This window comes from Papaver somniferum, chromosome 4 (assembly GCF_003573695.1).
Source record: "Papaver somniferum cultivar HN1 chromosome 4, ASM357369v1, whole genome shotgun sequence".
NCBI lineage: Eukaryota > Viridiplantae > Streptophyta > Magnoliopsida > Ranunculales > Papaveraceae > Papaver > Papaver somniferum.
The window spans coordinates 66,798,794-66,870,882 of NC_039361.1; the positions used below are offsets into that span (position 1 = coordinate 66,798,794).

At 36.5% G+C, this 72,089-nt stretch overlaps 5 protein-coding genes and 1 pseudogene across 5 annotated transcripts; 1 reads left to right on the forward strand and 5 right to left on the reverse strand.

Moving 5' to 3' along the window:
- The first annotated feature begins 28,758 nt into the window (after positions 1–28,758).
- Positions 28,759–31,070, forward strand: LOC113275774 (COBRA-like protein 4). The gene is made up of 6 exons (XM_026525337.1): positions 28,759–28,974; positions 29,068–29,147; positions 29,237–29,693; positions 29,864–30,011; positions 30,092–30,369; positions 30,480–31,070. Exons 1-6 carry the CDS (start codon positions 28,824–28,826, stop codon positions 30,761–30,763), a joined length of 1,398 nt encoding a protein of 465 aa, XP_026381122.1. The 5' UTR covers positions 28,759–28,823; the 3' UTR covers positions 30,764–31,070.
- A 158-nt stretch (positions 31,071–31,228) lies between these two features.
- On the reverse strand, positions 31,229–34,146 carry LOC113275775 (protein COBRA-like). Its single transcript, XM_026525338.1, has 6 exons — positions 33,820–34,146; positions 33,233–33,312; positions 32,689–33,145; positions 32,374–32,533; positions 31,971–32,251; positions 31,229–31,862 (listed from the first exon to the last, which is right to left on the reverse strand). Exons 1-6 carry the CDS (start codon positions 33,914–33,916, stop codon positions 31,567–31,569), a joined length of 1,371 nt encoding a protein of 456 aa, XP_026381123.1. The 5' UTR covers positions 33,917–34,146; the 3' UTR covers positions 31,229–31,566.
- A 1,880-nt stretch (positions 34,147–36,026) lies between these two features.
- LOC113275776 (ESCRT-related protein CHMP1B-like) lies at positions 36,027–37,015 on the reverse strand. Its single transcript, XM_026525339.1, has one exon. It carries the CDS (start codon positions 36,849–36,851, stop codon positions 36,201–36,203), a length of 651 nt encoding a protein of 216 aa, XP_026381124.1. The 5' UTR covers positions 36,852–37,015; the 3' UTR covers positions 36,027–36,200.
- A 233-nt stretch (positions 37,016–37,248) lies between these two features.
- On the reverse strand, positions 37,249–42,233 carry LOC113275773 (annotated as a pseudogene).
- Positions 42,234–42,764: 531 nt separating this feature from the next.
- Positions 42,765–45,364, reverse strand: LOC113273957 (NAC domain-containing protein 74-like). The gene is made up of 4 exons (XM_026523516.1): positions 44,891–45,364; positions 44,625–44,726; positions 43,943–44,229; positions 42,765–43,835 (listed from the first exon to the last, which is right to left on the reverse strand). Exons 2-4 carry the CDS (start codon positions 44,710–44,712, stop codon positions 43,122–43,124), a joined length of 1,089 nt encoding a protein of 362 aa, XP_026379301.1. The 5' UTR covers positions 44,713–44,726; positions 44,891–45,364; the 3' UTR covers positions 42,765–43,121.
- Positions 45,365–62,160: 16,796 nt separating this feature from the next.
- Positions 62,161–64,831, reverse strand: LOC113273958 (NAC domain-containing protein 40-like). The gene is made up of 5 exons (XM_026523517.1): positions 64,295–64,831; positions 64,035–64,129; positions 63,781–63,932; positions 63,307–63,638; positions 62,161–63,198 (listed from the first exon to the last, which is right to left on the reverse strand). The coding sequence occupies exons 2-5, from the start codon at positions 64,127–64,129 to the stop codon at positions 62,476–62,478; spliced, it is 1,302 nt and encodes a 433-aa protein (XP_026379302.1). The 5' UTR covers positions 64,295–64,831; the 3' UTR covers positions 62,161–62,475.
- Between the last annotated feature and the right edge of the window lie 7,258 nt (positions 64,832–72,089).

Here is a 72,089-nt window from a genome sequence, read left to right on the forward strand (position 1 = left end):
AGATTTTCATTTTGATTACGAAGCCGATAGTGGTTTAGAGGAATGGGTTCATTTCGAAAATACTGTTTTAGAGTCTAGCGACTTAGAAACAATAGTCTTGGAAGAAGAAGATAGACCCGTAGAGATGAGTAAAGATGCACTACCTGATAATAACTTAGAAGAATCTTTTGAATATTTTAAGGACTCTGAAGATACGGAAATTCAAGAAATAATTAGAGGTCTATCTAGAGACACTGAAAACTCTAAGTTTGGGGGTGATTATCACTTCCCTAGTGCCTTACCTTTAACTCTCAGAAAGTCCCCACACTTAGGACTTGATATCTGTGCCTCGACCATTTTACAAGATTACCTTCATACTCGTTTTCCCGAGCCTAATGATGTCCATGAAGGAGTTCAGTTATTAGAAACCCATCCTCTGGTTGATGTGGTTTGCCTAGGCTATGATACCCAGATTGACTTTTTTTTCCCACCAAATAGTTTTCTTCCAACTATGGGAACGTTTCAAATATGAGTCGAATATTAAGTTCTGAGACTAAGCCTAAGTACTTTAGGTTAATAGAATCGACACATTTTCTTAAGAATGACCACTACTCTCATTGTGGTCAATTATGTAAGTCAAATCTTATTGACTTAGAGGATCCTCAGTTATTTAGGTTATTATTGTGCGCTTCTAAGATCATATTTGAGTTTTTCCAGACTCTAGGACCTAATGATTCGGATCCCACCTATGAAGAAACGCAACCAATGAAAATTTTCTATTTAGACCCTTTCGTAGAACCTGAACTTGAACCACAATTAGATATAAATTTTCTAATCAGGAAACTAAGTAAGGGCATGATAGTCTTGTTCACTTTCTTGGTTCATTGCAGTTTCCTTTGGTCAGCTCTATTTAGTTTTGAAGACACACAGTTATTTCGACTGTTACTTTATGGTTCGAGTTGACTAATCCTTTCCTAAGTCTGGCTGAAGACTTTAAACTTAGCACTTCTTGGGAGGTATCCCATGCTCATGCAACACAGTAATATCTTTCCTTAACTCTTTCGCTTCAAATGGTAACAGTTTCTCCTTGTTCATGCTTTTAGTTTCATCTTTAGAACATTGAGGACAATGTTAGATTTAAGTTTGGGGGTATGGGAGAAACTTTTTAGTTGCAATTAATAAACTCCAGAGCCTAGAAATTTATGCGTATTCAGGATGGCACTAACTAATCTAAGTGGATGGAAGCATCTTGGTTGTAGGAGTTGAGGAACCAATCTGATTAGATGGAAACATCTATAGAGTCTATTCATAAAAGCACAGAGCTCAGGTGTTAGAAATAACATGATAGTTGCACCATATCTCGTTGAGTCCTTTTCATTTTTTTTTTTTTAAACTATGTTTCTCTAAGTGATTAGGTGGGGCACACGATTCAAGTTGTTACCACTGCTAGGATGAATTAGAGTGACTGAGTTACTAAAAAAAAAAAAAAAAGACCGGACCAGTTAGACCAATCGGAATAAGTATTAACACTTGGATAACAATATGCGTGTGTTCTCCCTGTTTCCCTCGCCTAAGCAAGCGTGGAATGCAGGACCCGTGGGAACTATCGTGTAATCTGCTGACAAGAAGCATGCGCTTGGATCAAAAAGATCTATTCATGCCGTTAAGTTAAAAAAAAAAAAAAAAAAAGGTTATTGTTCTGTGTAGTCAACTGCTGGTTCCCTTGTATTTGCCAGTTTGTTGATCTAGATTTAAGTTATTGACCACTGGTTCCCTTGTATATGCCAGTTGTGTTGATATTACTCAGACCGGTATCTCAGTCCATTAGGATATGTTCATTTTGGCGGAGGCCTTCAGACAGATATGGGAAACGCCGTTCACTTAGTAAACATCAAACCATCTATGTTTTTCTATATCCATCTCTTAATATTTCCATGTGATTAGTTTGACTCCGAATATGATGTCCATAGTGCAACTATCTGAGTAGAGCTCTGTCACTTATATATGAATTTTAGTATGCTTGAGTGCAAACTCGTGTACGTCAATTGGATTTCGCACCAGGGTATTTCCTCGTGTAGTCAATAAGTATGCCAACCAAGGAGATTCTTTAGTGCCTTCCAAGGTTCTGCGTAGATAGCTAGGGTATGGAGTAAAAGTTTTGTGGGTACACCTCCGGTAAACCCTCCGGAGACAACACTCCGCCACTAGGGCCACCTAGGGGTTCAAATGATTTTCCTTTCTAGAATAAATTTGCTCGAGGACTAGCAAATAATAAGTTTGGGGGTATTTGATAGACACATTTTTGTGTCTAATTTGTCCTCAATGTCCGTATTGTTGGAACTCTATTTTTGTACTAATATTGTGTTTTTATGTATTTTTAGGAAATAAACATTTTTGGAAAATTCGGCTCGAAAAGTTGATTTTGGCACCCGGAGGACAAGTGTTATTCGGACTCTCGCTTTTGGATAAGTGGTAACCTAATTACTAAGGGGAACCCCCAGGTCACCCCCAAGGCAGCTGCTATTCGCACCCCTACTCTAGATAGGGGGCTACCAGTTTCTTCCCCATTTGAAACGATTTTGGCGGGAAATTTCTAAACAGTTCTGGCAGAATTTTGATCGTCAAAATGAAGGGGTTATGGGTCGATTCAATGGCTGAAATTTGGTATAGAGATGTGATATAGGTTAAGGAATATAGTATGGGTGACATGATCGATCAAATTTGGCTGGAATTTTCGGTATGATTCACACACCCAAAACAGAGGATGTGTACTGTAACACGAGCAAAATTGAAGTTCTTGTGTGCATGGGGGAGTTCTGCTGGCGTTGGAAGAGTGTTGAGGCGTGAATAAGTAGAATGGGAGCGTGCAGGATCAAAGTTAACGCGTGCATGGGATTAAAAATGGAAATTTTCGTTATTATTGGCAGCCGAGAATATTTGGATTAAATGGAGAATATATGCAATCAATGGTCGGATTTTTGGCTCCAATTCACTATAAATACAAGGCAAAACAGTTTGGGAAAGGTGTCGAGAGTCTGGGGGGATGAGGAGAGCCAGAGAAGAAGAAATTCGAGTTTTCCCAAACTCGGTTTCTACTGCTGCTGCTGCTGATGAACATGAAGAACACGAAGAACGGACCAGCAACAACAGTCGTTTTTCTACAGTAGTAACGACTAACACCTGTGGGTCGTAATCAGGCAGTCTTATTTTCCACAACGTTTGCGCCAGAGATCCAGCAGTCTTATTTTCTCACTGAGGGTCGTAATTCTCTGGTTTTATTGTATTTCTCATATTCTCATCATTTGTAAACCATTTTTGAGCCATAATAAATTATTTTGAGAGCATTTTTACTATGATGAGTTAAACCCCAACACTGGGACGACGGAGGATGCCGAGCTTCATACATGGGTAATTTTATTAATTCTTTTTAAGACTTTTGCATTAAAAATTAATTGAAATATGATTTGATTAAATTGGGTGTTATTTGATTAGATGGGTCATGCTTATCTTAGGCAAAATAAGAGTCCATATAACTTATGTTTTGAACGATTATTGTCGAGAATAATCCATTGAGCCCTATTTTATGAAGATTGGACGAATCATTAGTCCCAGTACCTCTCACCATTGTTAATATTTTATTGTATATATTTATCTTTTTTTATTAAATCTTTAAATTTATCCTTCACAAGCCCGAGAGTTTGAACCTCATTACTACAACCCACGAAAAATCATTAATCATCGATCACACCACGAGGAATTTTAACGGATCTATCAGCTAACTGAAGTGTCATCTGGGTAGGTTTCATCTCACCAAGTCCTAGCTTAAGGTACACATGGTATGGCAGTAAGTTCACACTGGCTCCTAAGTCAAGCAAAGCTTTCTCGACACGGTATTTACCTATTGTGCAAGAAATAGTAGGGGATACTGGGTCTTTATACTTAGGAGTAGTGGTATTCTGAACAATAAAACTCACATGACTATCTAGGAAGGCTTTCTTCTGGACACTAAGTTTTCGCTTTCGCGTACACATATCCTTAAGAAACTTGACATAAGCGAGAATCTGCTTAATCGCATCTAACAAGGCGAGGTTGATAGTAACCTGCTTAAATACATCCAATATATCTTTAGAGTTGGACTCCCTCTTAGTTGGAACTAGCAGCTGGAGGAACGGGGCACTGGGAACAAAGCCGGCCTCAGCATGACCCTCATTGGTTTCTTTGGAGACTCTATCAGTCTCCTCATTTTCTGGCTCAGAAGGGTGAATTACAGCATGTTCACTATCAGGCATGGCAACCTTATTGTCAACTTTCTTTCCACTCCTAAGGGTTGTTATAGAATTCATATGATTGTACGATTTCTCTTCTTTAGGGTTAGGATCAGTTTGACTAGGGAATCTTCCATCTTCTCTTTCACTAAGAAACTTAGCTATTTGGCCGAATTGAAGTTCTAAGTTAGAAAGAGACTGGGAATTATATATTCTTAAAATTCTGTCTGGTTTCTTCTTGAAAACCACAGTGGTTCTTTGATAACATCTCATGGTTCTTTGCTAACATAGTAAGGGTTTCTTCTAAGATGGAGATCTTTTTCTCATTCTGAAACTGGGGTTGACCTGAAGAGTTCTTAGCAAAACCAAAACCTGGGGGAGGCTAAGAAATACTAGACTGTTCTTGATTCTGACCCTTAGACCAAGAAAAATTAGGATGGTTTGTCCAACCAGGGTTGTAAGTCCTCTGAGTATGGGTCAAACTTCTGACGGTTCTCAAACCTAGCATTGTTATAGACAACATGGGCTTGTTTTTCACTAACCTGACCTTCCCAAAACGAGTTATTGGGTTCTACTCCTCAACTAGACACTTGAGAGGCTCTAAACCTATCATCAGGTTCAACAAGAGACCTATGTTTAGGATGATTCAATTCCAAAGCTTCTAACCTTCTAGACAAAGCATCAAACTTAGCATCAGACCCGAAGCTTGTATCTACCACATTGGTGCTACTTCTATTGACCAAGAGTCTTTTGGGGGGTTCAACACAAGACTCCCACTGTTGGGATTTTTCAGCGACAGCTCCTAAGAAGGTGAAAGCATCATCAACACTTTTACTAGTGAACTCACCAGCCCACATAAACTCAACCATGGCTTTGGTTGAATAGTCTAAGCCATCATAAATAATCTCTACGAGTTTCATCTTATCAAATCCATGGTGAGGACACTGGGATAGGAGATCATTGAATCTCTCTAAGAACCTATAAAGAGACTCTCCCTCTTGTTGCACACTAGCACTAATTTTCTGCCTAACAGGCGCAGTTTTATGCTTAGGGTAGAATTTCATATAGAAAGCAGCAATAAGTTCCTTCCATGTTTCAATGGATTCAGATGGTAGGTTGTTCAGCCAGGTCTTGGCTTTATCTCTCAAGGAAAAGGGAAACATCTTAAGTTTCAAGACTTCATCAGTAAGGTCTTTTATTCTAATTGTCCTACAAATTTCCTCAAAGTCCCTAATATGAAAATAAGGGTTCTCATCATCTTTCCCTAAGAATATAGGGATCATCTGAAAAATACTAGGTTTTATCTCGAAATTAGCCGTAGTGGCTGGCAGTTTAATGCACGAAGCTCGGGTGGACCTAGTTGGGAACATGTAATCTTTCAAAGTTGCCATCGCTGGCACAACTGGAGTACTAGGGGTATTTTCCTCATGAAGAGACAGATTCTCAAAACTGAAGTTTCCAAAAACAGGGCTCTCAAAAGAAGAGTCTTCGAGCTCCCCGCCTTCACAAGAAGAACTACTAGGTTTATCACTAATCAAACGACTTAGAGTGTTTATTTTCCAAGCGCGCTCTTTAATAACCTTGGACATACACTTGAAAACAAAAGAAAAAGAAATAAATCCTAAAAGGAAGGGAAGTTCTATGCAAACACAAACAAGGCTGACTCCACCAAAGCAAACCTAAAGATTTCTAACAAACAAAAAGCATGATGGCTCCACTTAGATTGTTTCTAGACCAGCTTCTAATCCTTCGAAAGGGAATCGTTACAATTTAAGCAAACCCCTCTGGAATCAATCCGAGTTTAAGTAAGTTGAATCGAGACGAGGGAAGCTCAATGGATCTCTGATACCCAAGGCCGCACCGGCGTTACAAGGCGGCGTATTCAACTCACGTAAACCATGATGAACTTTGAAGCATGCTTAAAAGAGTAACCAATATTTTTCGAATGACTTTCCTATTAAGCACGTTACCCTATAGGTCTCGTTCTAGTCAAATTTTAGGCTTAGGTTCGCGTTTGGTTTCGTTTTCCTAAGGCGGGAAAGAAGGGAACGGTGATGAAATCCGAACCCTTATCTTGTATGGCCAGTCCTTTCCCTTTACTAGGAAATTAAAGCAGTCGTTTTCAAATCCTCAGCATATATGCAAACGAAGGAATACAGTAACTCACTGACAGGAGATTCACGAGTCTTTCGACAAACTTACCTCCCGTACCAGACGGGGGATGAACCGCTGAAGTCGACTCGGGCCACGACTCCTATGTCATGTACGAACCCGAGGGGCCGAGGCGATATCGTAATCGTCGTCCTTCTCTGCAAACAGTTTATATTTAAACTACCCTTCCGTAGAGTTTTTAAAAAAAAAAGTCCCAAAAGTCCACAGTCCAAAGTCCAAAAATAAAGTGCAAAAGAAAAAATAATCTAAAAAAAAATTGTCTCTCTCTTTTTTTTTTAATTAATTTTTATTCTCCTTTTCTTTCGCTCCTTTCGCTTTGCTTTTACTCCAAATCTTTAAGTATTCACCAAAAACTTTGGCAAATTTTTCTTTCGCTCCAAATTCCAAAATCTGTAAGGAAAAGATAAAAATCTAAAAACGTAAAGAAGAACAAATAAAATAAAAATAAAAAACAAATAAAAACCTAAAAAAAAAAATCTAAAAACTCTAGCCTAAAGACAAGTCCGCATCGGCGGCGCCAAAAATTGATGTGATTTCAAATTGAGTTGTAGTAATAAGTTCGTTGAGACTTGTGAAAGCAAAAGATTTTAGACTTATAAAACTTAAAAATAGAAAACTTATTGCAAAATTGATTTCAAGATATTAAAAGTAACCAAGACACTAGATTCCACTATTACACATGAATGAATGATACCAAATATGTTTCAAAACTCTAACTATCCTTTAAGTCCTTTATTTCTTAATGCACACATAATCAAACATATTCCCAAATATTAATTGTATTCCCTAAGAATAGACTATCAATCAATTAAACAAAGTATAATCTATCAAATTGAATCACAAGTAATTAAGAAAATTAAGTGAACATTTAGAACTCCGCAAAAGCGGTGATTGAATGAATTATAAATTGTAAATTAGAGAAAATAAAATTGTTACCAATCATTCATGCATAGATAGCTTCATCCATTTCCTTGGTTGCGCGAGAATTAGCTCATCATCATGGAAACACGCTCAAAATTCATTTTTATTGCTCAAAGGGTGTTTACAAAGATGAAATGGGAGAAACAATGATAAAACAATGATTTTCTTTTCTCTCCCAAAAACTCTACCCAAATGTGCTCTTTAGCTCTCTATTTATACACACAAATATACATCACTCAAATATATTCTTCCATAACTCCAAAATCTTCTTCTTTTTAATTAAAAATATCTTCAGAATTTTTCATTCTCTTTATTCTATATATTTCTTTACTAAACCCATATCTTCTTTAATTCGCAGAATAAAATCCAAGATAAAATCTTCTAAGGATATCTTTCTTGTTTAATACAAGATAACTTCCTTTTTCTTCAAAACTTCATGTTTGTAAGGCAAGAAGATATTCTTATCTTAAAGATAATAAATCCTTTACCGTTGAAACCAAATTTCCCGCCAATTTTTTTCTTTTCAAATCAAGGAAGAAGATGGAGCCCCTTTAACCAGTAATGGGGTGCGATTAGCAGTTGGTTCCATGGAGTGCCCCTTATCAGTTAGGTGCCCCTTATCCAAAACTGAGAGTCCAAGTAACATGTGTCCTCCGGGTGCCTATGCCAACTTTTCGAGCCGAATTTTCCAAAAATGTTTATTTTCCAAAAATACCCGCAAACACATAAAACACCATAATAAGTAGAAAATCAAGTACCAACAATACTAAAAATTGAGGACAATTTGGTCACAAAATTGTGTCTATCACCTATATCATGTGACAGTGTCCTTATTTCCCTAATGGATTCACATTAATGGGTTTGTTCTGTAAGTTCGGCTAAAATTGACCATGCATCGTCCACAGTTTTATTATACTTCTTTATTCACTCCAATACACAATAAGATTTAAAAAAAAATAGATTATCCGTCAAATACATGCTAACAAAAATTGTCTTGCGTTGGTTGTGTCGTATTCAGCTTACATAATTGACACAAACACTACCGGTGGAGGCTTATGTACACCTAGTTTTATTACAATACGACAATGAATAGAAATCATAAAGGAAAACTAAAGCACAATCTAGATTCTTGTAACAACCCGCGAATTTCTGGCACTAAAACTGATTCCAGAATCCATAATATCACTTTTATAGGTCTAGATTTTTCTTTTTAAAATAAGAATAATTTAGAAAGAAAATCCAATAAACATTATTAAATAGATTAATAATATTTAACAAAACACTTTAAATGGTTATAATCCAAAATTTAAAATAACAAAACAGTTGAAGTAAATAACTATGTGATAACCTTGTTGAGAATAAGGGAAAACAAATCTAATAGAAAACTACATCAAGGAAGAGGTTCAAATTCTTCCCAGATATTGCAACGGAAACAAGAAAACCCCACCCACGACTAATCACTTACTTATTCTTCTACCTGAAAGGGAAAAATCAACACAAGGTCAGGACCTTGAATAACAAGTTTACTCTTAATCCATATTATACATTGATAAGCATATAAGCAACAAAAGTATCAAATGATAATAAACATCTTAACTATGACAATAGGAAGACCAGGAGTCTAAGTTTTTAAATCAAATAATGTAACGCTTATCATGATTCGTTCACCAATCAGAATCACACACACATACACATTAAGCAATTGCATCTACTTCCAACCACGACACACTATTTGAATAGTGACGTCCCTGAATTCGGCAAACTCAATGACAACCCCTTTTCTGATGCATGCTCACAAGCATGATAGCTATTATGGCCACATCGGTGCACATAAGCATGATAGATATTATGATACCTGATTTCAACATATAAATATCAACACACACATATCAAAATACAAGTATACTGCTCACCGGTTCTCGCAAGCCTTATAGCTTTGCGGACTTGACCTCTTAGCAAGTAGATAAACAATAATTAGTATTTAAGTATAACGAAACGCACAAATAAGAATTTATATTTAAACAATACTACAACACTTACAAGACCATTAAAAGCATCTTGAAATTCAGCACATATGAAGTTTCAAAAATATAAACAGAACTCAATTCAAACTTCAACCACATACTACATCAATTCAATAATTTACCCTGCAAGCACATATGTATAACTCTATTGTACCTATAAAATACACCATGTATACTAATCTGATCATAATGAAATTTTCACCACGCAATCATAACAATCCCAAGGACGTTCTGTACAAATTTTAAAGAAAGCTAACGGTTGAATATCGAATTATGATATGTTCTATTCGCTAAACCTATCTAAATTTTTACATGCATAACTATTTGTTGTTCGGGTACCTCCCAAACTCGGCTTGACTTGAAATTTTTACATTACACTCATTACCTAAATGGGTCACTCATATTCAAATTTCAGCTCATTCCAAGTAGTAGAACTATATAAACTTAGGTTTTCAGAACTTTTCGGATTCATAAATTCTGCAGATAAGTTCTCTGAACTACAAGTGTTTCTGTGATGACTCCAAGTCCGATCGTTCTAATTTTTTTTACAAATACTTATATGTTAGTGATTAGGATTCCCTTAGAAGAAACTTTTGTTTAGATAACACATATAACTTAGGTTAGTATAATAAATATAAGATAAATTAGCTTGGTTGGATAAAAATAAGAAACCTAGTGTTTAATCTGCTGAAGAAAAGAAGGAACCGGTGGAGGCTTACGCACAAACATAAAACTATTGTTTCTTTGACACAAACACTACTCGGTGGACGCTTATGCACACCTAATTTTATTACAATACGGAAATGAATAGAAATAGCAAAGGAAATCTGAAGCACAATCTAGATTCTATCAAGAACTAGAATCTTACAAGGCGAAGGAAACGAATTATGAATACTACCTTGTATTTTATTTTCATCTAAATTGCAGAAACTGGTAGGGATTCTCATTACTGCTTCTCAAAATCGAAGACAATTTTTATTTACTAATGTTGACATCCTATAACCAAATATTATGTCCGAGTCTATGTTTATTATCTAAACCTAAAAATTTCACAGAAACATATCTTAATAGCTAGGAATAACGAGGTTTAGATCATCTGTCAAAGCCATAAAAGAATGACACATGATTGAGTCTTATTCAACCTACATAAGAGTAATTGATTTTTAAGGAAAAATATCAAGACTTCTGAAAACATAATACAATCTTTATTCACTAATGCTGACATCCTACAACCAAGATACTATGTCTGAGTCTAAGTTTATCAACTAAATTTAAAAATTTCACTGAATTATTCTTAACAAGTTTTAGATCATCTGTCAAAGCCATAATAACATGACTCAGGATTGCATGGTATTCAATCTACGTAAATCAACTGGCACATAAAACCACTTGGTGGAGCCGTATACACACCTAATTTTAATTTACAATCTGGCAATGAATTGAAATCATAGCGAACTAGAATCCGACTCAAAAGAACAAATTATTAACACTAGCTTCTCTTTGATTTCAATTTAAAATGCAGAAACTGGCTGGGATTCTCATTATAGCCACTGCTTCAATACGATCAATGGGATTCACCTATCTAAAAACAAACGGTGACATCCTACAAACAAATAAGATACTATATCCGACTCAGTTTAATTATCAACTAAACTTAAAAACTTCACTGAGATATTATGAAAATTGAATACAATATTTCACTGCAACATCTATAATCACATCTTCAAACAAACACATAAACCATAAATATATACAAATAAAACTAAAATCTGTAGCCACATAAAGATCATAAGATAAGCATAATTATATTGGAAATTGCACCATTAAAAATCGATAATGTTAGACCATAGCGCGATTGAACCCACCAAGCATTGGTATGCCAAGTTTGGTTGTCATATTTTAGTTTCAAAACTCGAAGCTTCTTGATTTGATTACTAGAGTTAACCTCATTAGGTTAGACTACGAACAATAAAAATGTTAAGACTCACTCATGTTACTCTAAAGAACCTGAAGACGTATCAGTATCTACGGACACATCATCCTTCAGTTCGAGGTTAGTAACATAGACTTGACTTGTTCCGATTTTGCAGAAAAACCCTGGGACCTAGATCAATTTTAAGCACATACTGATTTAAGTTGTGATAAATCTTGCCTACTATCAGAATTCAGACTAGATGTAATATAGAAAAAGTATACCCATAAAACTCCTAGCAGAATTCTATTCTATGTAGAAGTTTCTCTTGTAAATCTTCTAGCAAAACACCAGTTCTCTTTTGAAAATGCTCCGCAATACTACGTGAATACTAGTGTTACCCTGTTTCTAACATGAAACTTATTTGATTTCCTTCATATATGTTTCAATCAATGTTGAAAATTTGTTTGCAATAAAAGATGCCTGGAAAACCTTAAAGATCGAAACTTTTACATTCTTATCAAAGAGAACCTTGATGACTACCACCTCGCAAGAATAATCCAAATAAATCAATGAAGAGTTTAGATATATATGTTCTAGAATTACAAAGTCTAAGTATTTTGTTATTTCCATCTATCTTGTTCCTGATCTATAGTTTGAGAACCGCAATAATCAATAAGAAAAAGATTTGAATAATAAAGATCTTTCAGGTAAAAGATAGTCTAACCGAGCTCACGAGTCCTTTAGTGAAGTCTTTCAAAGCTTAACCTAATACAGTTTCATCTGATGAGATCTAGGATTTAGAAGACGACTCTATCCTCAACAAGGGCACAAAAATGTCAGGATTGAGATTCTAGTGTGTAGGGATTCCATTATTTATATTGATGAACTTGGCTTTTTAGCTTACAAACAAAGCTAAGTTTGTGAACTAGTTTTTATGTTTACGAATTACTTTGTCACTAAGCAAGCTTAACTTCTCCATATAGATTGATTCTGCATGTGAGAAGTTTGCCTTTAATCAAAAAGAATAAATGTGCAACTGTATGTTATATGTTATGCACCATGTGGTTGGCCCGAGAACAATGGTTAAGTAATTCTGAAATTGACAAGCATAAAGTAGAGTATAATATTACAACACCAAAATCAATCGTGACTATCCAAAACAGTTGTTGAACAAATAGTTGTCTCGTAACTCAGAACTCTTTTGTATTTGATAAGTTAACGAACTGTTCAAAATATTTTATATACTAAACTAAAATATGCATGAACCTATGTCTTGATTGAAGCATCTTCATATTTTCCTAATAAATTCATCTGGTTCTCTCAAATCCCGACAAGAATTTGTTTTTTCGTTTGGCAAGTTTTTCTTAACAGGATTGGCACAAGAGAAAACCTTATTCAAAGAGGTATTGACACTACTAGCTTATATGGTCTCTACAATAGGGTTAATGAGACAACAAATCACCTTTTACTACAGTGACATTATACGACTTAAGTATGGAGGCTAGTTATATATGTGGTTGGTGACTGGAATTGGATAATGCCTCATAACATTCATCAACTAATGGAGGAATGGTCTAAAATAGGATTCAAGGATACGAGTGGTGCTATTTGGAAGATGATACTTCATGCTACGCTTCGACAGATCTAGAAAAGACATAACAATAGGATATATTCCGAAAAGTACCAATCTCCTCAACAGTTGGCTTGTAGTATTAAAGCTTCAATATTCTCGCGGGTAAGGATATTTCATCCTGGACCTTTCAGAAATTCGATGTTCATTTGGGATAATCTCTTTATATGGCAACCACCTTAAATTGTTTCCTTTGTGATAGACTCCGTGAGTCCTAAGTCTTTTTCATGTTTCCTAAGCTATTCTGAGCTTAGCTTAGCTTAACTTTTTTTTTTTTACCTTTGTACAATTTCTTTTTTAATGAATCTCCTATTTTAAAAAAAAAAGTATCCAGGAACATCTCAAAATCGACCAGTTAGTGAACTGACAAAATCAGTTCGTGGATTTAATTCATCAATTCTTTTAATTTATAAGTTCAAGTTCGCGAACTGAGCAAAATAATTTCTGAACATGAGAACTAACTTGACTACTTCTTATTGCTTGAATTCTTTTTTGCAATGTTCATCATAATACTAAAGTCATATGAAATGCTGATAATATGAGTAAATAGGATAATCATTCTTCACATACCTTTGTTGATGCAATTTCTATTGACGTCGTTATTCTGTAGTCTTCAGTCTTCAAGGGCGATTGGTGAATTCTTGATACTCAGCTATTGTGCTCTATTCATAGTCGGAGACCGACTCTAGTTGGCTATAAATCAAGATGCAGTTTTGGCCATCTAAATTTGACAACAAGCTTGACATACCAAAACTTGTGAGTTTGACCGAGCGATGCTCTGACAACATATATGAACATTCTCAATATAACTCGTGTACATCTCAATGTCTATATATACCTGCGAAGATAACAGACATATCGAAAATGTAAAACTACTTAGACAAAGTCAGGATTGGAGCGTAAATCTTCTAAATTGTGCTCATATATGTGTAATAAACTAGCAATAGATTGATAAAAAAATCAATTTAGTTGGCCACCTAAACAATCTATCAATCAATCATAAATATTCATTATAGTATAAACAAACGATAATCATATGAAGAACTTCAAAGTAGATTAATATAATAACTAAAATCTTGTTCACAACTTAGAATTCATCCTCAATTAATAGGTGTTTAGCTACTCACGGATGTAGAAATATCCATGTTATATATATAAGAAAAGTTTAGAGATATCTTTACATTTGAAGAACTGCTATGAAACCCTAGCTTTAAATCCGTGTGATGTTGCTTCTCTCCAAGCCTTACAATTTCGTGATCCTTTGATGATGTTTCATTCATGACCTAATACCTCTTTTTATAGGTTTACATTGCTTGGCCTTCAAGTATTTAGTTCGGTTCAAGAACCCGACCCGAGAATATGAAATAAAGACCCCAATTGTGAGTTTTGGCCTTCCAAGGTATGCATACCCGTTTGCGTATTTCAATTAAATCCAGGGGAAATAAGTATGCATACCCGTTTGCATACTTGCTCGTCTTCGGTATTCGATAAAAAACTTGTTTTGGCCACAACTTCTTCGTCCGAACTCGGAATGACCTCATTCTTTTGCATTCTTTTCCTGTTTCAATTATCTTCAATATGGTGATGAGAAGTACTTAATTTGAATGAGTTAAGCTTGGTCTTTGGCCCGCCTCTTGATTTTGAGTGTTTTGCTCCTTTTCATCGCACTTCTTCCACTTTTCTTGGGATTGGGTACTTGGGATACTTATCTTCCTAGATCTTTTCAGTACTTTGTAGCTCTGTTTTGGATGATTGACCTAATATAGGCAAATAAGAGAAAACAAGAGTAATAATACGAAAATATGCAAGAATAATAGCTAAAACAAGTATGGAATGGACACTAAAATCATATGAATTATGCACTTATCAAATTCCCCCACACTTATATTTTTCTAGTCCTCGAGCAAACTGAGTAAAACTAATCCTAAATACAAAAACTCCATATCGTTGAGAAAACGGTTGCAGTTAGCTAATGCAACATGCCTTCAAACCCCCAGGTGTCCCGAGTGGACGAGTTACAGTCTCGTGAGGGTTTACAAGAGGTATAACCATAAAACCTACTATGATTTCTCGCCTTGGAAGAATCACTAAGGATAGACACAAAGTAATAGATAAATAATTAGCTTGCATATGTTCTTTAGCTGCAAACATCCTACATACATTCCAATCATCACACATAAACAATTACTTACGTGTGACATTCAACCTGATTGCAAAACTCTACTAAGATAGCCATTGTACTTGTTGCAACGTTTGCCACAACACTCGTATACTGAAATCACATGGATGAATAAGAAAATGGAAATAGAAAAGTGAAGTATGCAAATGTTGACTAAAGTGAAAGATGTTACCCAAAATACTTGTATGAATGTCGTCAAATGATTCTTATTTATAGCGCAATAGTTGAGAGAAGCACCCATTTAACTCGACCACATGATTAGATACTCTAAGTGCATGTTCCTTTTCATCAAGTATGTGATAGTTGCCTTGGATCCTGCGTTCCACACTTGTTTAGGCGACGGAGACAGGGACAACGTTTCACACATATTGCTATCCAAGTGTCGAGAACCTCATCAATAGTCTTTTTAACTTGTTATATAATGATGATATGTTTTTTTCATCGACTTCATGATTACTCCGAAATTCCTGACTTATCATAGAATTATTAGTGTCGATAAATGAAGAACAGCCTTATATATATGTATATATATTTTATTTTGTATTTTTTTTAAACGTTTGAAAAATTGTTTAGTTAGCAATGACGCTGGTAGTGGCCTAGGCAGCTTTATTTTTCATAGGTTAGGTATTACTATTCGAAAAGGTGTTGGGTCCCAGCTTGTTGCTAGGTTACCAACTACAACTTTGTACGATTCCTAATCAAATTTCAAAACAATAATATTAAAAAAAATTATTATTATTTTTGGCTCACTCTTTATGAGTGTAAGACAATTGTTTATGAGGCTTTTATACACTCAATCAATGATTACCTTGCTACAACATGCATGGAAGTATCAGGATCCCACCAAATCACTTTATAGAAACATATAACTGCAAAAATAAAAATAAAGTGATTCAGTAATGATTAATTGCGAGGATGAATCTTTCAAACGACTACCATGCCATTACTAGCACCTGATTTTCACATTCAATTATGAACGTATATATATATATATATATATATATATATATATATATAAGGATTGTAGAATGATAAAGTGGAACTCATTCTATATCCGTAAGAACTGTTTCAACCTAAAAAGGTTTAAAGTATCATCCTAAATAGCTCATAATTAACTCCAAAAGATGAAGTCTCAAGAATGCAAGAAATCAAAGAGTATGATTTTTTTTTATTTTTTTTATGTGTAGATGCAAATAGCAGATACTAAATGATCCCCCATACTTAAACTCAACATTGTTCTCAATGTTCAAAACCGAAAATTTTGATTTCTGACATAACATCTCTGAAAAACTCGAATATTGCACAAATGGGTAGGGAACTAGGAAAAACATCCTAAACGAAAGTTGTTCGCCTACATATTTTATATAAATTGTATAAAGGGAACAATATTTCGAAAATAGTCTGACTTTTATGGCCTCCGGACTGACAAACATGCAATCTGAAAAGTTCTGGAAAAATACCGAAACTCAAATGTCCAGGCCTATCGCTCCAACTTAACAGACTCTGAATTCAGATTTTCTTTTTGGAAAAGAAATTTGAGCCTGTCCTATTTAAAAGTTGGGGTCAGACACTCAAATCGGACTCCGTATGAAGTCTCGAGAGCTATTTTCGTGACAACTGCGCAGTCAGAATTTTCTGAGGAGAATTCGTCAAAACTTTCGTTACAGATATATGACTTTGTAAAATCTAAGATGGGAATGAAAGATATGATATGAAAAAGTAAGAAAACTAAAAACAAAATGGATAGAGATACAAAACCGATGGGCTGCCTCCCATATAGCGCTTAGTTTAATGTCCTCAGCCCGACTTGGCATTCTTTCAATTACTCCTCCAGAGGGAGATAATCACGAAATTCTTGCACATCCATATCCACATAATCAATGCTTTCATAATATGTCTTAAATCTATGGCCGTTCACCTTTAAATTTGTTCCATATCTAAGACTGGAAATTTCAACTACGGTCCAATCCATTTGGACCTTAGCTCACCAGGAAATAGTTTAAGACGAGAATAAAATAAAAGAACTTTTTTCCCTACAACAAAATTCTTCCGAGAAATCATCTTGTCATGAAAAAGTTTCATCTTCTCATTGTATATACGAGAACTCTCGTAAGCATCATTACGTATCCTTTGTTTCCTTGCTTGTCATAATCCATGTTGCACATCTTTATCGCCCAATATGCCTTGTGTTCAAGTTCAACCGAAAGATGACAAGCTTTTCCATAAACCAACCGATATGGACACATACCAATCGGTGTTTTGTATGCTGTTCTATATGCCCAAAGTGCATCGTTAAGCCTATAACTCCAATCTTTCCGTGTACTGTTAACGGTTTTCTCAAGAATGGATTTAATCTCACGGTTCGAGATTTCGGATTGCCCACTAGTTTTTGGGTGATATGGCATACCAACCTTGTGTGTTATATTGTACTTCTTGAGTAGAGCATGGAAGGATTTCTGAAAATGTGAGCCTCCGTCACTGATAACCACTCTTGGTGTACCATGTCTAGAAAAAATATATTCCTTCACAAACTCACAAACAACTTGAGAATCATTAGTAGGGGTGGCTTTAGCTTCCACCCATTTCGAACCATAATCCACATCAAGAAGTATATAAAATTTTCCATTGGAATTGACAAAACGACCCGTAAAATTAATTCCCCACATATCAAATACTTCAACAACAAGAATTGACGTGAGTGGCATTTGATTTTGAGCAACTATATTTCCCGGTCATTGACATCTATCACAAGATTTGCAAAAATGTATGCATCCTCAAATAGGGTAGGCCAATAAAATCCACTTCCAAGTACTTTGAAAGCGGTATGTTTAGAACCAAAGTGACCATAACATGCATAAGTATGACAAAAAGTAAGAATAGATTGAAATTTAGAATTAGGTACGCACCTGCGGATGATTTGATCAGAACCGTAATTCCACAAGTAAGGCTCATCCCACACATACTGCTTGGCTATTTTCTTAAGCTTAAGCTTTTGAAAATTAGACATTGTACTAGGTACTTGTCTTGTAACCAAGTAGTTCACTATATCCGCATACCAAGGTGTTGAATCTTCAGTTGAGAAAAGTTGTTCATCTGGAAAACGATCTTGTAAAGAAAATTCTTCTTCGGAAACAACAAGTCTACTAAGATGATCAACAACAATATTTTCAACACCTCTTTTATCCTTTATTTCATAACCAAATTCTTGCAATAGTAGAATCCACCGTATCAAGTCGTGGCTTAGCTTCTTTCTTCTTTAATAGGTACCTAAGTGCCGCGTGATCGAAATACACAACCACTTTTGAACCCACCAAATATGATCTTAATTTTTCTAGTGCAAACACTATAGCCAAAAATTCTTTCTCGGTGTTAGAGTAGTTGATTTGTGCATCGTTTAGGGTCCTAGATGCATAATAAATCACACGAGACAGCTTGTCTACTCTTTGACCCAAAACGGCTCCAACCGCATAGTCACTTGCATTACACATTAATTCGAATGGCAAACTTCAATCCGGTGACTTGATAATTGGTACAGTTGTCAACAACTCTTTCAATTTATCAAAGGCATCCTTGCACTCCTTGTTGAAGTCAAAAATAACCTATTTTTGCAACAATTTGCACATCGACATTGGGATTTTGGAGAAATACTTGATAAACCGCCTGTAAAAACCTGCATGACCAAGAAAAGAACGAATCTCCCTCACCGAAGTGGGATATTGTAAGTTTCTTATTAAGTTTATCTTTACTTTGTCAACTTCAATCCCTAGAGAGGACACAATGTGACCAAGCACTATGCCATGGTTTACCATAAAATGGCATTTCTCCCAATTAAGAACAAGGTTAGTGTCTGTGCATCTTTTAAGCACAAGTTCAAGATTTTATAAACAATTATCAAATGAATCACCATAAACACTAAAATCATTCATAAATACCTCAATTATGCGTTCCACGTAGTCAGAAAATATGCTGACCATACATCTCTGAAAAGTGACAGGCGCATTGCAAAGACCAAACAACATCCATCTATAGGCAAACGTACCAAAAGAACAAGTGAAAGTAGTCTTATCTTGATCTTCTGGTGCAATAAAAATCTGATTGTACCGCGAATAACCGTCCAAAAAGCAATAATGTGAGTGTCCCGCTAACCACTCTAACATCTGATCAATGAAAGGCAAAGGAAAGTGATCCTTTCGGGTTGCTGTATTAAGCTTTCTGTAGTCTATGCACACTCTCCATCCTGTTTGAACTCTTGTAGGAACAAGTTCATCATCTTGATTTCTAACAACAGTGACACATGCTTTCTTAGGCACCACCTGTACCGGGCTAACCCATTTGCTGTCAGAAATTAGGTAAATCACTCCCACACTTAGTAATTTGGGGATCTCTTTCTTCATGACCTCCATCATTGGGGGGTTAAGCCTATACTGAGCATCACGTACATGCTTGAAATTATTTCCATTAGGATTTTATGCATGCACATGGATGGACTAATGCCTTTTATATCGGCGATTGTCCATCCAATAGCCGTTTTGTGCTCTTTCAGAATCCTAAGTAGACGTTCTTCTTGTATTGGGGTGAGGTTCTTTGAAATAATCACTGGAAGTTCTTCTTTATCACACAAGTACGCGTACTTTAGGTGGTCTGGAAACGCCTTCAATTCTAGTTTCGGTGCCTGCACAATAGAAGGTAAAGGAACCTCATTAGTTATGAGTAATGAAATATAAGAAATATTACCCGTTTTTGCTTCTTGTAGTGTTGTTGAGGCACCACACATCTCCACCAATTATTTGGCTAACAAACCATCCAGGTTTGGCTGTCTTTGAATGTCCAAATCAATGCTATTCTGTAACACAACTCCAAGTTCATCCTCGTTATTCAAATCAAACATCTGTTGCGCCAACGAACCAATAACATCAATAGAGAAAGCAGAGTGAACATCACTGGGATAGCGCATGGTTTCAAAAATATTGAACCGTATGATCTTCTTATTAAATTCCATAGTGAGTGCACCACTATCAACATCAATCTTCGTCTTTGCAGTTTTCATAAACGGTCTCCCAAGAAGTAACGAAGTAGATGAAAAATTATCTCCATTTTGCATATCCACAATGTAGAAATCAACCGGAAAGATTAACTGATTCAATTAAACTAACACGTCCTCCACGACTCCCTTAGGATATATATTGGACTTGTTAGCCAATTGAATAGTAAGCTTTGCCTCTTTTAAAGGTCCAAGATTCAAAGAATCATAAACATCGGCTGACATAACACTTATGGAAGCTCCCAAATCAAGCAAAGCACGCTCAAATTGTCGGTTACCAATGGTAACGGGTACTGTGAAACCGCCAGGATCTTCACACTTTGTAGGCATCTTATTTAGTAACATAGTTGTAGTACTTTCGCCCACCTGAGTAATCTCATTAGCAATCAACTTATCCTTCCTTGTACACAAATCCTTCAAAACCTTGGGATACCTGGGTACGGTTTTGATGGCCTCAATAAATGGAATGTTTATCTGTATCTTGCTGAAAATATCCATGATTTCCTTATCTTGAGCTTCTTTCTTGGATTTGGCAAAACGACTAGGAAAAGGAGGTGGTATAGTAAAATTGGGTACCGTGTCCTTAGGTTGGCCGGTTGGGGTTGGCTTTTCCTTAGGTACGGTTTCCGACTCCACTTCCTTCTCAACATCGTCACTAGGTACGCGTACTGTCCCGGTATCCATATTATAATCTGCTACTTGCCTTCCACTTCTTAAGGTTACTGCCTTGACGTGCTCTCTTGGATTCACAAACAGTTGAGATGGGAATTGTGTTGATGCTTGTGCCTTCATTAGGTTCAAATCTTTAGCCAACCATTCAATCTGAGTATGCAAATCTTTAATGGCAGCATCGTTCTTTTGTTGATTTTTCAGTATTGTTTCCTTAAGACCCTCTTTGACAGAAGCAAAACCCTGCATAGTTTGCAAGATGATATTGAACTGTGTCGTCTACATATGAATCTTTATTCTGTGCTTGATGTTGTTGTAGTTGCTGAAACTGTTGTTGAAAACCATTCTGTCTGACATACGGATTAAGAACTGCTGCTTGCTTGTTAGCAGAACTGAAATTAGGATGATCTTTCCAACCAGGATTATAAGTATTAGAATATCGATCATACCTGGGCCTCTGATTAGGAAATATAACATTTACCTCGGCTTCATCTTCGTATGAAGGAATGATCACTGTTGTCATTCTTTGGACTACCTTCTCTATGTTGTTCATTCGTTGCTTTGATTGTGAAGTTTCTTCCATATTGCTAACTCTTCTGACATTTGAGTTATTTATGGTGTAATATTGTTGAGCATTCGAAGCCATACTCTCGATCAAACTAGTTTCCTGTGAGATTGTCTTTTCAGTAAGTGAACCAGCAACAGCTGCATCAATTAAATTTCGTTGCTCTGGAAGTAATCCTTCGTAGAAATATTGAATGATGAGTGTTGGAGATATGTTGTGGTGAGGGAAACTCGCCACCAATATTTTGTACCTATCCCAATATTCATAAAGAGATTCCCCAGTAATTTGGAGAATACCACTAATCTCTTTACGAACGGATGCTTCCTTAGAAGCTGGAAGATACTTCTCTAAAAATAGTTTTTCATCTCAGTCCATGTTGTAATACTCCCTAAAGGAAGGTAATACAACCATTATTCCCCTGAATCTATTAAATAGAATGGGAAAGCTTGCAGCATTGCCGTATCACTGTCTTCGGTACTTTGCCTAAGACTTGTCATCTTCTGTTCAAATTTTCGAAGATGACGATTTGGATCTTCACCAGGAAGTCCCTTGAACTTTGGTAGATGATGAAGTAGATTCGACTTCAGCTCCACTGGGTTAGTGATTCTAATACACAGTGGTTGCGAATCCAAGCATGGAGATGTCAACTCTCGCATCTTCCTCTCTTTACGCGGAGGAGGTGGGGTTACACCGTCTACCATTTTCTTTGAAGCTTCTTGTTGCGTTTGCTGACGTTCTTGTAGTACTGTTCCCTTACGAGTTTGAATACCACACCTCTAATAATCCCTATCTTTCGTTTCCAGAGATTAAGTGTCTGAAAATAAAAATCTAGAAAACGAAATTTGAAACTAACAAGAAATTCTAAAAACAATAATAAAACTAAAAGAAATAACAACTAAAGCTACCGACTTCTCCCCGGCAGCGACGCCAAAATTTGATGGATGTCGTAAGTGCAATCAAATTAATAATATTATTTCCACACAATTAACTGTTAATAGAATGGAAGCAAGGATCGTTCCCACGAAGAGCAGTGAGTTTTAGTTGTTAAAGTGTCACAAAAGGGGGGTTTTGTTTTAGATTTTAAACAAAATAAATGATCAAAGCAAATAAAGTTGAATTGTAATCAGTAGAGAGAGATATGATCAAGGAATCCTTCTTCGTTAATAAACCGTCAATGAGTTATTATAGTTTCCTACTCATCGTCAATCATAGATTATCACCAACCGTGGAATAACAGCTAGATCAGTGTTATCCCCTAAATTCCTTATATCACTGGATACAGAAGTTATCGCCTACCAGATTATATTCGTCTAAACCACCTAGTAGTAGATCACTCAATGTGTAATTTGGTCGAATGCTTCATCTTTTGTGAATTTATAGGTTGATCCTACTAGTTAGACTCTTAGATCAGGGTCTACTTTTTAGTGTTTTCCATACACACAATCGCTCCACAGAATCCCTCTGCAAGGTTTTGTGTTCTCTACTTGTGTACAAGTTATTCGACGATTACTTATCTCCTAACTCAATACTAGCAATAGATTGAATAAACAAATCAATTTAGTTGTCCACCTAAACAATCTATCAATCAATCATAAATATTCAATATAGTATAAACAAACAATAATCATATGAAGAACATCAAAGTAGATTAATATAATAACTCAAATCTTGTTTAAAACTTAGAATTCATCCTCAATAAATAGGTGTTTAGCTACTCATGGATGTATAAACATCCATATTATACATATAAGAAAAGTTTAGAGATATCGTTACAATTGAAGAACTGCTCTGAAACCCTAGCTTTCAATCCGTGTGATGTTTCTTCTCTCCAAGCCTTACAATTTCGTGATCATTTGATGATGTTTCATTCATGACCTAATACCTCTTTTTATAGGTTTACATTGCTTGGCCTTCAAGTATTTAGTTCGGTTCAAGAACCCGACCCGAAAATATGAAATAAAGACCCAAATCGTGAGTTTTGGCCTTCCAAGGTACGCATACCCATTTGCATACTTAAATTTCAGTTAAATCCAGGGGAAATAAGTATGCATACCCGTTTGCGTACCCGTATGCATACTTGCTTGTCTTTGGTATTCGATAAAAAACTTGTTTTGGCCACAACTTCTTCATCCGAACTCGGAATGACCTCATTATTTTTGCATTCTTTTCCTCTTTAAATTCTCTTCAAGATGATGATGAGAAATCCTTAATTTGAATGAGTTAAGCTTGGTCTTTGTCCCGCCTATTGATTTTGAGCGTTTTGTTCATTTTCATCGCACTTCTTCCACTTCTCTTGGACTTGGGCACTTGGAATACTTCTCTTCCTAGATCTTTTCAGCACTTTGTAGATCCTTTTTGGATGATTCTTTTAACAGAGGCAAATAAGATAAAACAATAGTAATAATACGAAAATATGCAAGAATAATAGTTAAAACAAGTATGGAATGGACACTAAAATCATACGAATTATGCACTTATCAGGTTCCCATTCCATTTTCTAGGATAGGTGTGTGATATGGGAGTGGCTCATAGTCCGATTGCGTCCTTCGTGTAAAATGTGCCTGTCAATAATCGGATTTTAATATTGCACATGTAATCCGATTCTCGGCAAAGAAAGTTACAGAAGAACTGCCACTTTTCCTTGCAAGAATCGGATTGCATGTGATGCCAACATAGACCGATTATGAAGGTTGTAAAAATCTGCCTCTCAATAATCGGTCTTTAATATGTCACTTGTAATCCGATTCTTGTCAAAAAAAAATACAGGAACATTGTCACTTTTCCTCACAAGAATCAGATTACATGTTATGCCCACATAAACCGATTCCTAAACTCCGTATTTTTGTTTTGTTTTGTCAGAATCAGACTTGAAAATTATCATTATAAACCGATTCTGAAAACTTAAAAACTAGGTGAACAAAATTTCACAAATCGGTCTATGTGGTGCGCTTTCAAAAGCCGATTCTGAAATTGTACCCCTAGAGAATTGTGAGAATCAGATTTTTTACAGGTAAATGTAAACCGATTGTGACAGAAGAACTTCCAGAGCCATGCATTTTTTGCACACACACATTGTGGTTGGTTCTTTTGTCGCGTCTTAGACAAACACAAATTTTTTTCAAAAGAAACCAGATTCAGTCATTCATAAACTAGGAATATAACCAAACATAATTCGACAATAAGTTTAAGACATAAGTTTCGAGACCATAATTATCCATACTTAAAGACATAAGTTTGAAAACATTCATTCATCAACATCCCCAGCACGACCACGTCCACCTCATCATCGTTTAGCGTGTTGGGCGCTGCTCGATGCACCTTCAGAATACTTTTTTGGGGGGCCTCTCTTCCTCTTTTTCTTGGGCTCCTCCTCTTCCACAGGTTCCCCAAACTTTGCACCCGCTTCCACATCTTCGACACTGTTCAATTCATCAATCAACTTTTCATTGGCCTTAACATTTTTCCCTCCCCTGATAGCTATCTGTGCTTGGGTTATCAAGTGCCCGACTCATCTTCTCTGTTTCCATTTGAGAAACAACAAACATTAAACAAATAATGCTAAAACAATTAACAAACCCGTAATTGAGAAATAATACGCACCAGAATTCGAGAGTTGTATCTTTGTCCTCTATCTGGGGCCTCTCATCTACTCGTATCAATCGAGTATGCGAAATATTGTGGTACCATGGCATGTAATCCGGAATTGCCTCATCATCTATTTTCAACAACCATCCATAGCATATCCGTTGTACTTTCTCTCATCCCAATATTTACATGATGGTAAAGGGTCGTGAACAATCTCAATATCATTATCATATGACTTGGTTTTTTCTCACCGATTTTAAACTTCTTGTGCTCCTGTGGGATTTTTTGTATGTATCCGCATGGTCTTGCGACTCTCGTCGGATTGTACATTACATACCCTTTTGGGTGAAATAACGTCCCAAAATAACTATTTTGCTCGGCGCATCCAACCATCTTTCCTTTTCCTTTGGCCAAACCCCCCATGTAAGGGTCAAAGACAACATATTTCTTCGTCAAGTTGTCCAACTGGCGTCTCAACTTCAGATAAACCCCATCTTGGGACTTTTCTTTACTCTTGTAGATGTACATGTCTCCATAAGAGTTACCGTCCCATTCCTTGTTCTCAAAAGCCCTTGCAGCAAATATTGGAAAGTACAAACATATCCACGCCTATAGAAAAACCATATTCCCTCCGATTTGGTTCCTGTCAGCCCTAGAATCCTTTCTCAACTCGTTCAACGAGTGTGCAAGGATGGCGGTGCCCCAATAGTATTCGTGAATCTTATCAAATGGTTGCAACAGCTGAATAAAGTTGGCGTTCACACAAGCACCGGAAACGTCAAGAAAGATAACAGATCCCGGGACGTAAAGGACATACGCATTGGTCAATGGCGAAGATACGCTCCTTGGTCACCTCTTTTCCCTTAGCACGAAGTTTCTTTGTTCCACTGAAGAGTGCTCTCAACTTCGAGAGATGGAATATCCTCTATTTATATTTGCCTACTAGCATTTGTGACTTGGTCATCTTCTCATCCCACTGGAACACTTCCTTGGTGAACGCGTAAATCTTGTCCCACTCAAGCTCTTGCGCGTACCCTTTGTGCTTCACGGCTTTACCATCTATGCTTAGCCCGGTAATGAACTTCGCATCATTTGGAGTCATCATCATTTCGCCAAACGTAAGATGAAAAGTATCAGTTTCCCCGTAATATCTCTCGGCAAAGGAGGAACAAAGAGGTTTGTCGTAACCAAGATCCAAATTCTCGACCGCAGGCAACAACCCCGTAGATTGGATTAGATCGATTACTTCCTCAACTTCTCCAATGGTTGATTATATTGCTTGCGGTGGCCATCTCTTCATCATAGTCCCTGACGTTCCTGGATTCATACGACGAACGACATCCTTGTGATCGTATAAAACAAAACAAATCCGATGGACAATAATCAAAACACTACACATATAATAAGTTTTATGTTACATAGCATAAGGTTTAGGTAGATACTATGGTATGGAAGATGACCGCGTCCCAACTCTCTTTGTACCCACATAACACCCGTCCTTCATCACTGGGTAACCCTAAAACATGATCATTAGGGCCGAGAGGAAACATCTTCTCCGGGTCGGGCATGTGGTCCCCTTTCTTCTTCTTTGGACTATCTTTATTGCCATCTGTCTTACCTTGTTCTTGAGCGTCTCCTCCTTGGACTTGTTGTTGAACTTCTCCTCCTTGGACTTGTTCTTGCACTTGTTCTTGAGCGTCTCCTCCTTGGACTTGTTTTTGAACTTCTCCTATCTCTCCATCACCTTCCTTGCCACCAGTTTCTTCTTCATCACCTTCCTTGCCACCAGAATCTTCTTCATTAGCTTCATCCTCGCCACTTTCTTCTTCAGCAACTTCTCTATCACCACCTCCTTCTTCAGTAGGTGTATCAGAATCAGATTCTTCTTGTGCTGGTTGCTCTGCTTGAGGTGGTGGGTCATTGATGTGGACCGCTTTGGCTTTACTCCCTGAGCCCCTTCGGTGGGAAACATTTAAATTTTTACCACCCTCTCAACGAGGTCTCAAATTCTGAGGAGTATCAAAGTCATTTTTCTTGTTATATTTCTTTTCGGCTTGACGTTGTTGCTTTCCCTTGGTTGGCCTGTCAAATACGGATATAAGCAACAAACAACAATGGAATTCAATGCACATTTTTGAATTCAAGGTATACAATCGGTTTACTCGATATACATATAAAGACCAATTCCTAACATAACACATAGACAATCGGATTATATAAGTGTTAATGTAATCCGATTCTAACAAGAAAAAGTTACAGAAACATTGGGCATTCTTTCTTACAACAATCGATTTACTCGATACTGTTATAAAACCAGATTGTAACGTTACAATCAACAATCGGTTTTTATATATGCAAATGAAATCCGATTATGACTAAGCAGTGGATACACAATCGGGCTATGTGGACACATATGTAATCCGATTCTAGCGAAAAAAATATACAGGAGAACGGTTATCCCTACGGTTACATAATCGGGTTATGTTGGTATTAACATTGACCGATTCCGGTTCAAATTTTTCGAACCAGAAAACACATGCAGCACAATCGGAATATGAGGGCATGAACAACAACTGATTCCTATTACAATCGGTTCACATGTACACTAACATAAACTGATTCTGGTAAACCAGAATAAATTTGAAATCAAAATTATCGATTTTTGAGCGATCGCATGTTAATAAAACCTAGTTTAGAGGATTGGGTTGATAGAAAAGTACCTGATTCGACCCATTTCCTCCTCTTGTGCGATCAAAGATGGTTCAACTTCCTCAACCGTTTTTTCTTCTTCGGTTTGTTTCCAATCGCTTGAACAATTCCGGGATTACTCTCACTAGGATAAGTAATTCCATTGGCTTGTTTGAATCTTGGTCGTTTCGACATTTTATAGAAGAAAAAAAAACGATTAATCGTTTTTGGATCGTCGATGATCAACGATGTTTTGGTTTCAAAAAAACGAAAAAGAGGGAGAAGAAGAGGAGAGAATCGGTTTTTAGGAATTGAAACCGATTTTTAGTTTTAGGTTTTATTATTAAAAGTTAATGGGGTAAATTTCTAGTATTAATATTTTTTAGAAGGTAAATTGGTAGTTTCAGCAAATTTAAACACCCCGTATCCTCCTCCATTGGGTAAATGTGAAAATCTATAGGCTCCGATTAATCCTATAGACCCAATTTAGCCAGATTTTCATAGGATGGAGGTAGTATATTTTAAGGGCCGGAGGTAATATATAAGTCGGTCCCTAGTGCCATTGATGAGTCTCAAGAGTATCAAATACACCTGAAAAAAGAAGAAACTTTTGATTGGAAAAAGTTGAGTAGTCTACCTCGGAAGGGGACTTCCTAGTTCCTACTCGAGTACCAAACTCCTCCTTCTGTCCCCCCGAACAATATCTGTCATTTACACAAGCAAAATTACCTGGAAGGTAAATCGCATTATACTAACATACACACATCAAAGTAAACTTGAGTAGCCGATGTCACTGTACTACAGTGGAGTCCTGGACTATCATTTAATAATAAACATAAAACTAAAACCAAGGGTAGTATGGTAAGAAGATTGTAGATTTTCAAGAATGACAACTATATTAACTGTTGGGCTGTTGCATTCGATTTTATCCCGCCTAATTTTCTTCTGTTATCACTCCTCACCAAAGACATTGCTTCAAGTTTAGAGAAACCTAAATAAATCAAAAGAAAAGATGGATCGAGAAAGAAGTGGCACCTACTTGTAAACCATTAGGTAAGCTTTCGATCCCTTCCAGAAACAATTCTCATGATATCTATCATCCTTAAATACTCACAAACCCTTCTATTGTACTCTTAAATCACAACCACCTTTGAAATTCCCTCTACCGCATATCTTCCGGAAGTGCAAGCATGGGAATCAACAGAAACAGGGAACCATTTCCTGGATATACCATGAGAATACAAGATAAAGATTGTCGTGTGCAATGTCGATTTAGTTCACTGACAAATTTGAGACTGCCAATATCTGTATTTTTCCTTTTTGCAATCATTTCTTATGCCGGTAAGGATCCAGTTCCAAATGCTTTTAGTTCTTGTTATCCTTTTACCTGTTAATATACATTTCTTGATTTGGTTTGGTTTGTTCTACTTGCAGCTGCCTATGATCCACTGGATCCGAATGGTAATGTGACGATCAAATGGGACATTGTATCTTGGACTGCAGACGGTTACGTGGTCGGTATTATCTAGATTTTTGATGAATCGTTCTCTTTTTAGCTTCCTATAAAATGATAAAATCTAAAGATCAAGCTACAATTTACCAGGCAGCAGTAACCATGAACAATTTCCAAATGTATCGACACATAATGACTCCTGGCTGGACATTAGGATGGGCATGGGCAAAGAAAGAAGTGATTTGGTCAATGATTGGAGCTCAAACAACTGAACAAGGAGATTGTTCCAAGTTCAAGGGAAATGTCCCACATTGTTGCAAGAAAACTCCAACAGTTGTCGACTTACTGCCCGGAGTACCTTACAACCAACAATTTACCAACTGCTGCAAAGGAGGAGTAGTTGCATCATGGGGACAAGATCCATCTGCCTCTGTCTCAGCCTTCCAAGTTAGTGTTGGGCTTGCAGGAACTTCAAACAAAACGGTTAAATTGCCAAAGAATTTCACTCTGCTTGGTCCTGGACCAGGTTACACTTGCGGTCCTGCGAAAATTGTTCCACCTACAACATTTCTCACAGCTGATCGCCGAAGAAAAACTCAAGCATTGAGTAAGCCAGCTTCTTCTATGTCATTTCATAAAAGATCTTCATTGTGGATTGATAGGATGAAGTTCTTTTTTTTTTTTTTTTAATTTGGTTTCTAAAGCATGCCATGGGTGTGGTGATATGAGCTTCTCTGCAAGAATTTACAGCATTTGATGTATTTATTCTTTTTGCAGTGACATGGAATGTAACCTGCACTTACTCACAGTTCCTGGCAAGGAAGAATCCGAGCTGTTGCGTTTCTTTCTCATCTTTCTACAACGAAACGATTACTCCTTGTCCATCTTGTGCTTGTGGCTGTCAAAACAAACATAACTGTGTCAAGTAAGTTTTTAGTTCAATTCCCATACATATGAACGTGTATATTCCAACTGTTCTGGATTCCTGATGGATAATATTTACAGAAGCGATTCGAAGTTGCTGACCAAGGTGGGAGTGAATACACCAAGAAAAGATAACTCACCGTTGCTGCAGTGCACACATCATATGTGCCCAATAAGGATCCACTGGCATGTCAAGCTCAACTATAAGGATTACTGGCGTGCGAAACTCTCAATTACGAATTTCAATTACCGTCTGAATTACACTCAATGGACTCTTGTTGCTCAGCACCCAAATCTAAACAATGTTACCCAAGTCTTCAGTTTCGACTACAAGCCGCTCGTTCCATACCAGTCCATAAGTAAGTACAAACAAACACCTAATGCATTCAAACCTTTACTAAGTAGCTATCAAACTCTGAAACAACCCTGTCATTACATAGCCTGAAATTTCTAACTTGTATGTATGCAGATGACACCGGAATGTTTTATGGCATGAAATTTTACAATGATTTACTGATGGAAGCTGGGCCACTAGGAAATGTTCAGTCAGAGGTTCTTCTCCAAAAGGACAAGGATACTTTTACCTTGAAGCAAGGATGGGCATTTCCAAGAAAGGTTTACTTTAATGGAGATGAGTGCATGCTACCACCACCTGATACCTACCCGTACCTGCCAAATTCTGCATTTACAAACTCACTGCAATTAACTACATTGGCTGCTTCACTGATTTTCCTACTGATGGCCATTGGTTGATCTTCTTCCATACGACTTAAGGGAAGCAAAACTCGCATTTGAAGTTCTGAAGGCAGAAGAAAAACAACAGAAGTAATTTTGAGCATTTTCAGCGGCACCGACCAACAAGAATTGCAGGTACTTTGGAACTGAATTTTTTTAGAACAGTTGAGAAAGAATTACAAGTCACCTTAATGTAGAGATGTATTTTGTGTTCAACAGCTCTCTATTATATACACGGATTGTCTTCATCTTTTACAATCACATTATAAATATACATACAGTGGAATCTTCACATGTAGAGGCTTGACACCTTGTTGTTCTTGCATGTTTAAGCAGCGTAATATTAGTTTCCTTAGCGTAAAAAAAAAAAAAAGAGTACAAGAACTATGAAGTGACAGAATTCAGTGCAAGGAATTTCCTTGTGAAAGGAACTTACCTGATCAAAAAGAGTAATTGGACAAAGAGAATAAAATTGAATAATAGTTGCGTGATCAAAACCATAAATAAGTTCTATTCTGCGTATGAATGGTTTATTACACTGTAAGAACACCAGATTTGACGTGGATCTCATACAATAATTATATGAAGATTTAAATTACAACTAAAGGTACACAAAAAAGTAGTGAATTCAACCTGCACATACATGAACAATAAGAAATTCTTGGCTCAACAGGCAATAGCGCACCTGAACTCACTTCAACTGCTAGAACTGAGGCTTCAATACAGCAAATCCATGACCTAGATCCTCTAAGCTTTTTGATGTTCTCATCCAGTTGGAGATTTTGAGACAACAATCCACCATAAGATGCCATAAATTCACTTTACAAGGCATAAGCCATTAAGAATGTTAAAGATACCAAAACAGCCGTGAGAGAACCAAGTATGGACACAATCGGTCGGGGACTAGCATTTGGCAACCATGGATATGATTCTGGAGGTGGCATGACACAGTTATCACCATTGAAATAAATCCTTCTAGGGAAAGCCCATCCTTTGTCAAACGTGAAAGTATCAGAATCCTTTCGGAATAGTATCTCTGATTGCACATTTCCCAGAGGTCCAGCTTCCATGAGCAAATCATTATAAAATTTAACCCCCCACAACATTGCTGTGTCATCTGTAACATCAAAAACAGATCCAAAAGAGTGTTATGTTTGTATCCATGATAAAAAAAGTTTTCAGAAACAACAAACTATAAAAACATTGTGAAGACGATAGTACTTACTTATAGCAGCATATGGAGTTAAAGGCTTGTAATTGAAACTGAAAATCTGGGTGATGTTATCCAAATTAGGATGCTGAACAACCATGTTCCACTGCGTGTAGTTCATTCTATAATTGAAATTTGTGATTGTGATCTTCACTCTCCAATACTGTTTGTAGTTGAGCTTAACATGCCAATGAACCCGGATGGGACACATATGGGTTGTGCACTGAACTAGAGGTGAATAAGCATTTTTACTAGCATGACCTGTAACAGCAGAAGCTAAATATGGCGAGTCTCCCCTGCAAGAGAAAACCATAAGAGAGAACACACGTCAAACTCAAACGGAGAGAAAAATTCGGAAGAGACGTGTTAAGAAAAATGGTGCAAGGAGGCACAGATAAGAATTATCAGAGAAACTTACTCTACACAGCTTCCTGGTTGAGTAACATTATTTTGACAGCCACAGGTACAAGTAGGACATGGGACAATCGTTTCATTGTAGAATGAGGAGAGAGAGACACAACATGTTGGTGTCTTCTGAGAGAGGAACTGGGAATAGGTACACGTAATGTTCCATGTCACTGCAAAAATGAAACCCGTAAGATAAAAGCCAAATTCTCAATGCTCTATGATCAAGCACACATAGTTCCAACACAAATTGGTTATGAATAGATTATAATGAAGGATAAACTAGAAATATCACCCTACTTATCACAAACTTTAGCAAGAAACTTACTTAGTGCTTGAGTAGTTCTTCTTAGATCTGATGTAACAAATTTACTAGATTTCACAATTTTAGCAGGTCCACATGTGTAACCTGGTCCCGGTGCTTTCAAGGTGAAGTTCTTTGGCACTCTTACAGTCTTGTTTGATGTTCCAGCAGCACCCACACTAACCTGGAACGAACTTGCTGCATTACCAGAATCTTGGACCCAAGAATTGAGCACTCCTCCTTTACAACAATTTGCTATCTGCTGGTTGTAAGGAGTTCCCGGTAATAAATCCACAACAGTTGGATCCTTCTTACAACAATGAGGAATGTTCCCTTTGTATTTTGAACAATCACCTTGTTCTGTTGTTTGTGCTCCCACCATACTCCAAATGACTTCTTTCTTTGACCATGTCCATCCCAATGTCCATCCTGGTGCTTGGATGTGACGGTATTGCTGGAAGTTATACATAGTGACAACAGCCTGTCCAATTCATGCATTAATCAACAATTAGATACACAAGAAGGGAAAACAAATCAATTAATGAATCATCTCTAGATATACACTTACCACATAACCATCTGGAGTCCAATTCATAACATCCCATTTTATTGTGATATTTCCAGTTGGATCAAGTGCATCATAAGCTTCTGCAAACCAATAAAGCAAAATATAAAATTAAATTTCCACAAATTCAGTTCAGATTTTCATTACATAAACTACAGGTGTCGGAGTCGGTAACGAAACTTCGTCTTTTTCATCCATTAATAAGATCAAGAACGATTACTCAGTTCTTCTACATATACTAAATTCAGAATCACACTTTATAAAGCAAATAAAATCAATTATTACTTCCTAAAACCGAATATAGTAATCTAATAACTGTAAGAACATAATAATTCAGCTAAATCTGTACTAATTTGAACTACACTAAGGTAAACACCAAGAAATAGCTACAAAATCTATCTAAAAGGTTAGACAAATAAAGCAAACCCATTACTTTAATACAACATTTCCAGTAACCCCAACTCTTTAACATGACCACAACATCCCAAATCAGATAAATTTCTTGAATCCAATGAAACCCATTGCTAAAACATCAAAAAAGATGAAAAATTGGGAGTGATAACACTAACAGGAATCTGTAAAGTACAAACCTGTTGAGCTGAAACTGAAGCAGGAAATCAAGAAAACAATGGAAATGGCGTAGCTGGTATACTTGGGAATAGATCTATCAACGGAGTAAGTAGCCATATTTTTTTTATTTTTTTTGGTAATGGAGAGTGAGAAATGGATGAATGAAGTTCAGATCTGCGTGCAAGTGAGGGAGAAAGGAAACGTGGTGAGTGTTGTTTCCTTACTGGACTTTACTCACATGACAGACAGTAGAGATAGAGAAAGAGAGAGCAGCTCTTCTTTCTTAAAAATAAAGAGAGGATGATAGCAATTGGCAAGACGAAAGTATTACACCACTGATTGAGAAACTTCCCTTCATTTCATTTTCTTTCCTTTTTTACTCACAACGAAATTATTCAATAATTGTTTGGTAGTTGTTTTCGACTTTCTACTTGTCAAATTTAATTTTAAGAAATAATATTAAATTAAACACAAAATTGACCAATTAACCATAAGGATAACTCATGGGTGAAAAAAACGTGTAAAATTTGATACTGTTTAGATGGACGAGAATGTAAATTTAGTTATGTAATCAGTTTTATCTTATCCATTTTTAAATATTTTTTCTTATTTTTAATTTACATCATGATGCATCCAGTTTCACTCTCTCTATGTTTTAAGTTTAAGCCAGGATAATCCAGATTCATTCTTGCTATTTTTTTGGTGTCCATTTCACCTACACTAATTTTTACTCGTTCATTAAAACCATGTTTTAAAAATATTTGGGAAATTGACCCAATTTCTCTAAATTAAAAAAAAAAACTATTTTGATCTGAGTTGACGGTCGATTTTATAACTATACTACTCTATTGAAAAGACATCTAGCAATATAATTGTTGCATACATCAAAATTCAATTTTGAGTTCATGTTTTTTGCTATCTGTTCATTTCTTACTACATTCTTTTTACTTGTCAAGAAGAAAAGAAAACTATTCACAGGATTTTTTGTTGCTAATGTTATTCCATTTTGTGTATAAATTATAAAACCATTATGATGAGATCAAAAACGTTCAAGCAGCAGCACGCAAAATAAGAATTCTACTAATAATTGGTTGATGTGCAACTACGACTTAATTTCTATTTTTGGTATCTAATTACCAAACTTGACGATTGTACTTGACCACTTGACCGAATTGGAGCATGTTAAGTCAAAACTAGGAGGTACCATTAAGTTACACATGTAATAGCTAAAACTTCTATGGCTGATAGATCTTCTTTTTTGAATACTCTTGTAACATCCCAGATAAAATTAGGAAAATTATTGGGGATGATCAAAAATCTATCAGCTTAAATTATGTAAATTAAGTTTGTCTACTATAACGTGTTTTCGAAACAAAAAAAAACAAAAAAAAACATACTGCATTATTCTCTAGCCACTGTAAGAATCAGTGGCTAGTATATCGATGAAAAATGCGGTTTTTTCAGGTAATGATTCATTCATTCTAGAAATAAAACATCTTCATTACGGTGCAAATGTTTGGGAGAAATTGTTTATCTCAAGATGGATGGAAAAACACACAGGGGAAGACAACCGACAATAATAATATTAAATTACTATAAGCTTGTGGAGCTCTTTTATTCCACAAGTCCCTGGCCCTATATGTGTCGGTGGTACACTCCTTCTCTCTCTCCTCCTCCTTTCTGTCCTCTCCTTGATTAATCATGGAGCTTTTCTCTAAACAAAAGTCTGTATATCTTAATCACAAATTCAAAAAGATAATAAGCCATCAGATCCATAAACCAACAGCCTAGATTGAAACTTGGTGGTGGGTTCTTGTTTTGTTATATTGACTAACTATACGATGATGTCTATGTTAATTCATATTTTATGCACATAAAAATAAATATGAACCACCTAATCTTTTTGATCTGATTTAGACCCTCCAACCTAAATTTTCCGCATGACCTGATTCAGCGAGTGAGATGGTAAGAGCCAGCTAATTTGTATTATATTCCAATTCAAGCTTATACAAACCAAATGATTTCAAAACGAAACATGGATTAATGAATAATTTTTCTTTCTAGGTTCATTTGTATATTTACCGATTGAGCCTACTTTTTAATCAGATGGGGAAAATTTATTATTTGTCCCATATCGAAGGGATGGTTGTTGGTTGTTAGAGAATTGATAGCTAATAACCTGTCCAACAATCAGTCTTAGATGCTCCAACGAAAGAGTGACAAATGATTAGTAGGCTTCATAATTTTGATTTGGCTCTAATAAGCATTTTTCTTCACCTAATAATTAACACCAACATCTTACATGCCCCAAAACCAAACTAAAAAGTAAAAACATCTTCATATCAGCGGCAGAAAAGGTAAAAATAAAAGTCATAGCTAGTGAGAGTATTTCGTAGGAGTATCATCCTTTTGATTTCAAATCAGCTAATCTCCTACTAAGTTCTTCCTCCGAGGCAGGTAGAGCAGCAGCAGTAGCAGCTCCTTTTTCTTTGATTCCCACAGCTTCCTTTCCTGCTTGTGGCAACTTCATACAAACCTCCAAACCATAATCATCAGCAACTTGTTGCATTAACGATCCAACTTCACCTTCTGGAGTAGACAAGGATGTCGTTCCTTCCATCGATGTTTCTGTAAAACTCGCTTGAACTTCCATATTCACAAATACTTTCTCAAATTTATCCATGGTTTGTGAGATCTTCTCCATATTTCCAACAGATAATGACCCTTCTAATGATTTCACGATTCCACTCATTGATTTAGTAATGTTTCGGAGATTGTTCTGGCTTCCTAATCTCGATACCACAGCGTCAAGACGAGAAGCAAAACGCAAGTAATTGAGCTGTTCGTTGCGTTTACGGATGGCGTTTTGGGCGTAAATTCTTGCACCATCCATGTTTCCTTTTTCAATTGCTTTCTTTACTTTCAACTTCTCTGATTTCTCTTCTTGTTCACATTTCTTTGCTTCTCTGACTAGTGATTTTGATGTCATTTTTAGTTGGAAGGTTTGCTCCATTAGCTTCTCCTGCCCAGACTTCTTTGAGAACCATGGCATCTTGTCCTGCAAAAATCAGCAGATCTAGTTTTCTTTGTGTTACTAGTGTTGAAGAGATTGGGGAAGAATTGAAATCGGATCTATGTTTTTGTTTTTCACTGTAAAGATCTTGATGATAAATGAAGAATTAAAGGGAGAGATTTGAATAGTTAAAGGGGTTTAAAGTGATAAGCTTGGCCATTCCAAAAAAATATAGCCGTTGTAAAACTCCAACGGTCAGAACTCTAACTTTGTTATCCCATATCATTTTACTGGTGATTTGACCATGACTACCGTTTTCTACACTTATCACATAGAGCCCACGACACTCAAATGGATCCTAGTCCCATACAATCCAGGGAGGATCGTGGTTCTTCTTTACGGCAGTAGTATACCATGAAATGAAATGTAAACTTACTGGCTGATAAAATTTCTTTGATTTGCATGACAAAACTGAAAACTGACAACATTACAAAGAACATTTTGCTATTTCCTTTACTTGGATGGAATTAGTCTTTTAGCTAAAAGAAAGGGAGTGAGAAAAAACAAAGATGCAAGATGCATGCAAAATTGAACTGAATCTACAATAACTCTACCTATTCAACAACAACAAAAAACAAAAAAATTACTTGCACAACCCATCAGCTTTTTCTATGCTTCCGTAATGCATCACAAAGTCTCACGGCATCAAGATTATCCCGAACATTGTGTACCCGTACCATGTTTGCACCACCCAAAACCCCAGCGGTGACTGCAGCAATAGTTGCTGGGTCTCTCCTATTAGCATCTGGTTGGCTGCAAATATCACCTAAAAATCTCTTTCTAGAGGGTCCTATTAAAATTGGTGCATGAGAAGCCGCCAAACTCTTGAGACCAATCTCTTCTCGAATGGAAGGTAAACCCATAAGAAGGTCTAAATTGTCTTCACTTTTTTTGGAAAATCCAATGCCAGGGTCAAGAATAATCCTCCAAGCTGGGATCCCTGATGATTCAGCCTCTTTAAACCTTGAATACAGTCAGAACTGACTTGCTTACAGACATCGTCATATTTTAGGTTCTCACTACTTTGCATCGTTGATGGGTTCCTCCTCATGTGCATTGCAAGATAAGGAACCTTCAAACCTGATACAACCTTAAGCATGTCAGAATCTAACTGTCCACCAGATACATCGTTGATCAGATGGGCACCTGTATTTACTGCTTCTGAAGCGACTTTCGAGTAAAAAGTATCCACAGATATGAATTTGTCTTCAACCCAGGTATTTGTCGAACAGCTTCTAGAACAGGTATTAGTCTATCTAATTCTTCTTCTGCTGATATCCTAGTGGCAAATGGTCTTGTAGATTGTGCACCAATGTCAATGATGTCTACTCCTTCTGATATCATCAACTGAACCTGAGAAACAGCGGCATCTACTGACTGAAACTTACCACCATCGCTGAAACTATCTGGGGTCAGGTTCAGGATTCCCATGACATGGGTCTTCTGTGACCAGTCCAACAAGCGATTTCCAATGGGTAATACTCGTCTCATCCCATCCTTTCCAATCAATTGCTCACCACCAAGTTTCTCCCATGATTCAAAAAGCCCACACTTCTGTGTTGAAAATGAATGCCAACTTCCAACAGTATCAGAATCGATTGCTGATCCAAGCAGATCTATCAGTGGGGCCATCACAAATGGTCTCTCCCAGATTCTTTCATGTGGGACACTAAGAGTCTCAGAATGGATTTTGAAGTTCCCGTAGAACAATATATCCAAGTCAATAGGTCTGGGACCATACCTTATACCTTCTGTTCGACCTATATCCTTCTCAATTTGCTTAAGCACACGCAATAACTCATGTGGGGAAAGTTTTGTAACACCTCTGATTGCGGAATTGAGGAATAGAGGCTGATCAGTCACATAAGCAGGCTCTGTCTCATATAAACACCCGTGCCGCGAAATTTGGATGCCTGATTTATTCATCAGTCTAAGTGCCTCATTGAAATTATCCAGCCGATTGCCTACATTGCTGCCCAAAGCAATTACCACTTCTTGTTCTGTAGAATGAACTTCCACTGAATTTGAGACTGAATGTAGGAAACAAAGACCTGTTGCTGCAAAGTGGAAATAATACATAAGAAATTCAGGAAGAATTATAGTGAGGAAAAACAGTAATCATATTTGTAACTTGGTTAACACTTTTCAGCAACTTATCAGGTAATCAGGCTCACCTTTTGAATACGTATTGGCAGCTCCCCTAAACCCATGCTTGGCAGCAATTATGTTCTTGAATATGTTCATGCCAATAGCTGTTTTATTCAATCCTGGAACAAATTACAGACAGTTGAACTTGATAAATAATGCTTTCTAGAACTCTTACCATTCCAGTTGAGACAATGCAAAAATGAGCACCGCAGTTGTTTTTTCTTAGTTTGCGACTACCACGTAGACATCATACCATGTACTGATGTAGCAGAAGGCTGGATCATGCAAATGTTTTCAGCTGTTTAAAGCAACCTAGCAGTATACACTACTATGCAAATGATGTGACAACACGACTGTGTAACAGAAACTTGTGATTACTCAAGTATGGCTATGAAAAGGTTTAAGTGGTGTTTTTTCAAAAACTTGCCGACTAAATTTTAATAACTAATCAATTGCTATCACATTATCAATTACACATATAACTAAGAAACAGAACTTTTCAAACGTAACTAGCTAATTCTATCTTTTCCATGTAACTTGAAATTTCTCAATCTATTTATTTATGCAACACTATGGTCCTATTAACAGATCGTGTTGTAGGCAATTACTACTTTCTACAAGTCTAAATGAAGTTGGGTGCTTAAGGTAGGGTACATAGAATGAAGTTGTATGGTTTACTAAATAAGCCATCCCAGCGAACCTGCGGAGTTGATTATAAATTTGCTGACTTGAATTTATTAACCCATATTCACTTAAAATTCTTTCTGGTCAGTTGCAGCAGCCTATCAGGAGCATTGTTGAGGTTTTCACAGCGGTTTCTGTTCATGGTGGTGATACTGGCTTTACATATCTGCACCCCCTTACTCTAATGGAGTGAAGTTAGACAAGATGACAGCTGCCCCAGTGGGTGGCTGACGAAGAAGTAAATGCTAGAACATATCCTAAATTCCTAATGCACATCAAAAGCAAGCAAAAACCAAGTCCAGCAACCGTAGAAGTAATTAACACAAGCACCAAACACCATTTGCTCTTGCATAACCAGCATTAGGTTCAGTACGAACTAACTCCATTTTTGCATTATTATAGCTAAGAGAGCCCAATAGACAAGCCATACTCGACAAAAGAAAGAAAAAAAAAAGTAGTGAGAAAGAGTATTGGCTCAACAACGAGTATTGCGATATATTTATCCATCAATGACCATAATCCATCCAAAACACAAGATATATTCATCCATCACAACTCATATATATGCAGCAGAGTTTTATCCTTAGGTTTCAACCTGTGTAATTATCCCTAGGTCTGTAATATTTTCCTAAAAAAGATTCAAAAAGAAAATGTGCAAGAACAAACTTTTCGAAATTCGAGCACCAGCAGCAATGGACAGAACTGCAATAATCTTGTTCCTGTTGACCTAGATCAAAGCACTTATTCCTTCGTTTAATTGAACCTTTGCAACATGAATAGTTAACAAAACAGAGTTAGTTTCTAATTAAAAATATATCACAATGAAGTTACTATATTGCTGAAATGAGCACATATAAATTGGGTCTGGTATGAAAGGAAGTAATGCCAAACTAAAATCAGAGGACATGGGAACGCTGTTCTCTATTTTGCACAAAATGAGCCCATAGTTTGCTACTTTGGATACAGAAAGTAAAGACCTGAGTTTTAATGTGTATTATATTGCATTTAATAATTCACGAGTACGTGGTCTTCCACTTAAAACTGCATTTAGAAATGCCTTGTAATGAACAAAAAGTGAATAACACACAGTGGATAGAAATTGAAACTCTTGTTGTTGTCAAATAAAAGCACGAGTGAGGGCAACAACGGTGCTCCCATGAGAACATGTCTCGCGAATTCAATATGGCTTTAATTTCACACAAGAAGACGTCCAGAAGAAGAAATCGTTCGCAAATTTAATGTGAATGCCCAAAAAAAACCAAGACAAATAAAAAGTCTCGAGTAAAAGGATGGGATAGCACAGAAGCAAGACTGCCTGCATGGTGCAAAATTGCAAAAGAAATTCACAAATGATCCTCGAAGAAGCCTCGTTGTAGTGCAAAAAATGACCCAAGAGATTGCCAATACAACAGCATATGAGCAGTGGATTACTCATGCGCAGGAAACTCCAATTTATGTTCAATCAGGAATAGGTTCAGAGTCTTTGGACCATTAACGTCATACCCAATGGCTGGAAGCCGAAATGAGTTTTCTACTCAATTAAGCAGTTTCTGTCAACGTGATACCTAATGGTCCATACACAATTATGAGTTTTCTGACTCTTTCCAAAGAAACCGGAAAGAGAGCATTGTGCTATGGTTTCAAAATTGGGTTCAATGACAAATAAGGGTTATATACTAGAGATATTCTAAAGACCAAAATTCTCCTTTCATGCGATGTAAAGAAATTGCAGTTGCACCACTTAAGTGCTTGGTCATTGTGAAATTAAAAACAGCTATTGCTTGCATGATTCACATCAAATGTATATCTTCCCACCAAAAAATGTTGAAACTATTAAGTGTCCTGGACTGCAACAATGTTGGTAAACAAAGAAAGAAAAACACTATGATTGCCTTACGTTAAAACTCAAATATATACTATTGACTTCAGCTAAAATCACTTGTACATCTGTGCTGGTGTTTCTAATATAAGTAAGAAAATATAAAGTACTGGTGAACAAAAAAGGTTTAGCTCAAGTTTTGTTTTGATAAAATTCAAACCAAAATTGAAAATGGAGGAGACAGAAAGCATTACTGACACTGAACAAACATCAAACACCCCTTGTGCATCATCAAAATTTAATAAACCAGATAACTATCAGAACTACAAAATAAGACGTTTCCAATAACAAAAAAGACAAACCCAAATTCTAAACAAGCAACTTGAATCTTTGGGAAAGATGAAAGGAAATCTTACCAGTCAGAGTCAGTAGTGGGAGTTCGTAGTACTCCCCTGGGATCTCAGATTCTCAATTGCAGCAGTTGTCGTTAGAAATGGATGCTTGTCCTTGCTCCATAAAATAAAAATTATTCCTTGCTAAGGCAGATGTAGGTTTCGAGTGAATCTGGTGAACTTTAGGGCATTGGTCCACCTTGAGAAAGCAATCTTGTTTTGTTAAAGTTAAAGCAGCTAATATGACCCAGAGGCAAGGCAGACGTAATATTGTTGTATGTATGTTTACCCATAGGGCCATTGTCTAAACTCTATTGTGAGGCTTTACATAAAAATGCAATATTTTTTTCAAAAGCACCTTAACACAATTTGCATCTGAACTTGACTCAGAGACTGAAAACAAACGCCCCCAGCTCTCGAAAATAGTTTCTTCACATGGACATGGCAAATGGTTAAAAACCACAGTGCTGCGCACTTAGATAGCAGTAGGACTTGTAATGTAGGGAACTTCTAATTCTTACTTCATAATTTTTCTTTTTCGCTTACGTTATAAACAATGATGTTCCAAACTACAACGTATTTGAAAATGCTCATTGAAATTCTTCCCACTGCATGTACCCCAAGATCATCGTGAAATGATCTCCAGTTAATATTTAGGATCATGTATCCTGAGTTTCCCATCGCTTTAGCTGGACACAGTTTCAAGTTTCAACAAATCTAATGTTAAAGCATTTCTCATTTTAGGCACCACATTCTGAACCATGTATTGAACTCATAATAATTCTTTACAAAATTTAGCACCTAGAAGATACAATACAATATAATGATGCATTGTTAGCAAATGGCAATCTCATAAATGGACTTGAACAACAACAGATAGAGGGGTAGCTCTGGCACAACTGAGAAGAAGCTAAAAACAAGAGCTCACAAACATATGAGTGGAAGTCAATTTAACACTATTGGTTCATAGTGGTGAGTTCCATACCAACAAACACATTAAGAATCTCGAAATGATTAAGCCTTCATCATTTGTTAGTTTCAGCGAAATTAAATCTAAGAAATAAATTTGGTTTGACTATGATCAAACTAAGAATCTATGCTTGGTTATAATCCAAAGGTTTCTAGGGAAAAAAAAGTACTGATCAATTAAAAGCTTATAACATCCAGTCCAGGATGCAGCACTGCTGTCTTCATTGAGATGACACACTATCTCAAGCTATTTGCGCTACTGCTTGTGCTGTTGCCTCTGCTTCTGAGGTTGCTGGCTGACGCGATTGCTGCTGTGGCTGCTGCTGCTGACACCATTGTTGTTGTGTCTGCTGCTGCGGACGCCATTGTTCGTTGTGTCTGCTGCTGCGGACGCCATTGTTGTTGTGTCTGCTGCTGCAGATGCCATTGTTCTTGTGGCTGTTGCTGATGATGTGCGGCAACTGGTGCATTAATCCGGTCACATCTGATAAGGGAGCATTGCTGATCTGTGAGAAGATGTTGTCCATCAAAATCCCAGAAATCCGGGTCGTTTTGATCCATATCTGGTAGCTCATTAAAGTAAGTGTTCGTTTGGTTTTCTTCTCTAAGTTCCATCTCAAAGAGTGCATTTTCCTCTGCTACAGTTAGATTATTTCCAAACCATGGAAACGGATTGACGAATGGCATCTCCTGATAAGTTTGCACGTGATAATTATGATTAGGAGGAGGAAGAGAGGAGTTCAAGCGACGCTTCCGTGAACCATCAAGATTACTAGCATTATTACTGATATGTTGTGGCAAAGATGATCCACTATAACGATCTGCTCTCAATGTTGATGAAATGTTAGCTTCTGCACTAGGATGAGTATCATCACCATCAGTGAGTGAATCTGAATTTCCTGGTGATTTCCTATGATTCTTATATATTTTACACAAGCAAAAATCTGTAAACTGCACCAAATTAAAGATAACAAATCAAAATTTGTACAAAAGAGTCGGAAGAATAAATGACAATAACAAGGGTGACTGGCAATGTATATGAGGGTGCGTGTACTTACTGCTGCAATTTCAGCATCGACCACAACGTACTCTACCATTTTGAAATCAGTCCTAGTACTTGCTTTGGTCAATGCAGCCTCATTAAACATATGGTAATCCAAAATCCTTTTAGACCCAAATATTCTTCCGTGTTTGTCCATAATCGGTTCAGAAACCCCAAGAGGTTTCCAATGTCCCTCATGATTACCAGCATTCCGTCTAGGTTGAACCCCATTAGGGTATCTTCGTTCTCTGGTAGTGAAGAAATACCATTCTGATCCATCTACAGCATATTCCTTATACTTCTCTATCAATTATCAAGAAGAACAATAACATCACCTTGTGAATAACATGTAAGATATATATAAAGAAGATGATGAAACTCATAAACAAAATAATAATTTATGTACCTGCAAGTTCCGCATAAGTGAAATCAAGAATTTTAAATTCTTGAATGTTAGTATAAGATTGTATTGGTTGGCCTCTGATTTTCTTAATGAGGAAGTGAAATATTAGGTCTGCATCAGTTGGTTGAAATACAAAACCAATTGGAAAGGATTTTGAGTGATTTTCTTTAGGTCTTGATGATCCAGCCGTATTGATACTACATTGAGTAGTACTATAACAAAAGACAGAAATAAGAATCTAAAAGAAAACAAAAGACAACAAGATTACAAGGCAATCATATCATCTTGTATATACCTGAGAGTAAATTATCAGCAGCTGGGGCTGGGCTGTTCTTTACCGGTGCAGATGATTCGGAGTTTGTGACAATTTTTTTGCCACCCATCTTTCTTCTTCTATCTTTAACATAATCATACAGTGAGAAAATCGAAAAAATCAAGAAAAATACAGTAGAAATTGTAAAATGAAAGATGATCAAGATTATTAGAGTAAAGAGAAACAAAAGGGTGAAGATTGAATGATTGTATTAAGAGGAAGAAGAATATGAAGAACATCAATATTACCTTAACAGAAAAGAAATCTTCTTACGATGTGACGAAGAATTTAAAGAGAAGGTCGTTGCAAAAATGGCTGGTTTGACAGACAGAGAGTAGTGATAACAAAAGCGGTGGCAAGTTTCAGCGAGAAAATATAAGATATGTCATCGGATGATTCTGGTGGATTGATTATATAGTAACGATTTATAGTGGTTCCTTTGGGATGAAATCTTGATATACTGTTTCTCGGTAGTGACCACGGTGGTAGTGGATATATGTCTACGCACCAAGCTAACCTTCTTTTCTTTCGCGCATATGTATACATTTGGACTAGCTGTTCCGGCTGGTGTTCCGAGGCTGGTGGCGATGACAAAAATTGTCTATTTATGATGCTTGTGCACACATGACAATGGAAATGACAGAAAGCATTAGTGACATTGAACAAACAACAAACACCTCTTGTGCATCATCAAAATTGGAAACAAAAAACGAGATAGGAGTACAGAATAAGACCTTTCCGGTATAAAGAATTAAAGATAAGAAACCCAATTTCTAAACAAACAACTTGAGTCTTTTGCAAAGATGAAGAGAAATTGTTAAAACTTTGGTAAATTCCTTTCTTAATTTTATTCATAGTAGTTCTATAGATATTTATACATGAACGATAACTTGAGACTCAAAACTTTCCTAAGACACGGATTTGAGACTTTTCTTATAAGTCTCAAAATCATGACTTACATGGACAATCCTTTCCTAGTATATGACCACACTTTCCTAAAATATCACTTACCTTATCAGTCTCACATTACTGACTTACATGGACAATACTTTACATAGACTGACCACTACGGTCTTGGAAAGTATTACACTTTCCTTAATACCCCCCCTCAAGACGGAGCATGCAGGTCACAAATGCCCATCTTGGACAAAAGACCTTGAAACTGAACTCGTCCTAATGATTTGGTGAAGATATCCGCCAACTGCAACCCCGTAGGCGTATAAGAGGGAGAAATAATTTTATGTACTATCGCATCCCTAATGAGATGACAATCCACTTCTATATGTTTAGTTCTTTCGTGAAAAACGGGATTCTGAGCAATATACAATGCCGACTGACTATCACAAAGAAGACTCATTCCCTGTGTATGACAAACTCCCAAATCACCTAGTAATTGCTTCAACCACTTCAATTCACAAGTAGCTGCAGCCATAGATCTGTATTCTGCTTCAGCTGAACTCCGAGAAACTGTGTACTGCTTTTTGGTCTTCCAAGACACTGGTGAATCTCCAAGAAGCACAAACCATCCTGTCAACGATCGTCTAGTCAAAGGACAGCTTGCCCAATCTGAATCACACCAGCCTTTTAAACTTAGACTACTATCAGAGCGCAACAAAATTCCTTGCCCAGGATTCTTTTTCAAATATCTAACTACCCGAAGTGCAGCTTCCCAATGTTCTTGTCTTGGATGCTGCATAAACTGTGACAAAATATGCACAGAATAAGCTAGATCTGGTCTAGTCACAGCCAGATAAATCAATCTTCCAATCAGTCGTCGATACCTTTCTGCATCAATCAGCAACGGCCCTGTTGCCAAAGCTAGACGATGATTAGTTTCCATTGGAAACTCTGCTGGTTTTGCTCCCAATAACCCCGTCTCCATAATAATGTCCAATGCATATTTCCGTTGACAAACATAAATGCCTTGCTTACTGCGAGCTATCTCCAAGCCCAGAAAATTTTTAATTTTCCCAAATCTTTCATCTTGAAACACTGTCCCAAATATGTTTTAAATTTATTTAGCTCCACTATATTATCTCCTGCAACAATCAAATCATCCACATACACCAAAACATTAAGCTGCATCTTTCCTTTGATCATAGTGAAGAGAGAATAGTCTGAATAAGATTGCCGAAAACCAATTCTTCAAAGCTGTTGATAGTTTTGCGAACCAACAACGTGGAGCCTGTTTCAAACCATACAATGATTTCTTCATTCTACATACCATATTAGGATTACCTCTCGCAAATCCAGGTGGTATTTTCATATACACCTCTTCCTCCAAATCTCCATGTAGAAATGCATTGTGCACATCCATCTGATGTACTTCCCAATTTTTAACAGCTGCAACAGCTAGAAAAGTGCGCACTGTTGTCATTTTTGCTACAGGTGCAAAGGTCTCTTTGTAATCTAAGCCTTCCACCTGATGATTTCCAAAGATCACCAATCTTGCTTTTAAACGAACCAAATTCCCATTTTCATCATACTTTTCTGTATATATCCATTTACTTCCTAGTGCTCTCTTGCCCTCCGGTAATTCTTGCAAAACCCAGGTATCTTGTTCTTCTAGTGCTCGTATTTCTTCCTCCATGGCTTTCCTCCATCCTGGATGTTTCATTGCTTCTTTAAAGTTGCGAGGTGCAGAACTCGCAGTTATAGCTGCAAGAAATTTCTTATACGGTCTAGAAAATTTATCACAACTAACATAATATGTCAAAGGATACGGTGTACCTGAGGAGAATGATTGTGATGAATGAAGATGAGATGGACTGTTTTCTCGAGTGGTGTGCGTCACAAATACCTTAAGCCTACTCGATGGAATTTTCGTACGCTTTCCTTTACCCATATCACCTTCTACTGCAATATCATTGCCCGGACTCATAATGTCAGATCTCTCTTGAACTGCTACACGTTCTTCTTCCGTTGTAGTCACATCTTGAACTGCTACACCTTCTCCTTGTGTCACAGTTACGCCCGGTATGCCTACAGCGTCTCCTGCTGTCGCAGTTACGCCTGGTACTGCCACACTTTCTCCTGTTGTCGCTGTTACGTCTTCATCATCACTCCAGTCAAACGTTGGATTCAGCTGATCAGTCTCAGCTGATACACCAGTCACCTCGGTCTCAAAATCATGACCAGGCTGAACACTCTCGTTGCGAGTCGAAACTGTTGGCTGCTGCAACACAGATGTTTCATTCTTATATGGGAAACTATTCTCACAAAACTGGACGTCTCTTGACACAAGAAATTTTCTTTCATCCAAGTCATATACTTGCCATGCCTTTTTACCAAACGGATATCCAAGAAAAACACACCTCCTTCCTCTACTTGCAAATTTATCACCTTTATTACTTTGATCATGCACATAACACAGGCATCCAAACACTTTCAACTGATTATACGGAGGTTGCTTTCCAAACAATATTTCATACGGCGTTTTATTTTCCAGAATAGGTGTAGGAGTACGATTAAATCAAATACGCAGCTGTCAATGCACAATCTCCCCAAAACTGTATTGGCAAGTTGGCTTGAAATCTCAAAGACCTTGCCACATTCAATATATGTTGATGCTTTCTCTCCACTCTTCCATTTTGTTGCGGAGTGCCTACACACGATGTTTCAAAAACTATCCCATTAGTCTTAAAATATCCACGTAATGAATTAAACTCGGTACCATTATCACTTCTAACAACTTTGATATCTTTATCAAATTTTCGTTTCACAAGAGCAATGAAATCAAGAAACGTTCGTTCAACTGCCGTTTTATTTGGAAGTAAATGAATCCACACACCTCTTGAAAAATCATCTACTATTGTTAAAAAATATTGTGCTCCACAAGACGATGTAGCCCTATAAGGACCCCATAAATCTATATGAATCAACTCAAAAATACAACTGGATTTACTTAGACTACTAGTAAAGCTACTCCTATGTTGTTTCGCTCTTGGGCAAATATCACAAACTTCATTATGCTTCTTCAATCTACTCACACCCGGCAACCTTTGCAATACTTTTTCTGATGGATGTCCCATTCGTCGATGCCACAGCTCGTATGATTCTCCACTGACTGCCATAACTTCAACTCGAGGCACACCACAGAAAATATACAGTCCACCTTGTCGTTCACCCATTCCAATCACCTTCCTCGTCAACCGGTCCTGTATAAGACATAAATTGTTAGTACATTGTACCGTACACATTAATTCATCAATAAGTTGTGTGACTGAAATTAGGTTACAAGTTATTTGAGGCACATAAAGCACATTATTAAGTCTCAAACCGCCCTGCAGAATAATAGTCCCTATTTTCTCAGATTTTGCATATTTTCCATCTGGGAGTCCAACAGTACACTCCACAATATCTTTCACATCAATCATGTCATCTCTTTTACACGTGACATGATTTGTAGCTCCCGTGTCAATAATCCAATTCGGTTTAGTTTGCTTACCTTGAAGTTGGGACGTATTTTTCTTTGCATTCAAAAACTCAAGCACCTGTCTGAGTTGTGTTGCGGTTACTCCCATCAAATCTGAGCCGTCTGAGGAATATGGACCATTTGACTGCTTTGTCTCTGATATATTTAGATTATGTGCTCGAACCTGATTGCCCGTTCCTTGTCCTCTACCACCTCTTCCATTCGCAAATCCTAGGTGATATACTGGATTCTTCTTTTGCGTATCATAATCTATATTCTTGTCTTTGCTTGATTCTCCATCTCCACCCATTCTCAACGATTTTTTTTTTTTTTTTTCAGTTTTCAACTGGCTCGTGATGCCATGTTAAAGTCTGCGGACATCCAACTCAAAACCAATTGGCAATGAGTGGAGAGGTCCTAATAGATTATAAACTGCAGGATCTTAAATAACCCAACCATGTGGGACTAATAATCTCAACAGAAATCGTACCAGTCAGAGTCAGTGGTGGGATCTCACTCGTCGTTGGAAACGGATGCTTCCATCTTGCTATAGGCAGGGATAAATATTTCAAGTGAATCTGGTGGACTTTAGGCGTTGGTTCACCGTCAGAGAGTTTTGTTAGGCTTAGTGTAGTGGAGAGTAAACATTCAAGGGACGCCAAATGGGGCTCCGGTCCGGATCCTCCGTGCCAGGAATTTCCGGTTCCCCTATGCCAGCCACCAGAAAACCGCCACATGTTTTTCCCTTCGATTTGACCATCTCACGTCGTTAGATTTATTTTTTTTTGCTAGGAAAGAAATTTTATTGATAAAAATAGAGATTACGTAGTAGTGTTGAGAAATCTAGGGCTATTTCCCATCCATTCTCCTGAGGTTCTAGACCTTCTACTAAATTTTGCTGCTTGATCAACAAGAACAATATGGTTCCTACGTAAGAATTCAAACTTGACAAAATTAAAACAAGAAGTGATTGTTTTAAGGTCTTCTAAGACTGAATTATTATACCAAAATAGTTGGTTATTATTGTAATTAAGAAAATCAATGACTGATTTGGCATCACTGATAAAACAAACTTTCTTCAATCCTTTTGCCTTTGCCTACAACACAACTTCCAGAAGATCAATACTATCAACTTCTTATGTGTTCCTCACTGACCCTGCTTTAAGTTTGCATCCAAGGAAGGAACCTGCAGTATCATGCATAACCAGACTAATTCCCGAAAGATTAGAATTTCTATCAAAAGCAGCATTACTAAAAATTATACAACAGTCATTTGGTAAAGAGTTAGTGACTGTTGGGAGATTTTTTTTCTGTTATAGAGATGGGATTACTAGGTTTCTTAGAGTTTGTATTACTCAGATACAACTCCGTGTCATTAACTAGCTTAATGGCTTGTCTAGCTGTGACATAGTGGTTTAAGGTTTTCCCTTGGAATATACAAGAGCATATATCTTTCCATATGCTCCAGGAAATTGAAAAAACAACTCCCGACTTGTCTTTCAAATTATTATATGAAATCCACTTGATTATCCAATCCTGGATGCTGATATTCAAGGCATTATCCTGCTCAAATCTGCATATGGAGTTAGAGACCAAACAGCTTTTGAAAAGGCACATTGAAGTATAATATGCTTAGAGGTTTCAACAAGTCCTAAATTACACATATTGCAAGAGGAATCATGAGCATTTTCAAACCTGTGAATAATGTATTTAGCTGGGAGAATATTCTCATGACACTTCCAGGAAAAAATCTGGACTTTATGCAGGATGGGTAAGCTCTATAGGGATTTATACAGAGGATTACCACTTTGTAGATTATTGATATAGTATTTTTCCCACAAGTAAGCTTGTGAGCAGATTTAACAGAGAATATGCCATTCCTAGTATGTGGCCAAATAAGTTTATCACAGCTTGAAATAGGAATCCTAGAATTCAAAATATTATTGACATTCTGAGGTGTGAAAAAATCTCTAACCATATCAAATTTCCAAGATTTAGTGTTTCTATCAATGAAAGATGAAACAGTGAGGTTAGGATTGGGATTAGCAACAAACTTAGGGTCACTAGAACTTGGAATTCAGTTATCTCTAAAAGAAAGGATAGTCTCACCATTCTTAACCTCTCATAAGGAGTTATGCAAAATGACCTCCAGACCTGACTTATGCTCCTCCAAGTCCAAGAGAAAAAAACTTTCTTAGAACGATGTAGAAGATGACAATTTTTAAAATACTTAAATCTCAGGATAACCACCCATAGATCATCAGGGGTGGTGAATGAAATTCCAAGTTGTTTTAGTTGAAAGGGATAGATTGACAAATTTAAGATTTCTAAACACCAGACCTACTTGATATTTATGAGTGCATATACTCGGCCAACCCTTCAAATAAATACCACCAGAAGTCCCTCTGGGAGGACTCCATACTGTTAATAATAGCATCAAGAATAGTGAAAGTGTTTATGTGGTAAATAGGTGAAGTTTTTAAAACATTTTGTACCATAATAGACCTACCTGCCTGATTAAAATGTTTTCCTTTCTATTTGGCTACTCTTTTATCAAAATGCTCATATTAGATGGTTAACGAATCCGTTTTAGACCTAGATATAAAGAGAGAAATACCTAGATACTTCTCATCTAAAGCAATCTTCTTGACTTGTAAGTCATTTATAAGTGAAACAACGTGATTAGGGTGGACATTATTACTAAAGAAACAACCTGATTTCTGAAGGTTAATCACTTGACCTGAAGCTAGACTAAAATCCTTGATTAAACTCAATAAATTAGCATCTTCAACATGAGAAGCTTTAGGAAAGATGAGGCAATCAACTGCAAAAATTAGATAACTGATCCTTAGTGACTTTTAAACCACGAATGAGATGATTGTTTTCAGCATGAATGAGGTACCTAGAGAAAGACTCCATGACCATGATGAACAGGTATGGAGATAAGGGATCACCTTTTTTCAGACCCCTTGTTGGTCTGTAATAATTGCATGGAGAACCATTTAACATGATAGAAATGCTAGTGAGACTAATGCGTTACCGAATTAGATTACACCAGTGATATGAGAAGCCAAAAGCTTTGAGAATGTATTTAAAAAAACATCATTGCACTTTGTCAAAGGCCTCAAACATGTCAAGTTTAATGCCTATGAATCCTCATTTATCTTTTTTCCTTTTCTTTTTCATAATGTGGACAAGTTCATGGGCAATAATAAAATTATCATGGATATGTCTGTCAGGAACATAAGCTGCCTGAAAAGGACTAATCATTTTACTTAATAATGATTTCATTTTATTCACCATTATCTTGGAGATGATTTTTTAATTTGAGTTACACAAAGATATGGCTCTAAACTCGGTTGGACTAGCAGGATTGTTATTTTTGGGGATTAGAAATAGGAAGGTGTGATTCATCTCCTTTAAGAGATGTTTGGAATCAAAGAAATTGTTGACAGTTTTCCAAACATCATCTATTAGAAGGCACTACATATATACTATCACACCTTCAATATAGGTGAAAAGAAAATATTTAGTAACGTTACTTTTCAGGTGCATCTAAAAGCTATAATTCACTGCTGCAAAATGAAACTTTTGCCACACAATTTTAGCAACAATATGAAAAGAGTGACAAAAAACTAGAATCTCTTGCTGCAATAATAGAGAGTGGGTGCAGCAATATACTTCTTGCTACATAGGTTATTACGACACTAATATGGGTTTATGCCATAACAATTGGGGTGCTACAATATGTTAAGTGTCTTGTAGCTAGTGAGGGCTCTCCTTTTGCTTCTCTAACTGAAAGTTAGTGAACCAGGCTTTCTTACTATCCTTCTTTCTTACTTATCCATCCTCCTCAAAGTTCTTGTTCACAAATTGTTTGCATGAAAACTTGATCTATAAGGTTTGTTTTTATCTACGAAAATAAACAAATGGGAATAAGAAAAGAGAAGCATTACACATAATACTCATACAAATATGCTGGTGTACAAACCAGATAACAAGATAAACATTAATTCCCATACAACACACCATATATCATTATAACACCATGATGGTGTAAAAACCTGTACACTCCTACAAACATCTTTAAAATACACACAACATGCCATGAATAACTGCAATTATCAAATGAAATGACTTAATTAAAATCTTGCAGGTCTTGCTATTATCACACAACAATAGGCCATGAATTTGGGAGTACGTACAATAGGACATGAATCTGATAAAACAAAAACATGCTATCCTTTGTGTACAGAGATGTACAAACCAACAACAAATATCATAAAAACTACTCACAAACTCACACAACAGGACAATGTTGGTGTACTAGTATGTACACACCAACAAAAAATCTCACAAAAAATGCTAAGAATCATATATAACATGACATGAATCATTGTAACAACATGTTGGTGTACTAGTATGTACACACCAACAACAAATCTCAAGAAAAAAATTGCTAAAAACAGACAGAACTGAACATGAAACACTACGTACAATAACATATTGGTGTACTAGTATGTACACACCAACAACAAATCTGAAAAACAATTGCTCAAAAACAGACAAAACTGATCATGAATCACTGCAACAGCATGTTGGTGTACTAGCCTATACACACCAACAAAAAATCTGAAGAAAAAATTATTAAAAATAGACAAAACTGATCATGAATCATTGCAACAACATGTGGGTGTATAGATCTGCACACACCAACAACAAATATGAAAAACTATTGCTCGAAAACAGACAAAACTGATCATAAATCACTATAACAACATGTTGGTTTACTAGCATATACACACGAACAACAAATATGAAGAAATTTTTTTTGCTAAAAAACAGACAAAACTGATCATGAATCACTGCAACAGCATGTGGTTGTACAGATCTGTACACACCAATAAAAAATCTTACAAAAATTGCTTTAAAACAGACAGGACTAAACATGAATTGTTACATTTTGTTCCTTTAACAGATGTTGAAGTTGTTGTTGTCGTTGACAACTTTGATTTCTTCTTAGATGGTGATGTTTTTGAAGTTTCTGGGACTGAAGTTGATGTTGTATCTTTTGCTGCTGATTTTGAACGTGTCTTTGGTCCTGTTGATTTTTGAATTTATTCTGCTGCGACTGATGAAGTTTCTTCTTCAGTTGATGTTGAATCCCTCCAATTTCTTCTGCTTTTCTTTTTGTAGCAACCTTTTTTCCTCTCAACATGATGTTACTGGTACTGCAATCATCTGATTATGAAGATTTTAGCGTTTTGTTTTTGTGTTTTCACTCTCGGTTAGGTTTTTGATTATTTTTTTCACAGTTTTTTTTTCTCTCATTAAGTAAAAAAGGAATATATTTTTCTTTCTGGAAGTGGTGAACGTGGCGCCCCTACATTCATTGCATCAGTCACATACAGTTTTTCATTCGCCCCACTGTGCGTTATGAGCTATGAAGCACGGATACTTCAAAATCAGCGTCGTATCCGTATCAGCGTCGTATCCGTATCAGATACTTGGGGATACCTGGGGATACGTATCAGATGCTCCGTTTAAAATGTCACCTTTTTTTAATTAAAAAAGGGTAGGGGATACTCTGGTATACCCCTCAGATACTCTATAAGGGGATTCATCCTATAATCTAACATTTATTTTTTTATACAAAATCTATATTTTATAAATTTATACATAAAATCTTAATATATATAGATATTTGTACTCATGAACATATCGAATAATTATATCTAAACCTAATAACTTGTTGACTATGAAGAAAAAGATTTGGTATTTATTTTTATGGTGCTTCAAAAAAAAAAAAAAAACGATGTTAGAAAAATCTAGATTGAAAACGGAGTACATGTGATTTTATCCATTCAATTAACATAAGTAAGATTGAAACCCAAAATGATGAAAATTTAATGTTTGCTCATTTTAATATTCACAATAGTATCTATAGAATTTTTTTGTTTTATGATTTTTTAATAGAATGAATTATTATTATATTAAATATTTTTTTAATAAATACACGTATCCAACCGTATCCCTATTTTATGAAAATTGACGAATCCCCGTACCAGTGTCACCGTATCAGTATCCCCGTATCAGTATCGGTGCATCATAGATTATGCGAAGGACTAGAAAGTCTTTACACAATTTCAAGTTAATTCTGAACTAATTTGTTCCTAGTCGGATCAGGTGGACTAAACCGTTCTTTCAGAGGTGTTTTCGGTACTAAACCGTTTTTTTCCCATTATATATGCCTAGCCATGGGACAAATTGTCTATAAAAGAATAAATAGTTCCCATAAAAAATGCAATATTTTTTTCAAAAGCACCTTAACGCAATTTGCATCTGAACTTGTCTCAGAGACTGAAAACAAACACCCCAACTCTCAAAAATAGTTTCTTCACATGAACATCGCAAATGGTTAAAAACATGATGCGCACTTTCTCTTAGATAGCAGTAGGACTTGTAATGTAGGGAACGTCTATTTCTTGCTTCATGGTTTTTCTTTTTCTCTTAACAATGATGTTCCAAACTATAATCTATTTGAAAATGCTCATTGAAATTCTTCCCGTAAGATACTACATGTACCCCAAGACCATCGTGAACTGATCTCCAGTTAATATTTAGGATCATGTATTCTGATATATCATTCGACATATTGACAAGAGTTGTCCTGAATTTCCTATCGCCTTAGCTGGACTCGGGAAGAACATTCGCACACTAACACTCCAACTACCACCGAACATTCATCGTCACCAGATATAAATTACAGTACAAACATTTCTGCTTGAAAAGACCCATGTAATTGTTAAGTTGATGTAGGAATATATCTTTTGCATTGACAATGTGAATGTTTTTGAGCTGAATTGTTGTTTGTGACTATGGATTAATTAGCTCTTTCAATCTCATCCCTCTTATCAGGTCTATCTGTAATTTGCCTGCTAGCCAAGTCGTCACAATCACAAAGAATGTAGACTTCAATTCACAGGCCGAGATAAATAAAATCGAAGACTTCGATGCACAAGAAGGGTATGTTGGAAATTTGTAACATTCCAAAAAATCTTAATGTTGTATTCTTTATTTTATTTTTTCTGAATTTCAGCATTTTCTAACAGGTTCAGCTAATCTAATGTTTAAGCATTTCTCATTTTAGGCATCACTATCTGAACCATGTATTAAACTCGTAATAGTTCAAAAAACAAAGTTGGACATATCCATTGTGATTGAGCAATGCACAACCTGTGATATTTCAATTATAAATATAAACAATATAATGCGGAAAAAGAAATAACACAGACACCAGAAATTTTGTTAACGAGGAAACCGCAAATGCAGAAAAACCCCGGGACCTTGTCCAGATTGAACACCAAACTGTATTAAGCCGCTACAGACACTAGCCTACCACCAATTAACTTTGGTCTCGAATGTAGTTGAGACCGGACTCAGTCTCCCAATGCTTCAGGTATAGTCGCGCTCCTTACGCCTCTTGAATTCCAGCAGGACTTTGCGCAATTGATTCCCTTAGACGATCAAACACCAACTAAGAGTTGCTTCAACTCAATTGAAGACTTTAAACCAAATATGCCTCCCACGGATTAAGCCTATAATTGATTTCCTGATTTACGATCTAAACGGATGATCAGATTAAACGATAAATCCAGGTGACGGAAATCGATAGCAACTTCACAAAAGTCTGGCTATCCTCAAAATCCAGACTTATGCAACCCTAAGTGCAGCCTAGATTATTATTTACCTCACAAGTATAAAATTTGCGGAATCAACAAAGTCTGAGACAAAGAGAACTTTGATGATTACTATCTATCTTGATCGTTGGAGCAAGCTCTACAAACAATCAAGATAAGGATACTCGAGTTATCAGCATTCAAAGATCCCAGTTTCCAAGAGTTACCCTTATATAGACTTCAAAGCCTAGGTTGCTTTAGGTTTAAGCTAAGATAGCTTTGGAACCACGCAAACAATATCCACCATTAGATGAAATCTTTGAATCTTATTCACATATACAAGATATACACTTTGGTTAGGTAAACTGTAACCGAACCGTGTACAAAGACTATGTCCAACATGGTTAGTCGAAACCAGTCGATTTGAACTTTAAAAGCTTAACACTCTTTTTCATGTTCATTAAGAAATTAATTTTGAGTCACAATCATGTGATCAAATGAATCTAGTGTTAATTAGAGAATTGATCAAATGCAAATAACTTCATAGAAATAATTTAATTGCAATTGAATCATAATCGACATAGTTGGTCAATGTAAAAGGTACAATTACTTGAATCGTTCGTGAGTCGGATGAGTCAGAGTATGCGTACCGGTTTGCAAACTTATAAGCAATAACCGTGTTCCGGAATTGAAAAAACTTTTACAGTTCACGTACCGGTTTGCAAACTTACGTGCAACTCAAAGTTCCGGAGTAGACAGAACTTTTTCAGTTCACGTTTTGGTTTGTGAACTTAAGAATTTTACCGGTTCCGGAGTTCACAGAAATTTTTCAGTGCATGTACCGGTTTGGGTACTAACTGGTTATGGAACATAGAAATGTATTGGATCGCATACCGGTTTGATTATTTTGACCCGGTTCCCTTACCACAGTTCCAAAATGGTTTTCAAGTGTGTATAACACAAAGTCTATATAGCTATATATACGACTTAGTCTCATTAGAAGATAGAATAGAATAGACTTCTGAGTGATAGATAAGTTTTAGTTTCCACATACCTTTTGTCAACGAAGTTCCTCCAAGCTCTTCACTAGATCTTCTTCTTCAATTGGTGAGCACCATCTAAAGCTCGACTACACACTTATATCCTAATCTGAGACATAACTATCAGTAGACTAGAAATCAAGTATATAGTTTTGATCAACTAAACTTGACAAACAAGCTTGAGATAACAACGCTTGCGTTTTCGACTGATCAGTGCTCTAACAATCCTCTAAGACTAAATCTCTACTTCTTTTATACTTCCTTGAGTCGGGCTCATCCTCATCTGGCCCATTAGCCAAACTATCAGTTCCATTACCTCCTGCAATATCAGACATAGTATTGTTCTGCTTTGCTTCAACCATTTGCGCATGCTTAGAATAATACTCTTGAAACGTAGATTCTGTCATGCCGAATATGAATATATTCCACGCTCTTTCTTCACACATCTCATCATTATGATCAATTTTAAAGCACTCGGGGCAAAATTTGCTAGCTTGCTTATCAAAGTGATATCTGCACCAAACTTTTTCTTTAGCTGCATTGAGAAGACGATTTCCTCTTTTGAGAGGTTGACTGAGGTCTACTTATATTTTTGCAGAAACCACTCTACCTCTGATTGTGTGTCCCTCACTACCATCATTTTTAATATTTCTTCTAATAGCTTGACATATCAATGATACCATTATCCAAATGTTCTAGATATATGCCTTTAATCATTATAAGAAGACTTGATGAGAAAATTCATATTTTTCAATTGGGATAGAGTTATCATAAATCTTGAGAACAATGAGATGTTCATGAAGTATCCATGGCACCCTATCCAAAACATCCTTAATATCCTCTGGAGTTTCAAATTTAAAGACATAAAGATTCCTGCCAATGGTATGTATTTCAACTCTTCTTAGTCTCCTCCATATAATGTTAACGTCCCTCTGCACCTTTTCATAATCAATATTATCTTTTGAAATGATATTCCCAATAAGACTGTTGGACCACTTATTAGCAGCAACATTTATTTTTTCTTATGAGATCAAACTTCCTCTAGCACGATTAAGTTAAGCATTCCCCGGATTTGAATATTGGAGACGTCTAGTGAGAGCTTCTACTTGAAGTCTCGAGCTTTGAAACATTTTTGGAACAAAGAGAATATTGATTTTTCCAACCGAGAGCAAGCTAAGAAAGGATTGAGATAACTTATTGCTAGCTGAATATGCCTCTATATAAAAGTTTTCACTTTTAGGGTTTAGAAAAAAGTTTCCAGATACATATGAAGACCTACCTAGATATATCAAATTTGTTGAGATATTTTCGTGAAATTTTGAATGAGAATATGCAAAAAAATATAGGGTTTGAATTTAGGTAAGTGAAATTCAAAAATTTGAATTACTAAAATATGCGCCCTAGAAATTTTGTGTTTTTCGAAATTGGCCTATGTTTTCTGAAAAACAAACTGAGAAAGATCAAGTTGTTGGTTCTGATCTGGATGTTTAGAATGATTGAAGATAGCAACTGCAGTGAAGCCTACAGCTTCATGGATCAATCCTTGTGAGCTCCAAATTTAAAAAACCACTGTAAAAAGTGAAATACTGTCTTTAATGGAGTTGAACATGTCCATATCCAGGATATAAGAAACACAACTGTTCCTAATGAGTTTAAGAGAATCAAATCTGCACCACTGCCCCCTTTGAAAAGTACAACTAGTACACTACTGTAATCAACCGAAGCACTACAAATCACAGAACTTAGTTCTTCATAGAATACAAAAACATGGGATTAAAACCTTTGAAAGAGCAAAGAAAACTAAAAATGATATAATAAGAATATTGATTCTATTAATAATCAGGAAACCTTAATAAAGACATGAAACTAACATGAAACAGCGAGATAAAATCATGTAAATCAAAAGAGTTTCAGAGAAGAGGTTAATATTTTTGTCACCGGTTTAATCATTTGAGTCGACTCCCTTTTCGTCCGATCCTCAGAGCCCCTGATTTAGTTAATTACCTCACGTCGTTAGATTTTGATAGTACTAATAGTAGTATTTCTAATAAAAGTAGCCAGGCTACTGCTAATGTAAATATTGTCTGTCTTATGTCTCTAACTCATATGGAGATTCATGACTCTGTTTTTATTTCGGAAAATGTCACTGGAACAATGTCGTCTGATAATCATAACTGGTCATAACTGGGAGCATGTCCCTATTGTGTCAGTGTGACAACATCATCTTTTAGGTGATTGGTTTGTTTTATGTATCTTTATGTTTTGTTTTCGCTTTTAGAATATATCCATCGTTATCCGCAAAAAAAAGGGAAAATTGGAATATATCCCGTTTTCACTAATTTGTTTGGGAAATCTATCCCATAACAGAAAATATTAAGAAATATATCCCATAGATTAAGTTTTTCAGTTAAGTAGTCAAGATATCACACATGTGGTCCTACACATGTGAGAAAAAGTCTGTTATACCCCTGGTGAAGAAGATTTCATCCTCTGGCACCACTTCGACTGGATCGTTACTCAGACTTCAGCATTTATCATTTTTCAGAGATAAACCACCGCATGCCCTAAACAAATTTAAATGCATCAATACCTTAAACGCAACAACAATAACACCCAAAATGAATATTCTCAGAAAATTCAAGTGAAGTTCTTAAAGGAAATAATAACTTTATTACCACAATCAATAATAACTAAGGATTTCCAATCGTTTATAGCTTCATTACCTGATGAAACATTAATCATTCATATCTGTTTCAGATAGGTTAAAAGAACTATAAATTGATAATCTTGGCCCTTCTTTACTCTCTTCACTGTCAATTATCATTAAAATATTCTTTTCAGTTTGATTTTTAATCTTAGAATGCTTCTTATTTTGATGATAAAAGGAAGATATTGTTGAAGAAAGACTTGAATCTCTAGGGATTCTAACAAAAATTGGAGTAGATGGGTTTTGTAAAATGTTGATTATGATGGTGATAACGATGTGAAATTGCAGAAGAAGATCGAACACTGAATGGTATTCGTTACCCGGAGAAAGGTTTGGAGAAGAGATTAAGACACAACAACTATGTTTGGATTTAGGGTATACTTGTAATTTTATGAGGGTAGGATATCTCGTTTTGACCGGTCAACAGCCAATATTGACTACTTAACGTTTTTCTTGGACATCTGGGACATACTCACTAATATTTTTTGTTATGGGATAGATCCCCAAACAGATTAATAAAAATGGGATATATTCCCAATTTTTTCGGAGAAAAAAAATAAAAATACGTAAACTCAAGTTGAGTCCCAACTTCAGGACGGAAGTCATAATGTCCCAGAGACAAGGCAGACATAATTTTGTTGTATTATATATGCCTAGCCGTAGGACCAATTGTCTAAGAAACGAACAGTGCTGGTTGGTGGTGAGTTACATAAAAAATGCAATATTTTTTTTCAAAAGCACCTTAACACAATTTGCATCTGAACTTGTCTCGGAGACTGAAAACAAACACCCCAACTCTAAAATAGTTTCTTCACATGGACATCGCAAATGGTTAAAAACCTGCTGCGCACTTTGTCTTAGATAGCAGTAGGACTTGTAATGTAGGGAACGTCTATTTCTTGCTTCATGGTTTTTCTTTTTCGCTTAACAATGATGTTCCAAACTACAATCTATTTGAAAATGCTCATTGAAATTCTTCCCGTAAGATACTACATGTACCCCAAGATCATCGTGAACTGATCTCCAGTTAATATTTAGGATCATGTATTCTGACTTATCATTCGACATATTGACAAGAGTTGTCCCGATTTCCCATCGCCTTAGCTGGACAGGCGAAGAACATTCGCACACTAATACTCCAACTACCACCGAACTCATCGTCAATAGATATACATTATAAACATTGCTGCATATAACGGTTAAATTGATGTAGGAATATATTTTTTGCATTGACAATGTGAATATGTTTTTGAGCTGAATTGCTGTTTGTGACTATGGATTAATTAGCTCTTTCAATCTCATCCCTCTTATCAGGTCTTTATCAGGTCTATCAGTAATCTACCTGCTGGCCAAGTCGCCACAATCACAAAGAATGTAGACTTCAATTCATAGGCTGAGATAAATAAAAAAAAAAGCAAAGACGTCAATGCACAAGCAGGGTATGTTGAAAATTTGTAACATTCAAAAATCTTAGTGTTGTATTTTTTTATTTTTTGAATTTCAGCATTTTCTAACAGGTTCAGCTAATCTAATGTTTAAGCATTTCTCATTTTATGCACCACTTTCTGAACCATGTATTGAACTCGTAATAATTCTTACAAAACTTAGCACTTGGAAGAAACAATACAGTACAATTATGCAGTTCCCCAACTTAGAAAATGGCAATGTCATAAATGGACAGAGGTGGCACAACTGAGAAGAAGCAAAAAACAAGAGCTCACAAACATATGAGTGGAAGTCAATTTAGTTAGTGGTGAGTTCCATACCAACAACCACATTAAGGATCTCGAAATGATTAAGCCTTCATCATTTGTTAGTTTAGGAGAAATTAAATCTAAGAAATAAAACACAATTTGGTTCGACTATGATCAAACTAAGAATCCATGCTTGGCTATAATCCAAAGGTTTTCTAGGAAAAAAAAAGGTACTGATCAATTAAAAGCTTATAACATCCAGTCCAGGATGCAGCACTGCTGTCTTCATTGAGGTGACACTATCTCAAGCTATTTGCGCTGCTGCTTGTGCTGTTGCCTCTTCTGTTGTGGCTGCCGCTGCTGATGCTATTGTTGTGTGTCTGCTGCTGCTGATGCCATTGTTGTTGTGTCTGCTGCTGCGGATGCCAATGTTGTTGTGTCTCCTGCTGCTGCTGATGCCATTGTTGTTGTGGCTGCTGCTGCGGACGCCATTGTTGTTGTGTCTGCTGTTGCTGAACCAATTGTTGTTGTGGCTGCTTCTGCGGACGCCATTGTTGTTGTGTCTGCTGCTGCTGAAGCCATTGTTGTTGTAGCTGCTGCTGTGGACGCCACTGTAGTTGTGTCGGCTGCTGCTGACTCAATTGTTGTTGTCCCTGCTGCTGCGGATGCCATTGTTGTTGTGGCTGTTGCTGATGCTGCGCGGCAACTGGTGAATTAATCCGGTCACATCTGATAAGGGAGAGTTGCTCATCTGTGAGAAGATGTTGTCCATCAAAATCCCAGAAATCCGGATCATTTTGATTCATATCTGGTAGCTCATTAAAGTAAGCGTTCGTTTGGTTTTCTTCTTTAAGTTCCATCTCCCAGTGTTCATTTTCCTCTTCTACACTTAGATTATTTCCAAACCATGGAAACGGATCGACGAATTCCATCTCCTGAGCATCACCATCAGTGGGTATATCTGAATTTCCTGGTGATTTACTAGGATTCTTATATATTTTACACAAGCAAAAATCTGTAAACTGCAACAAATTAAAGATAACAAATCAAAATTTTGTACAAAAGAATCGGAAGAATAAATGACAATAACGAGGGTGACCGGCAATGTATATGAGGGTGTGTGTACTTACTGGCTTCACTATATCGGTTGCACATTCCATGTTAGTGTCAGGAACTGCTGCAATTTCAGCATCGACCACAACGTACTCTACCATTTTTAAATCAGTATTGGTACTTTCTTTGGTCGATGAATTCTTATTGAGTATCTGGTAAGCCAAAGTCCTTTTAGTCCCAATTACTCTTTTGTGTTCGTCTTCTATCTGTTTAACTTTCCCAGAAGCTTTCCAGTATCCCTCGTGATTACCAGCATCACGTCTAGGTCGACCCCCTTTAGGATATTTTCGTTCTCTGGTAGTGAAGAAATACCATTCTGCTCCATATACAGCATATTCCTTATACTTCTCTATCAATTATCAAGAAGAACAATAACATCACCTTGTGAATAACATGTAAGATATATATATATATATATATATATATATATATATATATATATATATATATAAAGAAGATGATGAAACTCATAAACAAAATAATATATCTACCTGTAAGGTCCGCATAAGTGATATCACGAAGATTAACTTCTTGGATGTCATTAGATCTTAACTGTTGGCCTCTGATTTTTTTAGTGAGGAAATTAGATATCAACTCTGCATCAGTTGGTTTAAATCTAAACCCAATTGGTCTTGATGATCCACTGCATTGAGTAGTACTACAGAAATAAGAATCTGGTGACAAATTAAGAAAACAAAACAAAAGACAACAAGATTACAAGGCATTCATATCATCTTGTTTAAACCTGCAAGTAAGTTGATCAGCAGCTGGGCTGTTCTTTTCCGGTGGAGATGAATCGGAGTTTGAGACAATATTTTGGTCACCCATCTTCTTCTTCATCTTAGTTTAAACATAATCATACAGTGAGAAAATCAAGAAAAATACAGTAAAAATTGTAAAATGAAAGATGATCAAGATTATTAGGAGTAAAGAGAAACAAAAGGGTAAAGATCGAATGATTGTATTAAGAGGAAGAACCAAGAATATAAACAACACCAATATTACCTTAACAGAGAAGAAATCTTCTTACGGTGTGACGAAGCAATTAAAGAGAAGGTCGTTGCAGAAATGGCTGACTTGACAGACAGAGAGTAGTGATAACAAAAGTGGTGGCAAGTTTCAGCGAGAAAATACAAGATATGTCATCGGATGATTCTGGTGGATTGATTATATAGTGGTGCCTTTGGGATGAAATCTTCACATACCGGTTCTCCCAGTAGTGGTATGTATACATTTGGACCAAGTGTTCCGGCTTCTGAGGCTGGTGGCGATGACAAAAATACTCTACCGATGATGCTTGTGCACATATGACAATGGAGATGACAGAAACGACATTGAACAAGCAACAAACACCCATTGTGCATCATCAAAATTGAAAAAAAAACGAGATAGAACTACGGAATAAGACGTTCCCAATGCAATTAAAAACTTATAATCAGAAGCTAAATACACAATTGAGAAAAGCATCAGCTACGTTAGAAACAAAACCAAAACCCCCTATACTAAATTACAATAAAATTTCTCGTCTAAAAACTAGCTTAGACGAGGAAACTCTACCAAACTATTCCAAGCCAAAGGGGAAAGGAAATAGTGGGAATTATATAAATGATCTCAATTCCGACGGGCTTTACAAATACCCTCATGAGACAATAAAAATACCCCTCTCCAACTACAGGCCCATCAGGGGTCCATCAACATTTTTCTTTTTTCCACATTTACCCTTCCTCGTTTAATCTTCAGTTTTGTCTCTTCGAACATTCAGAGAAGAGAGAAAACTAAATCGGAACTCTCCACCACCGTCTCCATTGCTACTACCACCATCTCCGTCACCATCACAACCAACACCAACACTAGTGGAAATCAATAAAAAAAATAATCAATTTCAGATCTGAAAATTATCTTTCAGCCATCGCCACCACCACTGCTATCCCATGTGATGACGGTTGGTGAAGAAGATAGATCAATGGTTTTGCGCTTAGGATTCATGAAACGAAGAAAGAAGATTTCTCTATCTCTATGTCGTTCTCATCTGTTGCTGCTTTGACAGAGAGGGTAGATACTCATATGTTGCTCATCTGTCGTAAATTGAAGAATGAGGGGATCTAAGATTCAAATTGAGGAGATGAAGCAACGTTTGATTGATTCATGGAGAGCTGGATTTAGTTTCTATCGAGAAAATTCAGGGAAGAAAATGGGTTTGCTGCCATTGATTCACAGACGCGGAAGGAAGAATCGATGAGTCTGTGAGTATGAATGATATTAGGGTTTTGTTTGAGTTTAATTTCACAGAGATGTTGCTCTTGTTCAAACCAAGAGACAATCAGGTGAAGGAGAAATGTGAGAGATGATGAATTTGAGTTTTGTACTCGAATTGGAGATATTCAAAATGGGATTTTTAATGTTTTTGAAGCTGAATTAGGTATGAAGGTTTGCTGCTGATGGAATTGTTTGCTGCTGATGAAATGATGGTGTTGTTGGTAACTCATGAGTTGTGAGAAGCTGAAGCTGGGATTTTGTTGGGGTGGTGGTGGTGGATTTTGTTGTATTAGTGAGAGTGGTGGTGGTGGTAGTGATTACATCATTGGTTGTGTATCAACTCATGTTGTTGATGCCTTTTTCAGCGGATCATACCGTTGTTGATCCCATTTATGCGATCAACTCCTGTTGTTGACAACATTTTTTATGGGATCAACTACTGACTCCTATTGTTTGATGTGGTGATGGATGATGTTATAGTGGAGATGATGGTAGTGGTGGTTGTGAAGGTGCTGGTGGTGGCTTTTGTTGGGATGGTGGAATCAACAATAGAGATTGACTTATTTTACAACTATTTTAGCTTCAGGAGCAGATTTGGGAACTACTACATTGGGGATTATGTATGTATCAGGTACTGAAATCACCAACAATGCATGGTATTGATAATTTATGGGATCAACTCCTACTGTTGATACCATTTTGAAGGGATCAACTATTGTTGTTGACACTACTTATGGGATGAACTCCTGTTGTTGACACCGTTTATATGGGATCAACTACTGTTGTTGACAGTATTTTCTTGGATTAGTATAATTATGCCATACATTCTGATTTGTTTTTATGAATGTTATTCTTGTATTTTTAAGGATACGTCAGTTTGCAGGTTCCAGGTTTATTGTTTTTTACAGGAAACATACTTATATAAATATTTTGATCTCATTTTTTGTGGATCAACTTCCACTGTTGATCCCACTTAAAGGGATCAACTTTTTTTGTTGACCCATTCATTGGGATCAACTTTGATTGTTGACACAATAAAAGAACTGGAATATGTATTAGTAAACTTATTTTTGAACCTTTATTTTTTGGATCAACTTCGGTTGTTGACGCCAAATTTTGACGGCGGTGGTGGTGGTGGCGGCGGCGGAAACAACGACGACGGCAACAACAACGGCAGCAGCGGTGACAACAATGATAATGGTGGTGGTGGTGGTGAAATATTAGTGGTGGTTATGGTGGTGGATTGGTGGTGGTGGTGGAACGGCGGTGGTGGTAGTGGTTGTGAAATAAGAAAAAAGTTTGTTAATGGATGAGGATAAGGTTTGTAAATGAAAATAATTATAAGTGAGGGTATTAATGTAATCTATATATTAATGGATAAGGTTTTTAAATGATAGGGGTATTTTTATTGTTGTATAAGAGTATATTTATTGAGTGTCAAAACTAAGGGTATTTAATTAATATACCCAAGGAAATATTAAGGAAAAAAAACTTACTCCCTCCGTCCCTAATTAGTTGAGCTATTTGGTTTTAAATTTTGTCCCACAGATAGATGATCCATTTCATTAATCAAAGGGATATTTCTAAAACTACCCTTTTAATTGATAATTGTTACTATAAGAAATATATATAATTTGATAGTCATGTTTATATTCGTTATGTAGGTGTTTTAAAATGCTTTTCAACTGTACAAAGTTTACGAAAAACAGTGGTATAGTTTAAGAGATAAATCATTTCGAAGTTTTGCAAGTTATTATCCATAAGGGCATACTTGTAAAAAATACTTAATATACACCCCTTCTTTCCTTGCCTTAATAATTGTGCAAACTACAAATGGCTCAACTAATTCGGGATGGAGGGAGTATATTTAAGGTAGCTACGACCTCCTGTAGCTTTTCTTTTCCCCCTAATTCTTAAAAATCTCTTGTAATGGAGATAAAAGGTCTTTGGGGAAGAGAAAAGTTTTTTTTTTCTTTTCTTTTAATGTAGAAACGAAATATGAATGCATTCAGGATGTATTCTTGTAATTTGTTTTTATTTATTTATGAAGGGGAACAAATAAAAAAACAAGAACAAAACTACAAAGTAGAAGAATACTCACTCATAATAAGTTAAGCAATACAAGAAGGAGGGGGAAGTGATCCACTCATCAGATGAGTGGTTGTCAACAGCTAAAGCTGCAACATTATGTGCCACTTTGTTGGCATTTTTCTTGATATATCTATATTGAACTGACCTGAAATTCTTGAGTTCCTCCCTGATTCTATTGATCATATTTTGTAATCTCCAGTTGGGCTTGTAGTGAGTATATTTGAGAGCATTTATAACTATCAAAGAGTCCTCTTCCAAGATTATATCTCTGAAGCCTTTTCTTCTTGCCAGTTCCACAGCTGTCATAGCTCCTTGCCCCTCCGCTTCCACTTCCTTACAATGAGTTAGACTCTTATTTTTGCAACCCTAGAATCTCGCTTCAGAATCTCTTTCCACAGCTCTACAAGCAAAACCTCTTGGCTCATCTGCCCCATCAAAGTTGATCTTAATCTTTATACTTTCTGGTGGCTCCCAAGTATCATTTCTAGACTCCAACATGTTACTCTCATCAGGTATTGATTCCATTTCACCAACTGTCATCTCCATATTATACCAGTACAGAGCTTCTTTGATGACTGACTGTATATTCAGCTTCTCATTTTGAAAATTATTGCATTCTTTGCTTTCCAAATGGCCCACCACAGGCATGCTCCCATATTCATACTAGCATAGTCCCCTCCATCTATAAGTCATTTCATCACATAATATTGTATGGTCAAATAAGGTTGCTCACCAGTTCTTAGGCTGAGAGGAGATGCAAATAAAATAGCCTGAGTTGCTTGGAAGTATAGGAACAAGTGCTCATTTGTTTCAGCATACATGTCACAGAATTTACAATCATCGTTGATTCCATTGATGTGTCTCTTGATGTTCTTAGACACTGGAAGTCTATTCTTTAATAATCTCCACAGAAATATCTGTATTTTTGCGAGTATATTCTTTATGCTCCAGAATTTCTTCCAAGGGAACTCAATAATTGCTGAAGTCGAAGGTCTGGTATCATTCATAGCCTTGAGAAAAGATTTTTATGAGAAATCACCTTTAAAATGAGGAGTCCAGATCAGCTTGTATTTGTAATTTTCCCCATTTACTTCAGATAGATGGATCTCCATTATCTTTGCCGCTTCAGTTGGACTGAACAGCTGCTGCAGCTTGAATTCATTCCACCTGTTATATTCTTTGATAATAAGTTCCTCCACTTTAGTAGTGCTACAATCTTCATCAGCTCTTCTCTGGGATTTCATTTGTGGTAGACATGGTATCCATGGATCCGACCAGACATTGATGTTCTCACCAGTCACCATTGACCAACAACATTTGTCTTTCATGTCTTCTCTTACAGTCAACATGGCAGTCCATGTAGCTGAGAAGATAGTAGGCTTTTTTACCTCCCAAAAATTTCCTTTCTTCACATATTTCGCCTTCATGATCTGTCCCCATAGACATTCTTCATCCTCTAGAAACTTCCACACCACTTTTGCAGTCATAGCCTTGTTCACTTGATGTAGAGCTCTTATCCCCAAACCACCCTTCTCATTTTCAAGTTCAAATTGGTCCCAGGTAATGAAATGCATTTTCTTGACCTCCTTTTCATGACCCAACCAGAAATTCCTAATGATCTTGGTTAATTTGTTTAATGTCTTCTTAGGAAGTAGAGAGGTGGTCATATAATATGGTGGTAACAAACCTAGCTCTGTCGGGATTAGCATTGTTCTTCCTGAATGTGTTAGAAATATTCGCTTCCATCATGCAGTCTTCGAGATGAACTTTTCTTCAAGAAAATCATGAGATGTTGTGAGATGAGATGATTTTAGAAGTTGATGCCCCAGGTATTTATCAGAGATCTCCATCTTCTTCACTCCCAGAAATTCAAAAACTTCCAGTCTTCTGTGATGTTCTACGCATTTGCTGAAGAATACTGCTGACTTCTACATATTTACATTTTGAACCGACCATGCAGCATTATTACCAAAATTTGTAGTAGAGTCTGAAAAAGCGAGGGTCCAACAACCACACCCAATATTTCGCTTAGCAATCTGTATGGACAAACTCCAATATAATTTCTAGAGAATCAACTAGACAGTCAGACTCAATCTAGATAAAGTATATCAAAGAGTTTATATTTCAATCTCTCGATTTGATATATACTCAAGCAAATAGAAATCTGCGAGTCTTTATCAAATACTAGAGAGATAACTTGGATGGTACCAAAGACCAATATCCAAGTGTCAATCAATTTAAATTAACAACCAAAAGGTCGGATATTCTAATTGATTGAACAACGCACAACCTGTGATATTTCAATTATATAACAAAATATAATGCGGAAAAGAAACAACACAGACACCAGAATTTTGTTAACGAGGAAACCGCAAATGCATAAAAACCTCGGGACCTAGTCCAGATTGAATACACACTGTATTAAGCCACTACAGACACTAGCCTACTTCAAACTAACTTCGTTCTGGAATGTAGTTGAACCCTAATCAATATCACACTGATCCAAGGTACATTTATGCTCATATGTCTCCGATCCCAGCAGGATGCTACACACTTGATTCCCTTAGCTGATCTCACCTACAACTAAGAGTTGCTACGACTCAAAGTCGAAGACTCTAATAAAAAAATCTGTATCACACAGAAAAGTCTACGGTAATAGATAAATCCGTCTCCCACAGATATACCTACGAGTTTTGTTCCGTATTTTGATAAATCAAGGTGAAAAGGAACCAATTGATAACCCGGACTTATATTCCCGAAGAATAGCTTAGTATTATCAATCACCTCACAATAATCCTAATCGACGCGGCGAAAGAAGATATTGTGGAATCACAAACGATGAGACGAAGATGTTTGTGACTACTTTTTATCTTGCCTATCAGAGATATCAATCTCAAGCCAATCCTTAAGATTATACTCGTACGATAGAAACAACAAGATCAGATCACACAACTACGAGAAAGTAGTATCGGTCTGGCTTCACAATCCCAATGAAGTATTTAAGTCGTTAACCTGGTTTAGAGAAGAAACCAAAGTTAAAGGAGAATCTACTCTAGCTTACACAACTAGTATCACACGTAAGGTGTGGGGATTAGGTTTCCCAGTTACTAGAGTTCTCCCTTATATAGTCTTTCAAATCATGGTTTGCAATTAATGTTAGGTTGGTAACAAAGCATTCAATATTCACCGTTAGATGAAAACCAGATTAGATTCAAGCTAATATCTTTCAACACTTGGATCGAAAACTTAGCTTGTTACACACAAATAAAATGCACGATTTTAGGTTTGTGTAACCGTACCCAAACATGTACATTTGTTGGTTCAACAATAGTTAACCAAATGGTTAGCCATATGAGCAACCATATTCTTCTTCACCATAACTAGTTCAAATGACTCAAATGAACTAGTTAGAGAGTTGTTCAACTACTTAGATCTTATGTAACTACACAAGACACAATCGAAGCAAAAATGATATAATTCACTCGAATCGGTTCATGAACTTTATAGCCATGGTTTGCAATTTCATTCCTTATTTTATATAAACATGAGTTCAAGAACAATCGTCTTTAGATATAACCAACTCAAGTTCGCGGACTAGGTTCGCGGACTTAAGTTCCCGGAAGAAGTTCACAAACTCCAGCAGATTTTCTCGGGTCCAGAACTTCCGCCAGTTCGCGTACTGGGTTCGCGGGCTGAGTTCACGGCTCTTGTTCCGGTTCTCTTGATCAACAAAGTTCGCAAACTTCGGTTCAAGGAATAAGGACTTATATATGTATATGCGTTTCCACAAAAATGCTTATATCTACTAGTGGTTTTCAATCATTGAAACATTCTTAGAGGATGTTATATAGTTGTTATTCACAAACCATTTCTCGTCAAAGTGATTGAAACATAACATGACTTTCGTCACTAGGTAAAGATGAATTTGGCTAAAGCGAAAGCTTACCAACACATATTTCGAGAAATAGATAGGCGAGATAAACTCGGCTCGAAATACCAAATGTGTATAATCAAAGTCTATATACCAAAACGACTTTTGTCTCAAGATAGAAGATAAATAGACTTTTGACTGATAGATAAGTTCAAGTCTCCACATACCTTTTAGTCGATGAAGTTCCACCAGTTCCTTGAGTAGTTCTTCGTCTTGTATGATGATTTCCATGGAGTTCTTGAGCTCAACTACAGTTTCTATCCTAGTCCGAGACTTAGCTTTAGTAGACTAGAAATCAAGACTTATAGTTTTGATCACTAACATTGACAAACATGCTTGAGATAGCAACGCATGCGAGTTCGATGATATACACATTTTTGTATCTAAGTTGTCCTCAATTTTCTGTATTGTTGGTACTCGGATTTGTGCTTATTTTGGTGTTTTGTGTGTTTGTAGGTAGTTTTGGAAAATAAACATTTTTGGAAAAACCGGCTCGAAAAATTATGCGGAACACCCCGAAGG

Bases quoted from the DNA above. Each gene is read 5' to 3' on its own strand.
- LOC113273957 (XM_026523516.1), bottom strand. From the start codon at position 44,712: ATGGGTGGCAAAAAAATTGTCACAAACTCCGAATCATCTGCACCGGTA. The intron at 44,230-44,624 runs GTATATACAAGA...GATAATTGATAG, and splicing joins TGCTGATAATTTACTCTCAG to AGAAGTATAAGGAATATGCT. The intron at 43,836-43,942 runs GTAAGTACACGC...AATTTGGTGCAG, and splicing joins TCGATGCTGAAATTGCAGCA to TTTACAGATTTTTGCTTGTG.
- LOC113273958 (XM_026523517.1), bottom strand. From the start codon at position 64,129: ATGAAGAAGAAGATGGGTGACCAAAATATTGTCTCAAACTCCGATTCA. The intron at 63,933-64,034 runs GTTTAAACAAGA...TACTCAATGCAG, and splicing joins GCTGATCAACTTACTTGCAG to TGGATCATCAAGACCAATTG. The intron at 63,639-63,780 runs GTAGATATATTA...GATAATTGATAG, and splicing joins CACTTATGCGGACCTTACAG to AGAAGTATAAGGAATATGCT.
- LOC113275774 (XM_026525337.1), top strand. From the start codon at position 28,824: ATGGGAATCAACAGAAACAGGGAACCATTTCCTGGATATACCATGAGA. The intron at 29,694-29,863 runs GTAAGCCAGCTT...TTCTTTTTGCAG, and splicing joins AAGAAAAACTCAAGCATTGA to TGACATGGAATGTAACCTGC. The intron at 30,370-30,479 runs GTAAGTACAAAC...GTATGTATGCAG, and splicing joins CGTTCCATACCAGTCCATAA to ATGACACCGGAATGTTTTAT.
- LOC113275776 (XM_026525339.1), bottom strand. From the start codon at position 36,851: ATGCCATGGTTCTCAAAGAAGTCTGGGCAGGAGAAGCTAATGGAGCAA.
- LOC113275775 (XM_026525338.1), bottom strand. From the start codon at position 33,916: ATGGCTACTTACTCCGTTGATAGATCTATTCCCAAGTATACCAGCTAC. The intron at 33,313-33,819 runs GTTTGTACTTTA...ATTGGTTTGCAG, and splicing joins CTTCAGTTTCAGCTCAACAG to AAGCTTATGATGCACTTGAT. The intron at 32,252-32,373 runs GTAAGTTTCTCT...TTTCTCTTGCAG, and splicing joins CAACCAGGAAGCTGTGTAGA to GGGAGACTCGCCATATTTAG.